Genomic DNA, 60,413 nt, shown 5'->3' with positions numbered 1-60,413 from the left:
AATTTCGACACAATTTATGACAAACAGAACACCATGAGTTCAGGGTCCGACCGGTCGATTTGCATGTCACGTGATGGTCACATTGTGACGTGCACGTGTAGAATTGACCATTTCCTTCTCAGCAGGTGTTTGTTATTGCCTGTTATGTCATCGACAGGCCAATCTCGGGGATCGTTGGCTTCTGTTTCAACATGGCTAATTGTCTGGACGGAAGCTTGTATATGATTCCGAGTCGATTGAAACGAAGGGCGTTGTCTTGGATACATGAGACATACACAATGTAAATATAATTACATTTTTAGCTAAATCGGAGTGATTCCTCTTTCTGTTCCCTTGATTTACAGTTAAATAAGTACACATCTTTTGTATTTATTTTGTTTATTACATGTATATGTATGTTGGACAGCCAACAAAATGCATCGTCATCATTTTTGTTTCTAAGGGGAGATTATCACAAAACAATGACAGACATTGCTTTATAAACTTTGATGTCGACTTCCTCTCATTAAACACTGTTATTTTACCCCTCACAGGGGTTGGGGCTTAACTTGAATCGACTGTCCCGCCTATCCGTGGGACCGTCGAATCACTCCTCCTAACCTTCTACTCATGATCGACACATCATGTAGTAGTGTAAAAGGAGAGAGAAAATGTACGTCCAGATCAGGATTCGAACCCGGAACCCTCCGAACTTTAGACGGACATTCTAACAAGTGAGACTACCAGGCCGATTTGTTTTTCTCAGAGTTATTGTCCCTTTTTATACTTATTTATAGTCATTTCAAGCCCAGTCCGAACAACATCTCCTCAACAACCAGACATAATACAAAAACATATTGTGAAATTGATATAATGAGGAAAATTTGAACAGCATATTTTTCAAGTTTCATTTTAAAAAATGCCGTTCAATCCATATATTTACATTTTAAATGTTATTGTTATCATTTAACCTAATATAGAGGGTACATATACACTGCGTCAAATGATCAACGATTCCTTTTCGAGATTCATGACGGTCACCTTAGCCCCTGATTGGCTGATTCAAGTCAGATTCTATTTGGCCGATTTGTTGATACTTTGATAGAGTGATACAGTGGTGTACATTACATTACAAAATTGCTGATATTTAAATTTCGTGGTAAAAATGATTAAAAGGAGAGAGACACGTGTACCGTGAAGGACAACGATGTTAGATTATTAGAATTGATCTTTCCTCTGTAGTTCATGTAAAGACATATATCACAGCCCCTGAGAATACAATTTGTTAATTGATTGCATTACGAGCCTCTGCTAAACAAGCTTTCCCTCGATTGTTTTTATTAATCCAACAAAGGCGCACCAGATGACTTTAGTTCGAGAACTACATTTTTCTAAATCTCGAATAGAAAGTGCATAAAATCAAAGTAGTTTATGATTGAGCTTTATTGATTTTAATCTTGATATTTGTTAGTTTCGATGCATCAGATGAGTCGCCATCAGCGATGCAATACATCTAGTATGTCAAAACTAGTCAACATTTGTATTTAAAAAGCTTTTAATCCCAGTTTGACGTTGTCACAGTCATCTCTTTAAACTGAAAACATATAAATAAGATGTTTCATCATTTTCAAATGAGAAATGTTGTGAATACCGCTAAAATATTGTCCATCTTTTCTGTGTATCTCTAAATGTACTGCTGACTATTCCGTCTTTGCGTATTGCAGAGTTAACTTCTCTTGTGAGCAGGTATTGATTGTTACGTCATTGGTTTGTGTGAGAAAATTACGCCGTTTTCTCAAAAATTGATGACGTTAATCTCACAACCAAATGATGTACCAATCAATACCTGCTCACAAGAGAAGATAACTCTGCAATACGAAAAGACGGAATAGACTTGTAAATAACCTATATGTGCCCTTTAGATGAATCTGATATGACTGCTATTGACAATGACTAACTTCCAACGTACTGTCGAGAAGGCGACATATCGTCCCCATGTTTCTTTGATTCTATTCTAATGTGAAGTGCATTTAGACACTAAATATTGAAGCGTGATAAGCTTTACAGCAAATTATTGCAAATGTCGCTTAGAGTATACTTTTCTTTATAGAAATATTGAAAGATATCTTATTTTCAAGACATTCTAAAAATCGATTTGAAATTTCCCTGAGATGTGTCTCTTGTTTGGTTAATAGGACATTTAAATAAGACTGTGCTAGCAGCGTCACTGTGATCATCTATATTGCTGTCGTAGCGGGGTATAGCCAGAACACAGATAAAAAGATTAGATTGTATTTATTGTATTGACGAGATAGTGCTATTCTATTTAGCAACAGTGTATGCACAAAGGTTTAAACATTTCAAGTGGTGCATATGACTGTCAATGACCCAAAGAACAGGCTTCTCTCTTAGGGAGAACTGCTATATACCGTAACTGAAATGCTTTGTTTTTCCGCTAATGCATTCTTTGTTATCTTGAAAGCTAACATAATTCTGACGCCATACTTTGTCAGTGTAGCCCTAAATATTGCATATATACACTGCACTTGTGGGTTTAGAACTAGGACCTAATTGCTTTTAAAGTGGTATACAGTCACCGATACTTATATTGTGTCTACATCTAGTATGCTTGTTTTACTCCGTATGTTCAGTCACTTGTGAAGGAGCGGCTGCAGTAATTTTCCATGTCGAACACTTGGACATGCATTGAGGCATGGAACCCATGGTTTTGCTGTATATACTAAGGACCTAGTACAGTTACGGTTTTGTGCTGTTAAGGGGACCTATAGCTTTGTGTTCTATCTTAGGGTCCTACGTTATCGCAATCTACGCAAGATACCGCCGGTTTTGTATTCCGGCGTAGGGACCTATGGTTTTGCATTTTATCGTAAGGACTTAATATTTTGCGTTCTATCCTATGTGACATATGGTTTTGCCTCCTAATCTAGAGACCTGCGGTTTTGTGTTGTGTCCTAGAGGCCTACGATTTTCTGTTCTTTCCTAGGGACCTCCGGTATTGCATTATCTCCATAAAATCTTATATTACGTGCTATCTAAGCGACCTACGGTTTTGTGTCCTATCGTAGGGACTGGTGTTGCGGCATGTCAAAGAGACATACGTTTTTTTCTCTCTTTTGGGACTAACGGTTTTGCTTGCTATCCTAGGAATCTAAGGTTTTGTGTCACCTTACCCTAAGCAGTGTTAATGCACAGGGGATGTAGATTCGAAACCTATGCAAACAAAGATGAAATAAACGATAGCTGTTCTGCATTGCTATTATTAATAGGTAATGTATATTTTGTTGTTTGGACACACATTATTTAAATTGTCGAACTAATAGTAGATAAAAATGCAATAACCAGTCATTGTTAAAATATCTTTATTAGTTTTAAAATATCTTATTAGATATAGATAAAATATATCAAAATACACGAATATTGTATTAAAAAATCAGTTGATGAAACATCAATCTGAATAATTGTAGAAAATAATCCTCTCAAAGATGAAATAAACGATAGCTGTTCTGCATTGCTATTACTGATAGATAATGTATATTTTGTTGTTTGGACATACATTATTTAAATTGTCGAACTAATAGTAGATAAAAATGCAATAACCAGTCATTGTTAAAATATCTTTATTAGTTTTAAAATATCTTATTAGATATAGATAAAATATATCAAAATACACGAATATTGTATTAAAAAACAGTCTGAATAATTGTAGAAAATATTCCGCTCCCCCCCCCCCCCCCCCCCCCCCCTCTCTCGCTATACTGCTGTACAATGTACTTCCTCTTTTCAGCAGCCAATCTCTTCTTTTAACATTATTACTTCGATTATTCATTTAAACATATTAAATGTTGCTAAATTGAGCAGAAGATAAGGCACAACAATAATCCTGCTTATCATATTAATATTGTTATACATGATGACCTTCAAACAATGATGACATATAAATATTTTACAGTAATGATATTTCCATCACATTTAGTTGCTGGATTGATTTACAGTTGCACATGCCTAATGTGCCTTTATGGGTATTCACAGATAGAATTACTCAACCAATCATTCAAAGTTACTGAAGATCGTACGTCTACATGTAATTCTAGAGTACTTCGCTCTATAGTATAACAGTCGGATTTCAACAAAGCGAACATTCTCAAAGAACAACTCGTAACTTAAAGGCCTCCATTGACCTTTGAAAATATGTATAATACTTATACTTTCTGCGTTCGCTAAAAGCATAACATGATGGTGGAAACAAATTGACTGCACTTGGTAAAGAACTTCTAAACGTGCTTAATGCAGATGAAGTTCCCTTTGAATAAATATTTCCGCAAGACGTAAAATTGATGGCAGAATGAAATAGTTGGTCGAGGAAATTTTAAAGGGAAGGAAAAGTCATCATGTTACCTTAAGTTGTTATGGCTAATGCAGCATCGCGAATGGGACGATGAATAGAAAGATACTTTTCATATTTCCTTTCATATGAAAAGTAAGTTTTTACTTTTTTTCTCTTCTGGACTGCTGCTAGAATACATGAAAGAACGAGAGTCGAATCAAGTAAACGCAAAACTTAAATAATCATTTATTTAATTTAGAAAGCTGATAAAAGATATTTATGCAGATGGTTATTTTAAAATCATGTAACGTGATATCAACGTGATATTTTGATTATTTCAGAAGTTTAGAAATATATAAAACGAACAAAAATTAAATGTATCGAAAAAGTACTGGATGAGTCATTTCGCTGTCTTAGACACAGAGTATTATCAATAAAATCAAGAAGTTTTTCATTCCTACGGTTAAGTTGGATACAATGCTAGTTTTCGCTTCACACCTTCAAATTGTATAGCTTTATTTTCTCGTTTCAAAAATGCTTATTGAAAAATGAATTGAGCATTGTGTAAAAGTAAAAAAGTAATAAAAATATAATTCTCCTCATACATAATTGTCAATACCATACCATGAATGATAATATCATTCCTATTTAAGACAAAACTACATACATGGCCATAGACAATGAGATAAGGAATGGTAACAAGGGCAGTTTCAGATCACTTCCGGTATTTGTGCATTCATTGATGACGACCCGGTCACAGTTGCCCTTGTAGAAGCCGACACAGGCGGCATACTGCATGAAGTGTGCGATATAGTGCTCCTCCTTGACGCCGTTCAGCAGGTGTGACATTGGCCCACGTGAGTAGATTGGCACGTCGTCCCCGCCGTGGGTTTCGTACTCAAACGGAACAGCCGCCTCCGCCAGGAACTGCATGTCTCCTGTAACAAAGGACAGCGTATGTTTGTGAATGAAGGTTGAAGCTAAGACGTTACTTACTTAGCGTGTGTCAAAATGTGACGGCGAGGAGGATATTGCCGTGGTCGTTGCCGTCATCATTATATCGAACCATTAAACACAAACCGATTCAGTCACCACACTGAAGCAACTACTTCTTACAAGGACTTCAAATATTAATTTGCAGAATCATTAATGATAACAAAAAATAAAATAAAAAATAAAATGCACTCAACTCAGGAAAGACGTGAGTGCTTTCTCCATAAAACCAATTTCAAATGTAGAGCTTTCAGTTAAACTCTACAATAGTAGATGTAATAATGCGTCCGGTCCTTGAATCAGTCTCATTAAGTGTCGCTAAGCTGTTTCTGTCATGATTGGCTGCAGACTGAATTGGAGGCTTATAAATATACTTCCATAATGACGAGTACGAATACCAAATGACAATAAATCATCAAACTAAACGGACAATCACTACAGAATATAGTCCGTAATTGTCCCCCGTCACATTCGACGTCACCTTGCTGACCAATAAGGTATAGTCTAATAGTTCAAGTCTAGACGGACCCGAAGAGTTGCTGCGCATATACTGTTGACTATAACCGACACGTCGATGCTTTCTCGTCCTGAGGTAATTTGCTCGTAAATCAATGTAGTCTTTGTCACGAGTTAACTAGAAGGTGTTGTTAATTAAATGAATTGAGGGAAGTCGAACGCGAACTGAAAAGCCAGTGTATCTTGACCCAAAAATAGAAATAGGTGTTGCTATTTTTTCTTGAGCGACCTTGGGTCGTCGCGATTAGATCATTTTTAATTCAAACGCTGAAGAAAGTATTTAAGAAAACAAATTGATTTCTGTTATTTCATTTTAAAAATTCTGGGCCCGTTTTCATGAACCGTTCTCATGCCCAAAGTCAGATTTTGTACTCAAGCCCAATTTCTTATTCCAGTGATAAATTTATGAAAAGTTACATTTTGTCAATGATCAGGAGAACCTTGGGTCAGAATACCTTTTTCAATGTTTAAACTTGACTTTTGTTTTTACCTTGTAACATGATTTTAAGCCAGCGGCAAGAAGGTAGGTTGGACTTTGTTTTCAAGCCTAATTTCTTGTTTCTTTTACAAATTAATAATAAAATCTAATTTTGTCAATGATATAGAACGAAATTGAAAAGACTTAAAGTCAAATACTGTTTTCCATGTTTACATTTGACTTTTTGATCGTTTGACATGATTTATGCGAGTAAAAAGAAAGTTGGATAGGGCACAGAATTCATTCTTGAGCGTGAGATCAGTTGCATGAATACGGGCCCAGATCTTTAGTTTTAGCTGGTCAACAAGTTACATTGTATGTCAAAACGTCAGAAGAAGAATAAACCGGATACGAAATATCGCTGTTAAACTTGTCTGTGACCTGCTATGCTAGAACCGAATATATGCAATTTTACAACTTCACTGACTCTGGCCTGTTGTTGAGCTTTCACTGCTAAGTAATTAAAACGATCGACAGTATAAATAGCACAACCTCACTGTGGCCGGTATATCAGCTATAAGATCCATCATATCATAACTAAACTTTACTGTGGCTGGTATATCAGCTATAAGATCCATCATATCATAACTAAACTTTACTGTGACCGGTATATCAGCTATAACATCCATCACATCATAACTAAACTTTACTATGGCCGGTATATCAGCTATAAGATCCATCATATCAGCTATAAGATCCACCATATCATAACTTAACTTTACTGTGGCTGGTATATCAGTATTAAGATCCATCATATCAAAACTAAACTTTACTGTGACCGGTATATCAGCTATAAGATCCACGATATTATAACTAAACTTTACTGTGGCTGGTATATCAGCTATAAGATCCATCATATCATGACTAAAATTTACTGTGGCCGGTATATCAGCTATAAGATCCATCATATCAGCTATAAGATCCACCATATCATAACTAAACTATACTGTGGCCGGTATAGCTATAAGATCCACGATATTATAACTAAACTTTACTGTGGCTGGTATATCAGCTATAAGACCAATCGTATCATAACTAAACTTTACTGTTGCCGGTATATCAGCTATAAGATCCACCATATCATGACTAAACTATACTGTGGCCGGTATATCAGATATAAGATCCATCATATCATAACTAAACTTTAATGTGGCCGGTATATCAGCTATAAGATCCATCATATCATGACTAAAATTTACTGTGGCCGGTATATCAGCTATAAGATCCAACATATCATAACTAAACTTTACTGTGACCGGTATATCAGCTATAACATCCATCACATCATAACTAAACTTTACTATGGCCGGTATATCAGCTATAAGATCCATCATATCATGACTAAAATTTACTGTGGCCGGTATATCAGCTATAAGATCCACCATATCATGACTAAACTATACTGTGGCCGGTATATCAGATATAAGATCCATCATATCATAACTAAACTATACTGTGACCGGTATATCAGCTATAACATCCATCACATCATAACTAAACTTTACTATGGCCGGTATATCAGCTATAAGATCCATCATATCAGCTATAAGATCCACCATATCATAACTAAACTTTACTATGGCCGGTATATCAGCTATAAGATCCGTCATCTCATAACTTAACTTTACTGTGGCCGGTATATCAGCTGTAAGATCCATCATATCATAACTAAACTTTACTATGGCCGGTATATCAGCTAAAAGATCCACCATATCATAACTTAACTTTACTGTTGCCGGTATATCAGTATTAAGATCCATCATATCATAACTAAGCTTTACTGTGGCCGGTATTTCAGCTATAAGATCCACCATATCATAACTTAACTTTACTGTGGCTGGTATATCAGTATTAAGATCCATCATATCAAAACTAAACTTTACTGTGACCGGTATATCAGCTATAACATACATCACATCATAACTAAACTTTACTATGGCCGGTATATCAGCTAAAAGATCCACCATATCATAACTTAACTTTACTGTGGCCGGTATATCAGTATTAAGATCCATCATATCATAACTAAGCTTTACTGTGGCTGGTATATCAGCTATAAGACCAATCGTATCATAACTAAACTTTACTGTTGCCGGTATATCAGCTACAAGATCCACCATATCATAACTAAACTTTACTATGGCCGGTATATCAGCTATAAGATCCATCATATCAGAACTAAACTTTATTGTGGCCGGTATATCAGTTATAAGATCCACCATATCATAACTTAACTTTACTGTGGCCGGTATATCAGCTATAAGATCCGTCATATCATAACTAAACTTTACTGTGGCCGGTATTTCAGCTATAAGATCCACCATATCATAACTTAACTTTACTGTGGCTGGTATATCAGTATTAAGATCCATCATATCAAAACTAAACTTTACTGTGACCGGTATATCAGCGATAAGAACCACGATATTATAACTAAACTTTACTGTGGCTGGTATATCAGCTATAAGACCAATCATATCAGTATTAAGATCCATCATATCATAACTAAGCTTTACTGTGGCTGGTATATCAGCTATAAGACCAATCATGTCATAACTAAACTTTACTGTTGCCGGTATATCAGCTATAAGATCCACCATATCATGACTAAACTATACTGTGGCCGGTATATCAGATATAAGATCCATCATATCATAACTAAACTTTACTATGGCCGGTATATCAGCTAAAAGATCCACCATATCATAACTAAACTTTACTATGGCCGGTATATCAGCTAAAAGATCCACCATATCATAACTAAACTTTACTATGGCCGGTATATCAGCTAAAAGATCCACCATATCATAACTTAACTTTACTGTTGCCGGTATATCAGTATTAAGATCCATCATATCATAACTAAGCTTTACTGTGGCTGGTATATCAGCTATAAGACCAATCATGTCATAACTAAACTTTACTGTTGCCGGTATATCAGCTATAAGATCCAACATATCATAACTAAACTTTACTGTGACCGGTATATCAGCGATAAGAACCACGATATTATAACTAAACTTTACTGTGGCTGGGATATCAGCTATAAGACCAATCATATCATAACTAAACTTTACTGTTGCCGGTATATCAGCTATAAGATCCACCATATCATAACTTAACTTTACTGTGGCTGGTATATCAGTATTAAGATCCATCATATCAAAACTAAACTTTACTGTGACCGGTATATCAGCGATAAGAACCACGATATTATAACTAAACTTTACTGTGGCTGGTATATCAGCTATAAGACCAATCATATCAGTATTAAGATCCATCATATCATAACTAAGCTTTACTGTGGCTGGTATATCAGCTATAAGACCAATCATGTCATAACTAAACTTTACTGTTGCCGGTATATCCGCTATAAGATCCACCATATCATAACTAAACTTTACTGTGGCCGTTATATCAGCTATAATATCCATCATATCATAACTAAACTTTACTGTGACCGGTATATCAGCTATAAGATCCACGATATTATAACTAAACTTTACTGTGGCTGGTATATCAGCTATAAGACCAATCATATCATAACTAAACTTTACTGTTGCCGGTATATCAGCTATAAGATCCACCATATCATAACTAAACTATACTGTGGCCGGTATAGCTATAAGATCCACGATATTATAACTAAACTTTACTGTGGCTGGTATATCAGCTATAAGACCAATCATGTCATAACTAAACTTTACTGTTGCCGGTATATCAGCTATAAGATCCACCATATCATAGCTTAACTTTACTGTGGCCGGTATATCAGTATTAAGATCCATCATATCATAACTAAACTATACTGTGGCCGGTATATCAGTTATAAGATCCATCATATCATAACTAAATTTTACTGTGGCCGGTATATCAGCTATAAGATCCACCATATCATAACTAAACTTTACTGTGGCCGGTATATCAGCTATAAGATCCAACATATCATAACTTAACTTTACTGTTGCCGGTATATCAGTATTAAGATCCATCATATCATAACTAAACTATACTGTGGCCGGTATATCAGTATTAAGATTAATCATATCATAACTAAACTTTACTGTGGCCGGTATATCAGCTATAAGATCCAACATATCATAACTTAACTTTACTATGGCCGGTATATCAGCTTTAAGATCCATCATATCATAACTAAACTGTACTGTGGCCGGTATATCAGCTATAAGATCCATCATATCATAACTAAACTTTACTGTGGCCGGTATATCAGCTATAAGATCCACCATATCATAACTAAACTTTAATGTCGCTGGTATATCAGCTATAAGATCCATCATATCATAACTAAACTTTACCCCCCCCGGTATATCAGCTATAAGATGAACAAATCATAAGTAAACTTTACTGTGGCCGGGGGGGCAGCTATAAGATCCACCATATCATAACTAAACTTTACTGTGGCCGGTATATCAGCTATAAGATGACCATATCATAAGTAAACTTTACTGTGGCCGGTATGTCAGCTATAAGATCCATCATATCATGACTAAACTTTACTGTGGCCGGTATATCAGCTATAAGATCCATCATATCATAACTAAACTATACTGTGGCCGGTATATCAGCTATAAGATCCAACATATCATAACTAAACTTTACTGTGGCCGGTATATCAGCTATAAGATCCACCATATCATAACTTAACTTTACTGTTGCCGGTATATCAGCTATAAGATCTGCCATATCATAACTAAACTTTACTATGGCCGGTATATCAGCTATAAGATCCACCATATCATAACGAAACTTTACTATGGCCGGTATATCAGCTATAAGACCCAACATATCATAACTAAACTTTACTGTGGCTGGTATATCAGCTATAAGATCCATCATATCATAACTAAACTATACTGTGGCCGGTATATCAGCTATAAGATCCAACATATCATAACTAAACTTTACTATGGCCGGTATATCCGCTATAAGATCCAACATATCACAGCTAAACTATACTGTGGCCGGTATATCAGCTTTAAGATCCAACATATCATAACTAAACTTTAATGTGGCCGGTATATCAGCTATAAGATCCATCATATCATGACTAAACTTTACTGTATATCATAACTAAACTTTACTATGGCCGGTATGTCAGCTATAAGATCCACGATATTATAACTAAACTTTACTATGCCCGGTATATCCGCTAAAAGATCCAACATATCTTAACTAAACTTTAATGTGGCCGGTATATCGGCTTTAAGATCCAACATATCATAACTAACCTTTACTATGGCCGGCATATCCGCTATAAGATCATAAGATCCATCATATCATACCCCCACTATACTGTGGCTGGTATATCAGCTATAAGACCCATCATATCATAACTGAAGTTTACTGTGGCCGGTATATTAGCTATAAGATCCATCTTATCATAACTAAACTATACTGTGGGCGGGATATCAGCTATAAGATCCACCATATCATAACTAAACTTTACTGTTGGCAGTATATCAGCTATAAGATCCACTATATCATAAGTAAACTTTACTGTGGCCGGTATATCAGTATTAAGATCCATCATATCATAACTAAACTTTACTGTGGCCGGTATATCAGCTATAAGATCCACCATATCATAACTAAACTTTACTGTTGCCGGTATATTAATATTAAGATCCATCATATCATGACTAAACTTTACTGTGGCCGGTATATCAGCTATAAGATCCACCATATCATAACTAAACTTTACTGTTGCTGGTATATTAATATTAAGATCCATCATATCATGACTAAACTTTACTGTGGCCGGTATATCAGATATAAGATCCACCATATCATAACTAAACTTTACTGTGACCGGTATATCAACTATAAGATCCATCATATCATAACTAAACTTTACTGTGACCGGTATATCAACTATAAGATCCATCATATCATAACTAAACTTTACTGTGGCCGGTACTTCAACTATGAGATCCACCATATCATTCTTTAACCCGGCCGGTATTTCAGCTATAAAACCTACCATATTATAGATTAACTTGACCACGGCCTTTATTGCAGCAGTTAGATCTTCATTATTACAATTACAACTAACTGTGACGCGTATTTTAACTAATACTTTATATCTGCATGATAATTATAAATAAATCTGATCTTGAACTGTAACCCAGCTAACACTAAAGATCTTCCTGTTTTCTTTAGCTGATTAATTGAATACCAGCGACACAGTTAAGTGTGGTTGTAATAGTGTGGACCTTTATTATTAACTGAATACCAGCGTCACATGTAAGTGTGGTTGTGATACTGTGGACCTTTATTACTAACTGAATACCAGCGTCACAGGTCAGTGTGGTTGTAATACTGTGGACCTTTATTATTAACTGAATACCAGCGGCACAGGTAAGTGTGGTTGTAATAGTGTGGACCTTTATTATTAACTGAATACCAGCGGCACAGGTAAGTGTGGTTGTAATAGTGTGGACCTTTATTATTAACTGATTACCAGCGTCACATGTAAGTGTGGTTGTGATACTGTGGACCTTTATTACTAACTGAATGCCAGCGTCACAGGTAAGTGTGGTTGTAATAATGTGGACCTTTATTATTAACTGAATACCAGCGTCACAGATAAGTGTGGTTATAATAATGTGGACCTTTATCATTAACTGAATACCAGCGTCACAGGTAAGTGTGGTTGTAATAATGTGGTCCTTTATTATTAACTGAATACCAGCGTCACATGTAAGTGTGGTTGTGATACTGTGGACCTTTATTACTAACTGAATACCAGCGTCACAGGTCAGTGTGGTTGTAATACTGTGGACCTTTATTATTAACTGCATACCAGCGGCACAGGTAAGTGCGGTTGTCATAATGTGGACCTTTATTATCAACTGAATACCAGCGTCACAGATAAGCGTGGTTGTAATACTGTGGACCTTTATCATTAACTGCATACCAGCGGCACAGGTAAGTGCGGTTGTAATAATGTGGACCTTTATTATCAACTGAATACCAGCGTCACAGATAAGTGTGGTTGTAATACTGTGGACCTTTATTATTAACTGAATACCAGCGACACAGTTAAGTGTGGTTGAAATATTGTGGACCTTTATTATTAACTGAATACCAGCGTCACAGGTAAGTGTGGTTGTAATACTGTGGACCTTTATCATTAACTGCATACCAGCGGCACAGGTAAGTGTGTTTGTAATAATGTGGACCTTTATTATCAACTGAATACCAACGTTAAAGGTAAGTCTGGTTGTAATAATGTGGACCTTTATTATTAACTAAATACCAGCGTCACAGGTAAGTATGGTTGTAATAATGTGTACCTTTATTATTAACTGAATACCAGTGTCACAGTTAAGTGTGGTTGTAATACTGTGTACCTTTATTATTAACTGAATACCAGTGTCACAGTTAAGTGTGGTTGTAATACTGTGGACCTTTATCATTAACTGCATACCAGCGGCACAGGTAAGTGTGGTTGTAATAATGTGGACCTTTATTACTAACTGAATACCAGCGTCACAGGTAAGTATGGTTGAATACTTGGGACCTTTATTATTAACTAAATACCAGCGACACAGTTAAGTTTGGTTGTAATAATGTGGACCTTTATTATTAACTAAATACCAGCTACACAGTTAAGTGTGGTTGTAATAATGTGGACCTTTATTACTAACTGAATACCAGCGTCACAGGTAAGTATGGTTGAATACTTGGGACCTTTATTATTAACTAAATACCAGCGACACAGTTAAGTTTGGTTGTAATAATGTGGACCTTTATTATTAACACTGAATACCAGCGTCACAGGTAAGTGTGGTTGTAATACTGTGGACCTTTATCATTAACTGCATACCAGCGGCACAGGTAAGTGTGTTTGTAATAATGTGGACCTTTATTATCAACTGAATACCAACGTTAAAGGTAAGTCTGGTTGTAATAATGTGGACCTTTATCATTAACTGCATACCAGCGGCACAGGTAAGTGCGGTTGTCATAATGTGGACCTTTATTATCAACTGAATACCAGCGTCACAGATAAGTGTGGTTGTAATAATGTGGACCTTTATCATTAACTGCATACCAGCGGCACAGGTAAGTGTGTTTGTAATAATGTGGACCTTTATTATCAACTGAATACCAACGTTAAAGGTAAGTCTGGTTGTAATAATGTGGACCTTTATCATTAACTGCATACCAGCGGCACAGGTAAGTGCGGTTGTCATAATGTGGACCTTTATTATCAACTGAATACCAACGTTAAAGGTAAGTCTGGTTGTAATAATGTGGACCTTTATCATTAACTGCATACCAGCGGCACAGGTAAGTGCGGTTGTCATAATGTGGACCTTTATTATCAACTGAATACCAGCGTCACAGGTAAGTGTGGTTGTAATACTGTGGACCTTTATCATTAACTGCATACCAGCGGCACAGGTAAGTGTGTTTGTAATAATGTGGACCTTTATTATCAACTGAATACCAACGTTAAAGGTAAGTCTGGTTGTAATAATGTGGACCTTTATTATTAATTGAATACCAGCGACACAGTTAAGTGTGGTTGTAATAATGTGGACCTTTATTACTAACTGAATACCAGCGTCACAGGTAAGTATGGTTGTAATACTGTGGACCTTTATTATTAACTAAATACCAGCGACACAGTTAAGTGTGGTTGTAATAATGTGGACCTTTATTATTAACTAAATACCAGCGTCACAGGTAAGTATGGTTGTAATAATGTGTACCTTTATTATTAACTGAATACCAGTGTCACAGTTAAGTGTGGTTGTAATACTGTGGACTTTTATCATTAACTGAATACCAGCGTCACATGTAAGTGTGGTTGTAATACTGTGGACCTTTATTATTAACTGAATACCAGTGTCACAGTTAAGTGTGGTTGTAATACTGTGTACCTTTATCATTAACTGAATACCAGCGGCACAGGTAAGTGTGGTTGTAATAGTGTAGACCTTTATCATTAACTGAATACCAGCGTCACAGGTAAGTGTGGTTATAATAATGTGGCCCTTTATCATTAACTGAATACCAGCGGCACAGGGAAGTGTGGTTGTAATAGTGTAGACCTTTATCATTAACTGAATACCAGCGGCCCAGGTAAGTGTGGTTGTAATAGTGTGGACATTTATCATTAACTGAATACCAGCGTCACATGTAAGTGTGATTGTAATACTGTGGACCTTTATTATTAACTGCATATCAGCGGCACAGTTAAGTGTGGTTGTAATAGTGTGGACATTTATCATTAACTGAATACCAGCGTCACACCTAAGTGTCGTTGTAATAATGTGGACCTTTATTACTAACTGAATACCAGCGTCACATGTAAGAGTGGTTGTAATAATGTGGACCTTTATCATTAACTGAATACCAGCGGCACAGGGAAGTGTGGTTGTAATAGTGTAGACCTTTATTATTAACTGAATACCAGTGTCACAGTTAAGAGTGGTTGTAATACTGTGTACCTTTATCCTTAACTGAATACCAGCGTCACAGTTAAGTGTGGCTGTAATACTGTGGACCTTTATCATTCACTGAACACCAGCGTCCCAGTTAAGTGTGGTTGTAATACTGTGTCCCTTTATCATTAACTGAATACCAGCGTCACATGTAAGAGTGGTTGTAATAATGTGGACCTTTATTACTAACTGAATACCAGCGTCATATGTAAGTGTGGTTGTTATAATGTGGACCTTTATTATTAACTGAATACCAGTGTCACAGTTAAGAGTGGTTGTAATACTGTGTACCTTTATCATTGACTGAATACCAGCGGCACAGGTAAGTGTGGTTGTAATACTGTGTACCTTTATTATTAACTGAATACCAGTGTCACAGTTAAGAGTGGTTGTAATACTGTGTACCTTTATTATTAACTGAATACCAGTGTCACAGTTAAGTGTGGTTGTAATACTGTGTCCCTTTATCATTAACTGAATACCAGCGGCACAGGGAAGTGTGGTTGTAATAGTGTAGACCTTTATCATTAACTGAATCCCAGCGTCACAGGTAAGTGTGGTTGTAATAATGTGGACCTTTATTACTAACTGAATACCAGCGTCACATGTAAGTGTGGTTGTAATAATGTGGACCTTTATTATTAACTGAATACCAGCGTCACAGTTAAGTGTGGTTATAATACTGTGGACCTTTATTATATATTGATTGTCACGTTACTGGTACAGTACACTGTAGGTCTAGCTAGAATATGGGTGTCAGGTAAAGACAGTGTAGAGGTGTAGTGTGTTGCAGTGGAGAACAAAGGACTGTCAACGACGTCCTCGAACATAGCTTGTTAGGGTGTCGATACATGGGGCATGGGGCGTCTTAAGACTACCTCTGACCACGACACGGGGAACTGTGGGAATCAAGCTACTCTAGTGTAGGCGTTATTTGTCAGAACCACGCAAGTAGTGCATTATTAACGGTATTATTAACTTACAACTGACGTTGAATGAAAATCACTTCTGTTTATGACATTTTACCAGCAGAAGGTTCATAACGGGTCGGTCGTGTCACGTTATATCTTACGAATTTCAAATAACGTGATGTTCGGATCAAATAACTATAAAAAATAAATCTCCATTTTTATTTTACATTGTTTAAGACAATATATGTTTGCCTGTTAACCGATTTCTGATCGACCATGTCAGTAACTGCGCAGTGTTCTTCACAACTAATTTATATATACATTTTAGATTGAAAGAAATGCGAAAGTTTTGTAGACATGTTAACACACATAATTCAATATGTTGACTCACTAGATTTATTGTTTCCTCAAGTGAAAAAACTGAGAGATTTAAACATAGGTTCCGGAATGAATNTCCCCCGCCCCCGCCCCCCATGAAAGTTTTGTTTTCTAGAACGTCTCAGGAGCCATTTACCACGTCTTGATGTCTGTTTTCTCGTTTTAATCCGCAAGAAAAAACTCCTATGTTTTGTATATCTTATCTATATACCTATTTACGTGGATCCAGTGTAATTCTTTGTACACCCTCCATACATACATTGTCTGGTTTTTACCTAATTTTGATAAATGCATTTGATACTTCTGCATTAATGAACATGCAATTGGGTTTGTCTTTCTCATAATCTGATCCGAGTTAATTGGGAAGCGAGGTTACCCCCACTGTCACCTTTACTCAGTCTCCCACACAGTTTCGTCTCCTGTTTGTGCTTTGTAACTGGTTCCTTATATTTGCTCCTGTTATTTGTTGGTCATTTCGAGAAGCGAGGTTGCCCCATTTACTATTAACAATGTATCATATCTGAGGAATTACATATGTATACTATATATTCAAAACTTAAACTCCATTTTATAGTATCAGCAAGAAAAGAAAAAACGTCATGAAAACCTATACTTGTCAAAATTATGTGCAAGCCCGGGCTTATTGGCTTACATGGTAGCTACGCGCCTGGAATTATGTTAGGACACAAAATCGTCCATAAGAAAACAGTCGTTTAGCCAGAATCGATTGCGTTATTGCGAACGTTTAACTGTCAAGGGGCCAAGGACTCGCATACATCAGCGGGACATCTTTATACCCATAACGTTTGTAAGTGGACGAGATTGATGAGAGTGAATTGGTACGTTGAAAATAATAAAGTTTGAATGTCGTTTTACTCGTATCAATGCGCCAAACAATAAACATAAATTTATAACCTGATTAGAAGTTAACGATATAGACGGTAGCTCCCACACTTTTGGATTAGCCCGCTAGTGCACTTACGCCAGCTTACATGACTCCGCAGACAAGCGTTAGCTAGAAATTCATTTTAAAGGTCGTAAACCATTCTTAGAATACAATTGATGTAAATTGAATTTGTGTTATTTGTGTATTTATGTAATGTCCTGTAATATTTGGAAAAATACGTATACTGATATTTTCGTCATCTAATTTTGACGAGGTTAACAATTGCATGTAATTGACATTTGATATTCCATTAAAATGTTTTGTTGTAAACAATGTCTAGACTTTGTGTAACTGGAGCCTACACAACCCCTGTGCTATCAGTAGGGAAGAAGCCTCATGCACAGCAAACACTCATCAGTAGCGACGCGTCCATGATTCTATATATCAACCATCTTAAACCCCTTCCAGCCACAGTGATACATTAGCCGAAATGGAAAGTTTCAATGATCTGAAGTCGTGTTCAGAAAGCTTCTGTATGGGGGTATCGTGCAGTAGATTTTATCCGGTGTAATAAAATTTAGAGTGCGACAATACATGTCCGAATCAGAGAACATCACGGGTTGTACGGAAGCCCTGTAAACATCGGTCATATAGTCCTGATACAAAGGCAGCAGATGATTCCCGATACTAGTGGTGTAGAGATATAGTGTACAGCGTGATACATGTAAAACACTGTCTGATTGCTATCTAAACGTCACACAAAATGTATGGTCGAAAAACAATCGTTTCGTGTTTTAAATTTGATAGCATATTTTTGACAAAAATCATTAAACTTTGTTTAATAACCTAGTTATCAGAAATAATCAAATGTACCTACTATTTATAAAACATTGAATCCTATTTGAATCTATTTTCTACTCTTTAAGGAGAAGTTTCAAGCGTTCCTAATGTAGGACATGTCACATGCTTTTAGCTATACCACATATGTAAAGCAAAAAAGTGGCAAAAAATATAAAATTTATTACAAAATCATTATTTCCTTTTTTTATGACGTGTCGTCTGTTTAATGCTCTTTATAAAGTAGCAAATCATGCTTGTACACGTATGCTCGACCATACACTGACGTTTTCAAGACTTGTTTTATAATCATATGTTTTTATAAATTTCGTTTTTTATGATGAATATGGACCGTCCGTATCAATAAAAAAAAATGGATAGAAAGAAAAACTAAATCTTCTTGAAAATGTTAGTCTGATAAAATAGTGTTGTTATAGTATGTCTATACACTTAGACAAATCTCAAAGGTTTATACGAATCAAAAACTACTTGAAGTACAAAATTAAATATTTTTCATATAAATAGTCGGGATTTACTTGTTAATAATCAGTCTTAAAAGAGTTCACAGAATATGGGACATTGTTTCTAGAGCCTAGTACATTGTTTGTCCAGCTAGTGTCTTTCCAATACCCTCCCTATCCTCCGGCGCTTCGCGCCTCGGACGCTTGACCCATTGTAAGCATATTATCCGAAAAATGATTTGCTACGCCACTGATTACTTACTTGTGTCAGTCTTGGAGTCTTTGGACTCACTACGCTACTGATTACTTACTTGTGTCTGCCTTGGAGTCGTTGGACTCACTAAGCCACTGATTACTTACTTGTGTCAGCCTTGGAGTCGTTGGACTCACTACGCTACTGATTACTTACTTGTGTCAGCCTTGGAGTCGTTGGACTCACTACGCCACTGATTACTTACTTGTGTCTGCCTTGGAGTCGTTGGACTCACTACGCCACTGATTACTTACTTGTGTCTGCCTTGGAGTCGTTGGACTCACTACGCCACTGATTACTTACTTGTGTCTGCCTTGGAGTCGTTGGACTCACTACGCCACTGATTACTTACTTGTGTCTGCCTTGGAGTCGTTGGACTCACTACGCCACTGATTACTTACTTGTGTCTGCCTTGGAGTCGTTGGACTCACTACGCCACTGATTACTTACTTGTGTCTGCCTTGGAGTCGTTGGACTCACTACGCCACTGATTACTTACTTGTGTCTGCCTTGGAGTCGTTGGACTCACTACGCCACTGATTACTTACTTGTGTCTGCCTTGGAGTCGTTGGACTCACTACGCCACTGATTACTTACTTGTGTCTGCCTTGGAGTCGTTGGACTCACTACGCCACTGATTACTTACTTGTGTCTGCCTTGGAGTCGTTGGACTCACTACGCCACTGATTACTTACTTGTGTCTGCCTTGGAGTCGTTGGACTCACTACGCCACTGATTACTTACTTGTGTCTGCCTTGGAGTCGTTGGACTCACTACGCCACTGATTACTTACTTGTGTCTGCCTTGGAGTCGTTGGACTCACTACGCCACTGATTACTTACTTGTGTCTGCCTTGGAGTCGTTGGACTCACTACGCCACTGATTACTTACTTGTGTCTGCCTTGGAGTCGTTGGACTCACTACGCCACTGATTACTTACTTGTGTCTGCCTTGGAGTCGTTGGACTCACTACGCCACTGATTACTTACTTGTGTCTGCCTTGGAGTCGTTGGACTCACTACGCCACTGATTACTTACTTGTGTCTGCCTTGGAGTCGTTGGACTCACTACGCCACTGATTACTTACTTGTGTCTGCCTTGGAGTCGTTGGACTCACTACGCCACTGATTACTTACTTGTGTCTGCCTTGGAGTCGTTGGACTCACTACGCCACTGATTACTTACTTGTGTCTGCCTTGGAGTCGTTGGACTCACTACGCCACTGATTACTTACTTGTGTCTGCCTTGGAGTCGTTGGACTCACTACGCCACTGATTACTTACTTGTGTCTGCCTTGGAGTCGTTGGACTCACTACGCCACTGATTACTTACTTGTGTCTGCCTTGGAGTCGTTGGACTCACTACGCCACTGATTACTTACTTGTGTCTGCCTTGGAGTCGTTGGACTCACTACGCCACTGATTACTTACTTGTGTCTGCCTTGGAGTCGTTGGACTCACTACGCCACTGATTACTTACTTGTGTCTGCCTTGGAGTCGTTGGACTCACTACGCCACTGATTACTTACTTGTGTCTGCCTTGGAGTCGTTGGACTCACTACGCCACTGATTACTTACTTGTGTCTGCCTTGGAGTCGTTGGACTCACTACGCCACTGATTACTTACTTGTGTCTGCCTTGGAGTCGTTGGACTCACTACGCCACTGATTACTTACTTGTGTCTGCCTTGGAGTCGTTGGACTCACTACGCCACTGATTACTTACTTGTGTCTGCCTTGGAGTCGTTGGACTCACTACGCCACTGATTACTTACTTGTGTCTGCCTTGGAGTCGTTGGACTCACTACGCCACTGATTACTTACTTGTGTCTGCCTTGGAGTCGTTGGACTCACTACGCCACTGATTACTTACTTGTGTCTGCCTTGGAGTCGTTGGACTCACTACGCCACTGATTACTTACTTGTGTCTGCCTTGGAGTCGTTGGACTCACTACGCCACTGATTACTTACTTGTGTCTGCCTTGGAGTCGTTGGACTCACTACGCCACTGATTACTTACTTGTGTCTGCCTTGGAGTCGTTGGACTCACTACGCCACTGATTACTTACTTGTGTCTGCCTTGGAGTCGTTGGACTCACTACGCCACTGATTACTTACTTGTGTCTGCCTTGGAGTCGTTGGACTCACTACGCCACTGATTACTTACTTGTGTCTGCCTTGGAGTCGTTGGACTCACTACGCCACTGATTACTTACTTGTGTCTGCCTTGGAGTCGTTGGACTCACTACGCCACTGATTACTTACTTGTGTCTGCCTTGGAGTCGTTGGACTCACTACGCCACTGATTACTTACTTGTGTCTGCCTTGGAGTCGTTGAGCTCACTACGCCACTGATTACTTACTTGCGTCTGCCTTGGAGTCGTTGAACTCACCACGCCACTGATTACTTACTTGTGTCTGCCTTGGAGTCGTAGGACTCACTACGCCACTGATAACTTACTTGGGTCTGCCTTGGAGTCGTTGGACTCACTACGCCACTGATTACTTACTTGTGTCTGTCTTGGAGCCGTTGAACTCACTAAGCCACTGATTACTTTCTTGCGTCTGCCTTGGAGTCGTTGGCCTCACTAAGCCACTGATTACTTACTTGTTTCTGCCTTGGAGCCGTTGAACTCACTAAGCCACTGATTACTTACTCGTGTCTGCATTGGAGTCGTTGGACTCACTAAGCCACTGATTACTTACTTGTGTCTGCCTTGGAGTCGTTGGACTCACTAAGCCACTGGTTACTTACTTGTGTCTGCCTTGGAGTCGTCGGACTCACTACGCCACTGATTACTTACTTGTGTCTGCCTTGGAGTCGTTGAACTCACTACGGTTTCCCCACCTGTATCCCGGCCCGTTACTGTAAGCTAGGGTAGCATATGGTATTCCATCCAGGGGAACCTCGTCCGCAATGGGGTCCGAATAACCTGAAACGTAGTATATACGGATACGTGCAAATCCTTTCAATAATTAAATATTGTTACCTACATATATTACTGCCTACTGACACGCTTAGTGCTTATAGATATTTACCAGAAAGAAAAATCATCATGTCAAATGACTTTAGTGCTCATTGATGAAAGAGTCTATTTCAGAAAACCATCAATTATTTTGAAAATAAAAAAAACATTTTGCCAGGAAGATCAATTTGATAATTGGTCATAACGATAAACACAACTATGACAGAATCATTAGTAAACTGTTTTTAAACATGGCCAGAACACAGCCAAACACTTTGAGGCTCTCATTGATATCGGGGCTGAAGAAAACTATACATAGAATTGGTCATAGGTTATTTCGTTGTTATATTAGCATTTGCTATCGCGTGATATATGGCTTTTCTTACCCAATATATCGTTGCCTCGTTTCGGATATCCGCCCATGGTGAACACATGTGAGTGGTCGGCCGTCGTGATGATGAGCGTATCGGACTCGTCAGTTAGGCGGGCTGCCTCCCGGACGGCCGACTCTAATGATATAGTCTCGTCAAGCGCGATGTTGGCGAGACCGTCATGGTGGGCGTGGTCGATCCGAGCACCTGTATTGTACAAGTTTTGCTGATCGATATTTATGTTTCAATTCTTAAACATTAAGCTTACGATATCTGAATAAAAATACAGTTAAGGCAAGACAATATTTAAATCAGGATCTATTTGATAATTTTGCAGATTCACAAGGTCGACCAGACATTCAAAGCGATTTATTTACCGTTTTTCACACAAAATATATAGGGACTGATAGAGTATAGACGCAGTCTATTGAATGCATAAATATTCGATATAAATGGCTAACGAACCTACTGAAACGTTTTTGTGTTGCTATTTTTTTTTAAAAATAAATGCAAAATAAAAGCAATTCAACGCGCAATGACTCAGGTTTGTATGAAATATTCATGCATCGGTATGTCAGTGAAACAGTGCTTTTTGAATATTGTTACAGTTGCTAAAAATTACCATAGGAGAAAAGTTTTTTGTTTTGTCCCACATGAAAGCAAAAAAGCATATATATTTCTACTACTACAGGCATAGAAACATATACTGCACTCATGTGATATTTAAGGTGAAGTACTACTATTTCTTGTGTGAGAATTAAGCCGTTATCACAACGTACTTATAATTACTCCTGTTTGCATGACGTCTCTATGATATTTTAGAATGCGACCTGGTATCACTTGTTATTGAAGTTACACGACATCTTATTGAGAATGCATGACGTCTCTATGATATTTTAGAATGCGACCTGGTATCACTTGTTATTGAAGTTACACGACATCTTATTGAGAATGCATGACGTCTCTATGATATTTTAGAATGCGACCTGGTATCACTTGTTATTGAAGTTACACGACATCTTATTGAGAATGCATGACGTCTCTATGATATTTTAGAATGCGACCTGGTATCACTTGTTATTGAAGTTACACGACATCTTATTGAGAATGCATGACGTCTCTATGATATTTTAGAATGCGACCTGGTATCACTTGTTATTGAAGTTACACGACATCTTATTGAGAATGCATGACGTCTCTATGATATTTTAGAATGCGACCTGGTATCACTTGTTATTGAAGTTACACGACATCTTATTGAGAATGCATGACGTCTCAGTGAGTTAACATGGTATCTCGTCGAGTTTACATAACGTCTTGGTGATATTTTATAATTTGGCTGGATATGATTTGTTATTAACGCGACGACTCGCTCAGTGATGCTTTAGAAAAAGGACGAGTTTCATTCGTTAGTGAGCGTACATGATGTCTCAGTGACATTTCATCATAAGGTTGGGGTTTCTTTGTCCATGAGATTACATAACCTCTCCGTCATACTTTGAGAGTTATATGTATTATAGTTATAAAATTTATCTTACAATCATTCTGTGCTCGCTGTTCACCAATAATGTTCAATTTCTCATCCGTCAATTAAGATTTAAAATTACCATTTATAAACAATTACATGTATTGTATGTCTTTATATTTCCAAAACTTATATTTAGCTTTAGATTTAAAAGGGAATGTCTTTTTCATAGTTTTGTTTCTACGTTTGGGCATTACTCTTTCTACAAGATATATCATATGCTGTGAATTATGGAAGTCATAAAATATAACGACAGTTGTAGACCTATAGTATATTGCAGAGGAAGGACGTCCTACACGTACAAAAGGTGACATACACCGACAAACTCATCGATCACCTGACGATTTTACATATGTGTATATATATATATACCTACAACACGTTTTTGATGGTGCCCAGACGTGACCTGAATACCGGTAATGTAATGCCGGTATACAACTACACTCGCTTTATATCACGTTAAAGGTAACTGAAAACTCCGAACATCATATTGAAAACCATGTTTACATTGTTGAAAAGGATTTGACCTCAAGTTCCCCGACACATTTTACATTTGACGGGTGTGAGGCATGAACACGCACACAGTGAGCATTCTACGTAGTCTAAACGTCTGTGTATAATACTCCTGTAATGTCTGTTGTAACACCGCAGTCTTTCAAATTACGTCAGGAGACTAACAATTCACACACATTTCCCCAAGACAACCGACCTAAACGGAAATTAAATAGGTAGCTAGTTTTACATGATATGATTTCCAGACTGTACGAGATGATCATGTCACCATGTAACAGTCGGTTATAATGATAACTCATTATTAAATATTTGTTCTCCGATTTTACTTATAAAACAACGTTCTCTGTACCTTCAACTAGTAAGAAGAATCCGCGGTTATGGCGACTGAGTATCCTAATGGCCTTGGATACCATTTCTGTTAGAGAAGGTTCTCCATTTGGACCCGAATCTCTCTGGTAGTTGTACTGCATGTGGCCTGGCTCAAACAATCCTGCAATAAAAAATAAATTACGTTTTGTCATTTTCGGTCCTAAAAAGAAAATGGTTGAATTGAGCTGGTGCAGTTAGTTCAATAGCAGATTACTTGCAAGGACAGTTCTAAACTAATCTTTACCAATCGATTATATTGTACCAGTCGGTCTTACCGCGAAAACTATGCATGCATATATATATTTAAATGTTATCTGGAAGTGTATACATAGCGTCATTTATATCATCCATCTCCCTGTCTCAAATACAATGCCGACAACATAAACAATAAACTCAATTCGTCAGGAGCTGAGTATAAAAATACCAAATGTTATTACTAACAAACATGACTTCAGATAGATAAATGAAAAACGTGACCACAGATATCTTGTATGAATTATTTCATCATGGTATTTCATCCTTGAATGAACTATATATCTTGGCTGTTAGCCCGTGTATAGAATCTGACGTGCGTAATGACCAGGACTTGACCGGATTCGTTACTGACCCAATAGATAGTCTGTAGTAGCGGGGTCTATGGCGTCAAACTGCTGCTTGTTCCATGCATAAGAATGGCGCCGTCCTTCGGCGGATTGGATTCTCTTCCAGTCCTGGCCGAGGTTGATAACAACAAATTAAACATACATATGTTATGCGAGGTAAGCATTGTTTTCTATATGCAAAAAATAAGTATTTTAACAAAGTTTGATGAGAAGGTCAATGCTATTAGTTCGTTTTGATGGTAATGCGGTTGAGGTTAAGATTCCATGTGATATGATATCAAAGTTTTACTTTTTACACAGACAAGACCGACTGGTCCCTTTGTCTAGCTATGACTTGACAAAGAGACCAGTCGGTATTGAAACGTTGCGACAACTTTGATATCATATTGCATGTTTCCAAACTGATGAATCTTATTGAAGATTAAGATTCCGTGTCTTTTCTATTCACGGTCTGTGACTCACAATGCCTTAAACAACATTCTTTCATTAAAATACGGATGGGTTTACATAACGTCTATACTAACACACTACTCACAATAACATGGATTTCGTTCGTACATAGGTACACTGGTAAAGTGGACATTACTAACCCCCTATATCACGCTACGTATAATAGAATTCGAATGATATCAACTGTAAATGACCTGTCCTTAATGTGTTGATTACAGAAATGATAAAACGACATGTACCCGAAAATTTAATGATATAATGTTCATAGCTACACGAACACGTATTTGGTTTGCTTATATTTTGTACATTTAAAAACACCATGCACACTATTCAGAAATTGTCCTGTTGGTTGTATTTTTCATTTTGCCAATGATGGTTTTACATATACAGCGTGGTCGGGTAATATACTTAGGGTGGTCGGGTGGCGCAGTGGATAGCACACTTGCCTTTTTACAAAGGCGACCGGGGTTCGATTCCCCAATCGGACGTGAAAAGGTATGGGTCACCTGCCCGATCACATGGGTTTTCTCCGGGTACTCCGGTTTCCTCCCACATTAAGACCCCACGCGCGCTAACATCGGGGCCAACAAGAGTGATTTATATAAGTTGAAATAACTTGTTTCATATATAATTGTTGTAAAATAAATATAGTTTACATATACCGTGTATGATACAACACTGTGAACTAATTACTGGATTTCCGTGTTATTTCATACTTACCTCTATCAGATTGCGTTGATCTTGTCGTTGATTGGGGTCAACAGAATTTGTTTCCGGGTCATTTGTATCGTTAGGGAGAAAGAATCTTCTACCCCCGCCCATTGCCACCTGCAGCGATCATATAAGGTAGTTCTTCTGAATTGTAAGTGAATGTTAGATAATCAAAAATATAGTTAGCTGGATGTCAGATTTCTGAGTAAACGATGGTAAAAAAATGTTTACTTTTAGGGAATATAAGACATATCGGTATGAAGAAAGACGTATATTTCGGCTCCCTAAGCATAATGAAATACTTACTCGGATGTTTGGGTTTTCGTGGACAAATTGATAAGCAATATCTTTGCAGTCTCCCTCTATACCCTTCATTTTGACGTCCCCCTCCCAACCGCGGTTAGCAGTGTGGGCGTAGGAGGCGGCTGGGGTAGCATGTGTGAGTCGTGCAGTAGATATCACACCAGTAGCTCTGTCTGTTAGGTAAAATAAAATATAGAAATGGACCAAACAGACTTAATCAGAACAAGGAACCGAAGAGTCATCGAAACAGAAGATACAACATCATGAACCCGCATAAAAAACGGCGGGAAACCTGGTGTGTCGGAGAAGTATATGTAAGTGATATATATAACAGCAAAACTATATAACATTAGTGATTTCGTAAACACTACAATACTAAAACCAGTAGCTCTCTGTGTTAACACTACAATACTAAAACCAGTAGCTCTGTGTGTTAACACTACAATACTAAAACCAGTAGCTCTGTGTGTTAACACTACAATACCAAAACCAGTAGCTCTATGTGTTAACACTACAATACCAAAACCAGTAGCTCTCTGTGTTAACACTACAATACTAAAACCAGTAGCTCTCTGCGTTAACACTATAATACTAAAACCAGTAACTCTCTGTGTTAACGCTACAATAGTAAAACCAGTAGCTCTCTGTGGTAACACTATAATACTAAAACCAGTAACTCTCTGTGTTAACGTTACAATACTAAAACCAGTAGCTCTCTGTGTTAACACTACGACACTAGAACCAGTAGCTCTATGTGTTAACACTACAATACTAAAACCAGTAGCTATCTGTGTTAACACTACAATACTAAAACTAGTAGCTCTCTGTGTTAACACTACAATACTAAAACCAGTAGCTTTCTATGTTAACACTACAATACTAAAACGTGTAGCTCTCTGTGTTAACACTACGACACTAAAACCAGTAGCTCTATGTGTTAACACCACAATACTAAAACCAGTAGCTCTCTGTGTTAACACTAAAATACTAAAACCAGTAGCTCTCTGTGTTAACACTACAATACTAAAACCAGTAGCTCTATGTGTTAACACCACAATTCTAAAACCAGTAGCTCTCTGTGTTAACGCTACAATACTAAAACCAGGAGCTGTCTGTGTTAACACTACGACACTAAAACCAGTAGCTCTATGTGTTAACACTACAATACTAAAACCAGTAGCTCTCTGTGTTAGCACTACAATACTAAAACCAGTAGCTTTCTATGTTAACACTACAATACTAAAACCAGTAGCTCTCTGTGTTAACACTACAATACTAAAACCAGTAGCTTTCTATGTTAACACTACAATACTAAAACGTGTAGCTCTCTGTGTTAACACTACGACACTAAAACCAGTAGCTCTGTGTGTTAACACTACAATACTAAAACCAGTAGCTCTCTGGGTTAACACTTCAATACTAAAACCAGTAGCTCTCTGTGTTAACACTACAATATTAAAACCAGTAGCTCTCTGTGTTAACACTACAATACTTAAACCAGTAGCTCTCTGTGTTAACACTACAATACTAAAACCAGCAGCTCTCTGTGTTAACACTTCGATACTAAAACCAGTAGCTCTCTGTGTTAACACTACGATACTAAAACCAGTAGCTCTGTGTTAACACTACAATACTAAAACCAGTAGCTCTCTGTGATAACACTACAATACTAAAACCAGTAGCTCTGTGTTAACACTTCAATACTAAAACCAGCAGCTCTCTGTGTTAACACTACGATACTAAAACCAGTAGCTCTCTGTGTTAACACTTCAATACTAAAATCAGTAGCTCTGTGTTAACACTACAATACTAAAACCAGTAGCTCTATGTGTTAACACTTCAATACTAAATTCATCAGCTCTCTGTGTTAACACTAAAATACTAAAACCAGCAGCTCTCTGTGTTAACTCTTCAATACTAAAACCAGTAGCTCTCTGTGTTTACACTTCAATACTAAAACCAGTAGCTCTCTGTGTTAACACTACAATACTAAAACCAGTAGCTCTGTGTTAACAATACAATACTAAAACCAGTAGCTCTCTGTGTTAACACTACAATACTTAAACCAGTAGCTCTATGTGTTAACACTCCAATACTAAATTCATCAGCTCTCTGTGTTAACACTACAATGCTAAAACCAGTAGCTCTCTGTGTTAACACTTCAATACTAAAACCAGTAGCTCTCTGTGTTAACACTACAATACTAGAACCAGTAGCTCTCTGTGTTAACACTACAATAGTAAAACCAGTAGCTCTCTGTGTTAACACTACAATGCTAAAACCAGTAGCACTCTGTGTTAACACTTCAATACTAAAACCAGCAGCTCTCTGTGTTAACACTACGATACTAAAACCAGTAGACTACAATATTAAAACCAGTAGCTCTCTGTGTTAACACTACAATAGTAAAACCAGTAGCTCTCTGTGTTAACACTACGACACTAAAACCAGTAGCTCTATGTGTTAACACTTCAATACTAAATTCATCAGCTCTCTGTGTTAACACTACAATACTAAACCAGTAGCTCTCTGTGTTAACACTACGACACTAAAACCAGTAGCTCTATGTGTTAACACTTCAATACTAAATTCATCAGCTCTCTGTGTTAACACTACAATGCTAAAACCAGTAGCTCTCTGTGTTAACGCTTCAATACTAAAACCAGTAGCTCTCTGTGTTACACTACAATACTAAAACCAGTAGCTCTCTGTGTTACACTACAATACTAAAACCAGTAGCTCTCTGAGTTAACACTACAATACTTAAACCAGCAGCGCTCTGTGTTAACACTACGATACTAAAACCAGTAGCTCTCTGTGTTAACGCTACAATACTAAAACCAGTAGCTCTCTGTGTTTACACTTCAATACTAAAACCAGTAGCTCTCTGTGTTAACAATACAATACTAAAACCAGGAGCTCTCTGTGTTAACACTTCAATACTAAAATCAGTAGCTCTGTGTTAACACTACAATACTAAAACCATTAGCTCTCTGTGTTAACACTACAATACTAAAACTAGTAGCTCTCTGTGTTAACACTACAATACTTAAACCTGTAGCTCTATGTGTTAACACTCCAATACTAAATTCATCAGCTCTCTGTGTTAACACTACAATACTAAACCCAGTAGCTCTGTGTTAACACTACAATACTAAAACCGGTAGCTCTCTGTGTTAACACTACAATACTAAAACCAGTAGCTCTCTGAGTTAACACTACAATACTTAAACCAGTAGCGCTCTGTGTTAACACTACGATACTAAAACCAGTAGCTCTCTGTGTTAACACTACAATACTTATATCAGCAGTTTTGATTGTAAACACTCATAGCATTGGTTATAATTTGAACAATTATTTTTTGTTATTTGTTGCAAAATATTTCGTTAACGAAATAAGCCATTCGAGCAATGGACTTTATAGGTAGGTATCAATTGCATAATTGATAAAACATTTACCCTTTTAACGTTGCAAAACTATACCGTTATACATTTGTTGACTGGATTTGAGGACAACATGTGTTATGTTGAACCAGAGGACCAAACTGTTGTCTGAGGCCGAAGGCAACAGTTTGGTCCGAGGGTTCAACATAACACATGCTGACCGAAAAATCAGCCTACAAATGTTTTGTTATAACTTTTTCAAAATTTCTGACGTTTCCAATTTGGATTTATCTTGAAAACAATCCCGAGCTAATGCGTTATGCTTTGCTTCAATATATTCTTTTATTAATTTCTCTGCAACTCTGATCACATTCTTGGTGTTTGTACTGTCTAATTAAAAAAATCATCAATTTCTGCAGCAGTGTATTTCGAAAATCTGTATATGATTGTACATAAGGCAGCCGACATACATACACATTGCAGACGGCCGGAAGCAGACGTGAGCAATGCTTCCTATAGGGATGCCACTATTGGTAATTGCTTAACGGCGGAAGTTGCCGAGTAATGGCCGAGAAATACCGAATAGTAATGAGCTGTGACGTAAGCAGTCAACATTTCACTCAAAGCCAGTCAACATTTCGATGTTGACCGGTCAACATTTTTCTGAAGCAAATATCTGGAATTTCGAACTTTTTCCACTATAGAAGAGTATAGAGAATAAAAAGGAAAAAAAGTATAACAATATAAGAATGTTGACCTGTTAACATTGCAAAACATCAACTTTACCAGTCAGCCTGTTAATATTGCCAGAAGACTTCATCAGTAGGTAGGCGTATTTACAAAGCAAAACAATGCAAAGTTGACCTGTTATCACGGCAAAGCAAGAGACATATATCAGTAGTGCTGTTATCACGACAAAGCAATAGACATATATCAGTAGTGCTGTTATCACGGTAAACATTCTTTCATCAGTACCTAGGCCTGTTACCACGGCAAGCAATTATTTTCTCTTTCATGTGTAAAATAATTAAAGATAATACGTTTCATATATAATACAATTATCACAGCTACAGTGAGGGTCAGCAAGCAGAACGTACACCACAACACCACCAGCAAACCACACCACAACTCCCCCCCCCCAAAGACACCACACCACCACCACCAACCACCACCACCAACCACACCATCCCAACCAAGACACCACACCACCACCACCACCCACACCATCCCAACCAAAACACCACACCACCACCACCAACCACACCATCCAAACCAAGACACCACACAACCACCATCACCAGCCACACCATCCCAACCAAGACACCACACAACCACCAACCACACCATCCCAACCAAGACACCACACCACCACCACCACCCCACCACCACCAACCACATCATCCCAACCAAGACACCACCCCACCACCACCACCCCACCCCCACCAACCACCCCATCCCAACCAAGACCCCACACCACCACCCCCACCCCACCCCCACCAACCACACCATCTCAACCAAGACCCCACCACCACCAACCACACCATCCCAACCAAGACACCACACCACCACCACCAACCACACCATCTCAACCAAGACACCACCACCACCAACCACATCATCCCAACCAAGACACCACCACCACCACCACCACCACCTTCCAATCCAATATCATTATTTTCCGTATTTTAGTCGCTTTCGTGTTGCCTTTCTAAAAGATCCATGCAAACACGCTAATGATTTTTAAAGCGCTCCGGTATACCGTACCGTAGAACAAAAACCATACTTAACAAACCTCCTTCCCATTAAGGTTTGCGCGGTTTAAGGATAATGTGTCTGGGTCGGATATTTGCGCTACCTTGTCCAGATGAAGTTAACCCGGTGTGGTGGCACTTTAAAGTACCTTTGAATAGCTCAAACAGTTTATGGACACGTTGTTAATATATCTATGGCCTAAGCTTTTGCAGGAATTAAAAACTCAAAAAACCAAACCAACCCCTTGAGATTGTTTTCGATTATAATGGAGGATCTGATCTAATATCACCGGCAACAATCAATGAGACGAGGGATACTTACATACTACAAGGGCACAGTTACCACACTGTATGGGTAGTGAAGCAGCCACCGGCTCGTGTAAAGGTAGGGGAGATTTGTGCCACAAGGAAAAGTGGGCTTACTTAGAAGAATGTACGCGAAAATATTGTAACATCGTTTACAAATGAGGGTGTAATTTGTAATTATATGTACAATATCTATAGAAAAATTATATAAGAATTATTAACCAGCTCATATGACATGTAAGGTAGGTCTTCCCTCTATGATGTATGCCTGAAACATCTTTTTGTTCATAGCAATGAACAAACCAATGTCCACGGAACAGAGATAGCCAGTAAAAGTATGGCTAGCCAAATTGCATTTCAAGTTCGGGTATATAGAACATATAGATCCTTTTAGCTTTAATGATTAAAACAAAATGACGATCAAGCTGGGACAAATGTGCCTCATATATCTGTTAGAAATACATTCCTTCATTGAAAACCTATTCTAGAGATTTAGCGGGTATACATCATTAATCTTTCAGTGGTTTTTAATGGGTTTTAATGTCTTGAAAAATAATCATGTAATTTGTTTGCACTAAAGATTTTTCAGACACTAAACATTACTGTAATTCATCATAAAATTGAAAGTCTTCCTCATTTTGTATGAAATATGTCTAGGGAACTCGGCAACTCATGAAAACATATACTGTAGGTATCTATATATAATATTTCGGACAAGGATGTCTAAAGCCTATGGGCCCTTGGGCAAATGAACTTCACCTGGAATAAATATGTCCTTTTTCCTTATATAAAGCATTTCTTTCTAAAACTGTACCGTCAAGTTTGTTTTAGACATAGACGATGTATTTATTATTCATATTTCATTGATTTGTATGCAATTTCGATTTTCTGTAAAACATTATGTAATTTATGTGCTTTCAAAGATGAAAGTAAGACGTGTATTCACCGTTAAAATGTTTGGTAACAGATATAGTTAGCCAACAATAGATTAAATTGTATTGTTTTGTCCTCAATTTACCTACTGGTGCAGGTAGGTATCAAAAGAGTGGGAATCGAAGTTCAAGACGTTCCGGACAAATAATATATTCCAAGTCACTGAATATATATGTATATATATCAATTGTCCTAGATATGTACAAGCTTGATTATTTGCACATTATGTGTGCATGTATTATATAAATGATAAATCCAATAAGACGAGGAAAATGATGATTCTCCATATAGGCCTAATGCAATAATGCAAATCGTACCATCCGGACTGTGACGTCACACCAGGGAGAACCAACTTTATTTCTGAAATCAACAGTTTTTGAATGATACCTGTGAGTACCTACCGTCTTTCTGGAAGTGATCGAGGATTGACTCGACAGCCTGACCCTGCTGACTGCTACAGTTATTTTTTATCACGGTGTCTCTCACTCCGAACGTGTACCAGTTGGCCTTCACCCCACACAAGATGGCGGTGGCCGTGGCTGCCGAGTCCGGGATCTGCTTGTTACTGCCGTACGTCTGTGATGAGATCATTTATCATAGAGATTTCAATCCTAAGCATTATCAAACAGTTGTTTGGCTAAACGCTGATGACTCTATGTTCTTGGCCCGAAAAACATTTTATAAAAATCAAAGTGGTTGCTTGGCAGGAATTTGATGAACTGTTGAACTGATCTCGGGTCAAAAGTTTAAAAGTTGTTTTCTTTTTATATACATTTGAATGTCTGTATATTATCGATCATGTCTCAGTTAAATGCCTTTGACAAACCGGTTAAATGTACAGTGGTAGATCCTTTGAGCGATTCTCAGCCTGTTGATGCTTCTGAGCTTTAACATATATAGTGACTCTAATGATAAAATGTAATCTAACTCCCAATACCTACACCCTTACTAACATGACATTTTTTTTTTTATTTTTTTTACATAGCAACCATTTCAAAATTACCCCAGGTGTTTTTCAGGAAGTAGCGATAATTTTGATATCAACCAACGAGGTTTTGTTAGACGAAATGCAAAAAATAAACAGTTGGGAACAGATTCACATATGGAGGTATCGAGAAAAAAACCCATCAAACTGTAAGATAAATGAAAATCCTGCGCATTTATTAGTGATAAATTGAAATAATAATATCATCAATTGCAGTAATAATATCAACAATTGCAGACGAAAACAACTATTTCATAAGTTCATTCTTCATTGCGAATAATTATATGAACTAAAATATAAAAAATATAGGAATCTTAATTGTTCTATTGTTCACATGTAACATTAGGGATGATAAAGATTGTCAAGCATGAACAAACTCGTATGAGGATTTAGTAAGAGGGTTCCTTATGTAGAAACCTGAGGGTACACGAGTTCTATGATTTGTCGATTTATCGCCAGGAAAAGTCGGGGAATAGTGGGTCGTGACTGGTATAATAGATAGGCAACGGCCCACCGTTGCCAATTAGCGATATTCTACCAGTTCCTTCCGGCAGAAAAAAAAGCACGTGATCAAGTAACAAACTGAACTGTTATACGATTTCTAAAAAAAAATGTTCAATTACAAATTTCTGACACAATACGGCCTAAACATTGTTGATATCCTATAGAAAGGACCTTGTATTATATTCTATAAAAGACCTCACTTGACACGTGTTTATTGAGTGATTTACCGTTTTTATAACTACAAGAATATGGTGGGGTAAAAATAAACATGACTCTTTGCACAAACATTACGTCATCATAACATTTCAAACCATGATTTAACTTGCGTGGTTTTTCGGAAGGACACAGACATTTGTTTGATACCCATGACCTTTTTGTAAGTAGTATTTTGACATTGACGCAATAGTATAGTCAGAGGCATAGTTAATGTAAGATGCGATGTGCTGACGAAGAAAGCATCTTGAACACAAAGAAGGGGAGAGGAAGGTGTGTGAGCGGGGAGGATCTCATTGGAGATTGGTCGGGGACCTACTGCATTATATTTTCTGGCAGCCCTGTGTATTTGAGAGCTCTCTCAGGAACGTTTTGTTTATTGGAAAGTCTTTAAACCAATCTCTATGTTTCTTATATCAATTTTCCAAAAAAAAAAAAAAATTAAGACGCAAACATACAATCTTTTTTTCAAATCATTGGCATACTTCAAAACAATACCATTTTGCTAAAGATTGAGTTCAAAATAGTTTTACATTACTGTATTTGTCGACAGACACCTCTTTATCTCATGTTCAATTATAGCCACTACGTGTAGCAATGACTGTAAATATATTTGGAAAAGTTTATAAAATAATAAATATTTTGTATTGTTTGCTTTTGATAGAGCAAAGAAATCGAAGAGTGATATAAACTCGCTAACGCCTGCCCTGTTAAATCTTTGACAGGGCTTGGTGGGGAATTAGTCTCTGACGCATTTTTTTATTTCAGGATTGCAGATTTGAAAGTTTAATTTGTTGACTTTCTGGGTGGCACATAACTCTTATTCCGCTGGGAGAGTTTAATTTTTTGAGTTAGTGAGTGACAAACAACTTGTTTACCTTTGAGAGTGCCATATTAGGAAACTCCTCCCACGCCAGTACTGTTTCCTCGCCCGACTGGTTGTTGCGCTGGCCCTTGAGAATCCTCGCCGCAGTGATAGTTGGCATGCTCATGCCGTCTCCGATGAAAAGGATGATGTTTTTAGCTAGGTTATTGTTACGTTTGATCTTCAACTCCTCTGCTAGCAGGTCACGTGCCATTTGTTCCCAATTTGTTGACGTAGCTACAGGAGGCAAAATATTGCACATAATCAATATTAAATTAATGTTTTTAAGCGACTTAAAGACTGGATGTGTGTACATCCTACTTTCCGCTAGATACACAACTGATTCATCCTGTCTGGAACATGCGATTATCAGTTACGTGTACCGTTCAATCTTTGCATATTTAGGCAATACACTTTTATTATTTATTCTCTTATGTAATAAAGTTCATCATTCTTGTCTGTTCCCGAAATACCATAAATGACAAAGAGCTTTTCAAAACTTGACAGTCTGTTGATTTTTCGAAAAGACTAAACAGTTACACAAAATAGCACTATTGATCAGCACACATATCTAAATTCAGGACACCGAGATGCATGACAATCATTTACAGTTATTTATTAAAGTATCAATGAATTATAACACTATACATGGAACATTGAAAACTGTACAGCGGCATTCTCGATGTAGCTATTTGTGTCTACAAGGGGATTCTCGATGTAGCTATTTGTGTCTACAATGGGATTCTCGATGTAGCTATTTGTGTCTACAAGGGGATTCTCGATGTAGTTATTTCTGTCTTCAGTGGGATTCTCGATGTAGCTATTTGTGTCTACAAGGGGATTCTCGATGTAGTTATTTCTGTCTTCAGTGGGATTCTCGATGTAGCTATTTGTGTCTACAAGGGGATTCTCGATGTAGTTATTTCTGTCTTCAGTGGGATTCTCGATGTAGCTATTTGTGTCTACAAGGGGATTCTCGATGTAGTTATTTCTGTCTTCAGTGGGATTCTCGATGTAGCTATTTGTGTCTACAAGGGGATTCTCGATGTAGTTATTTCTGTCTTCAGTGGGATTCTCGATGTAGCTATTTGTGTCTACAAGGGGATTCTCGATGTAGTTATTTCTGTCTTCAGTGGGATTCTCGATGTAGCTATTTGTGTCTACAAGGGGAATCTCGATGTAGCTATTTGTGTCTACAAAGGGATTCTCGATGTAGCTATTTGTGTCTACAAGGGGATTCTCGATGTAGTTATTTCTGTCTTAAGTGGGATTCTCGATGTAGCTATTTGTGTCTACAAGGAGAATCTCGATGTAGCTATTTGTGTCTACAAGGGGATTCTCACTGTACCAACATGTATTTGTGTCTACAAGGGGAATCTCGATGTAGCTATTTGTGTCTTATTGGACAGACAAAACATAGCAGCAACCACCTTGTACCGTATGTCGTCTTATTGGACTGACAAAACATAGCAGCAACCACCTTGTACCGTATGTTGTCTTATTGGACCGACAAAACATAGCAGCAACCACTGTGTATCGGAGATATTCTTATCTAAATGATCCAATTCATAATACGTCAAATGAAAATTCGCGTTGGTCTTTTAAATAGGACGGAGACCAATGTTTTTACATATAAGTTTATACCTGAAAAGTGAGGGGTACGAGTCCAAACTGTAAGTCGACACGTTAAGATAGTCTATGATTTTTTAAATGAAATAGCTTCTATTCACTAACACGAAGCGATTTTGTTTAATAACGCATAGTTGTGCCAAACTAAAGCTCTTTCTTTTCAAATGCGGCTTACATTATACCCCGAGACGAGAATCACGCAACGTATGCGTTACCTACGCAGGAAACTCAGATCAGTCGGCAGCCTAAACTTATAAATAGCGAACGAGGGCAAACCTGAAGACATTTTTATATTTTTGGGTTATTCATTGTGATTATTTCGGCAAAAGGAGAAAAAAAACCGTGTAAAACCCTTTGTGTTAAATACGTTTTAACATGTCAATTTGGAAAAAAAGTCTAGGTATTATATTCACGTTTTGTTTACTTACACCAAACAGTTTAAAAGAAAATTATATGATTTACATATTGCTAGCACGTTTAAGGTATAGCTATACAGAACTTACACATAATCTACACTCATACAGTTTCAACACAGTAGTTGCGTCCTTAACATGGTATATCGATTTTGTCATAATCAGCAGCATAAATTACCTGTTCACACAGCACTAATTTGCAAGTACACAACGTTGCAATAAAGGGCATTTTCATTTGCGTTTTAAAATTTTAGCTGATGATAAAGTTTAATGTATTGTTACAAAATAATAAAACCGTTTGTCTGGTGCTTTGTTTTATTGATAGTGGTTAACACTGTTATACCGTATCCTTTGATGATTGGTTGTCCTTGCTGGTATACCACTGTTATAATGTATCCTTTGGTGGTTGTTTGTCCTTACTGGTATACCACTGTTATACTGTATCCTTTGATGGTTGTTTGTCCTTACTGGTATGCCACTGTTATACTGTATCCTTTGATGGTTGTTTGTCCTTACTGGTATACCACTGTTATACTGTATCCTTTGATGGTTGCTTGTCCTTGCTGGTATACCACTGTTATACTGTATCCTGTGATGGTTGTTTGTCCTTGCTGGTATACCACTGTTATAATGTATCCTTTGGTTGGTGTTTGTCCTTACTGGTATACCACTGTTATACTGTATCCTTTGATGGTTGTTTGTCCTTACTGGTATGCCACTGTTATACTGTATCCTTTGATCGTTGTTTGTCCTTGCTGGTATACCACTGTTATAATGTATCCTTTGGTTGGTGTTTGTCCTTACTGGTATACCACTGTTATACTGTATCCTTTGATAGTTGTTTGTCCTTGCTGGTATACCACTGTTATAATGTATCCTTTAGTGGTTGTTTGTCCTTACTGGTATACCACTGTTATACTGTATCCTTTGATAGTTGTTTGTCCTTGCTGGTATACCACTGTTATACTGTATCCGTTGATGGTTGTTTGTCCTTGCTGGTATACCACTCTTATACTGTATCCTTTGATGATTGTTTGTCCTTACTGGTAAACCATTGTTATACTGCTTACTGGTAAACCACTGTTATACTGTATCCTTTGAGGATTGTTTGTCCTTACTGGTGAACCACTGTTATACTGTATCCTTTGATGATTGTTTGTCCTTACTGGTAAACCACTGTTATACTATATCCTTTGAGGATTGTTTGTCCTTACTGGTAAACCACTGTTATACTTTATCCTTTGATGATTGTTTGTCCTTACTGGTAAACCATTGTTATACTGCTTACTGGTAAACCACTGTTATACTGTATCCTTTGAGGATTGTTTGTCCTTGCTGGCATACCACTGTTATACTATATCCTTTGATAGATGCTTGTTTTTGCTGGTAAACCACTGTTATACTGTATCCTTTGATGATTGTTTGTCCTTACTGGTAAACAACTGTTATACTGTATTTTGTCCTTGCTGGCATACCATTGTTATACCGTATCCTTTGATGGTTATTTGTCCTTACTGGTAAAACACTGTTATACTGTATTCTTTGATGGTTGTTTGGCCTTGCTGGTATACCACTGTTGTACTGTATCCTTTGAGGATTTATACTATATCCTTTGATAGATGCTTGGTCTTGCTTGTATACCACTGTTATGCTTTATCCTTTGATGCTTGTTTGTCCTTACTGGTAACCCCCTGTTATAATGTATCCTTTGGTGGTTGTTTGTCCTAACTGTTATACCGTATCCTTTGGTAGTTGTTTGTCCTACCTGTTATACCGTATCTTACTGGTAAACCATTGTTATACTATATCCTTTGATGATTCTTTGTCCTTGCTGGTGTACCACTGTTATACTATATCCTTTGATAGATGCTTGTTTTTGCTGGTATACCACTTGTATCCTTTGATGACTGTTTGTTTTTGCTGGTATACCACTTGTATCCTTTGATGATTGCTTGTCCTTACTGGTAAGCCACTGTTATACTGTATTCTTTGATGGTTGTTTGGCCTTCCTGGTAAACCACTGTTATCCTTTATCCTTTGATGATTGTTTATCCTTACTGGTAAACCACTGTTATACTGTATCCTTTGATGATTCTTTGTCCTTGCTGGTATACCACTGTCATAATGCATCCTTTGATTATTGTTTGTCCTTACTGGTAAACCATTGTTATACTGTATCCTTTGATGATTGTTTGTCCTTACTGGTATACCACTGTTATACTGTATCCTTTGATGATTGTTTGTTCTTGCTGGTGTACCACTGTTATACTGTATCCTTTGATGACTTGTTTGTTTTTGCTGGTATACCACTGTTATACCGTATCCTTTGATGATTTTTTGTCCTTGCTGGTATACTACTGCTATACTATATCCATTGGTGGTTGTTTTTCTTTGCTTTTATACCACTGTTATACTGTATCCTTTGATGGTTTATTGTCCTTACTGGTGAACCACTGTTATACTGTATCCTTTGATGAATGTTTGTTTTTGCTGGTATACCACTGTTATACTGTATCCTTTGATGGTTTATTGTCCTTACTGGTGAGCCACTGTTATACTGTATCCTTTGATGAATGTTTGTTTTTGCTGGTATACCACTGTTATACTGTATCCGTTGATGATTGTTTGTCCTTGCTGGTATACCACTGTTATACTATGTCCTTTGATGATTGTTTGTTTTTGCTGGTATACCACTGTCACAATGTCTCCTTTGTTGATTGTTTGTTTTTGCTGGTATACCACTGTTATACTGTATCCGTTGATGATTGTTTGTCCTTGCTGGTATACCACTGTTATACTATATCCTTTGATGATTGTTTGTTTTTGCTGGTATACCACTGTCACAATGTCTCCTTTGATGATTGTTTGTTTTTGCTGGTATACCACTGTTATACTGTATCCTTTGATGATTGTTTGTCCTTGCTGGGATACCACTGTTATACTATATCCTTTGATGATTGTTTGTCCTTGCTGGTATACCACTGTTAAACTGTATCCTTTGATGACTGTTTGTTTTTGCGGGTATACCACTGTTATACTGTATCCTTTGATGATTGTCCTTGCTGGCATACCATTGTTATACCGTATCCTTTGATGATTGTTTGTCCTTGCTGGTATACCACTGTTATCCTATATCCTTTGATAGATGCTTGGTCTTGCTGGCATACCACTGTTATACTGTATCCTTTAATGATTGTTTGTCCTTGCTGGTGTACCACTGTTATACTGTATCCTTTGATGGTTGTTTGTCCTTGCTGGTAAACCACTGTTATACTGTATCCTTTGATAGATGCTTGGTCTTGCTTGTATACCACTGTTATACTGTATCCTTTGATGATTGTTTGTCCTTGCTGGTAAACCACTGTTATACTGTATCCTTTAATGATTGTTTGTCCTTGCTGGTGTACCACTGTTATACTGGATCCTTTGATGGTTGTTTGTCCTTGCTGGTATACCACTGTTATACTATATCCTTTGATAGATTTTTGTTCTTGCTGGTATACCACTGTTATACTGTATCCTTTAATGATTGTTTGTCCTTGCTGGCATACCATTGTTATACCGTATCCTTTGATGATTGTTTGTCCTTGCTGGCATACCACTGTTATACTGTATCCTTTGATAGATGCTTGTTCTTGCTGGTATACCACTGTTATAATGTATCCTTTGATGGTTGTTTGTCCTTGCTGGTAAACCACTGTTATAATGTATCCTTTGATGATTGTTTGTCCTTACTGGTAAACCACTGTTATGCTTTATCCTTTGATGGTTGTTTGTCCTTACTGGTAAAACACTGTTATACTGTATCCTTTGATGGTTGTTTGTCCTTGCTTGTAAACCACTGTTATACTGTATCCTTTGAGGGTTATTTGTCCTTACTGGTAAACCACTGTTATGCTTTATCCTTTGATGATTGTTTGTCCTTACTGGTAAACCATTGTTATACTGTATCCTTTGATGATTGTCCTTGCTGGCATACCACTGTTATATTGTATCCTTTGATAGATGCTTGTTCTTGCTGGTATACCCCTGTTATAATGTATCCTTTGATGGTTGTTTGTCCTTGCTTGTAAACCACTGTTATACTGTATCCTTTGAGGGTTATTTGTCCTTACTGGTAAACCACTGTTATGCTTTATCCTTTGATGATTGTTTGTCCTTACTGGTAAACCACTGATATACTGTATCCTTTGATGGTTGTTTGCCCTTACTGGTAAACCACTGATATACTGTATCCTTTGATGGTTGTTTGTCCTTGCTTGTAAACCACTGTTATACTGTATCCTTTGGTGGTTGTTTGTCCTACCTGTTATACCTTATCCTTTGGTGGTTGTTTGTCCTACCTGTTATACCTTATCCTTTGGTGGTTGTTTGTCCTACCTGTTATACCTTATCCTTTGGTGGTTGTTTGTCCTACCTGTTATTCCGTATCCTTTGGTTGTTGTTTGTTCTACCTGTTATCCCGTATCCTTTGATGGTTGTTTGTCCTTGCTTGTAAACCACTGTTATACTGTATCCTTTGATGGGTGTTTGTCCTTACTGGTAAACCACTGTTATTCTGTATCCTTTGATGGTAGTTTGTCCTTGCTACTGTTATACTGTATCCTTTGATGATTGTCCTTGCTGGCATACCACTGTTATACTGTATCCTTTGGTGGTTGTTTGTCCTTACTGGTATTCCACTGTTATACTGTATCCTTTGATGAATGTTTGTTTTTGCTGGTATACCACTGTTATACTGTATCCTTTGATGGGTGTTTGTCCTTACTGGTAAACCACTGTTATACTGTATCCCTTACTGGTATACCACTGTTATACTGTATCCTTTAATGATTTTTTGTCCTTGCTGGCATACCATTGTTATACCATATCCTTTGATGATTGTTTGTCCTTGCTTGCATACCACTGTTATACCGTATCCATTGGTGTTTGTTTGTCCTACCTGTTATACCGTATCCTTTGATGATTGTTCGTCCTTGCTGGTATACCACTGTTATACTATATCCTTTGATAGATGCTTGTTCTTGCTGGTATACCCCTGTTATAATGTATCCTTTGATGGTTGTTTGTTCTTGCTGGTAAACCACTGTTATACTGTATCCCTTACTGGTATACCACTGTTATACTGTATCATTTGATGATTGTTTGTCCTTGTTGGTATACCACTGTTATAATGTATCCTTTAATGGTTGTTTGTCCTTGCTGGTAAACCACTGTTATCCTGTATCATTTGATGATTGTTTGTCCTTGTTGGTATACCACTGTTATAATGTATCCTTTGATGGTTGTTTGTTCTTGCTGGTAAACCACTGTTATACTGTATCCTTTGAGGGTTATTTGTCCTTACTGGTAAACCACTGTTATGCTTTATCCTTTGATGATTGTTTGTCCTTACTGGTAAACAACTGTTATACTGTATCCTTTGATGATTGTCCTTGCTGGCATACCACTGTTATATTGTATCCTTTGATAGATGCTTGTTCTTGCTGGTATACCAATGTTATAATGTATCCTTTGATGGTTGTGTGTCCTTACTGGTAAACCACTGTTATTCTGTATCCTTTGATGAATGTTTGTCCTTGCTGGTAAACCACTGTTATTCTGTATCATTTGATGATTGTTTGTCCTTGCTGGTATACTACTGTTATGCTTTATCCTTTGATGATTGTTTGTCCTTGCTTGCATACCACTGTTATACTGTATCCTTTGAGGGTTATTTGTCCTTACTGGTAAACCACTGTTATACTGTATCCCTTACTGGTATACCACTGTTATACTGTATCCTTTGGTGGTTGTTTGTCCTTACTGGTATTCCACTGTTATACTGTATCCTTTGATGAATGTTTGTTTTTGCTGGTATACCACTGTTATACTTTATCCTTTGATGATTGTCCTTGCTGGCATACCACTGTTATACCGTATCCTTTGGTGTTTGTTTGTCCTACCTGTTATGCCGTATCCTTTGGTGGTTGTTTATCCTACCTGTTATACCGTATCATTTGGTGGTTGTTTGTCCTTGTTGGTATACCGTATCCTTTGGTGGTTGTTTGTCCTACCTGTTATACCGTATCCTTTGATGGTTGTTTGTCCTTGCTGGTAAACCACTGTTATACTGTATACTTTGATGATTGTTTGTCCTTGCTGATATACCACTGTTATAATGTATCCTTTGGTGGTTGTTTGTCCTTACTGGTAAACCACCGTTATACTGTATCCTTTGATGATTGGTTGTCCTTACTGGTAAACCACTGTTATGCTGTATCCTTTGATGATTGGTTGTCCTTACTGGTAAACCACTGTTTTACTGTATCCTTTGATGGTTGTTTGTTTTTGCTGGTATATCACTGTTATACTGTATCCTTTGATGGTTGTTGGTCCTTACTGGTAAACCACTGTTATACTATATCCTTTGATAGATGCTTGTTCTTGCTGGTATACCACTGTTATACTTTGTTGGTATACCGTATCCTTTGGTGATTGTTTATCCTTCCTGTGATACCGTATCCTTTGGTGGTTGTTTTTCCTACCTGTTATACAGTATCCTTTGGTGGTTGTTTGTCCTATCTGTTATACCGTATCCTTTGGTGATTGTTTATCCTACCTGTTATACCGTATCCTTTGATGGTTGTTTGTCCTTATTGGTAAACCACTGCTATACTGTATCCTTTGATGATTGTTTCTCCTTGCTGGTATACCACTGTTATACGGTATCCTTTGATTATTGTTTGTCCTTACTGGTAAACCACTGCTATACTGTATCCTTTGATGGTTGTTGGTCCTTACTGGTAAACCACTGTTATTCTGTATCCTTTGATGGTAGTTTGTCCTTGCTGGCATACCACTGCTATACTGTATCCTTTGATGGTTGTTTGGCCTTACTGGTAAACCACTGTGATTCTGTATCCTTTGATGATTGATTGTCCTTGCTGGTGTACCACTGTTATTCTGTATCATTTGATGATTGTTTGTCCTCGCTGGTATACCACTGCCACTGTTATTCTGTATCCTTTGATGGTTGTTTGTCCTTATTGGTATACCATTGTTATACTGTATCCTTTGATGAGTGTTTGTCCTTACTGGTATACCACTGTTATGCTGTATCCTTTGATGGTTGTTTGTCCTTACTGGCAAACCACTGTTATACTGTATCCTTTGCTGATTGTTTGTCCTTGCTGGTATACCATGATGGTTGTTTGTCCTTACTGGTAGACCACTGTTATACTGTATCCTTTGAGGGTTATTTGTCCTTACTGGTAAACCACTGTTTTACTGTATCCTTTGATGGTTGTTTGGCCTTACTGGTAAACCACTGTTATACAGTATCCTTTGATGATTGTTTGTCCTTGACGGTATACCACTGTTATACTGTATCCCTTGATGATTGTTTGTCCTTACTGGTAAACCATTGTTATACTGTATCCTTTGATGATTTTTTGTCCTTGCTGGTATACCACTGTTACAATGTATCCTTTGGTGGTTGTTTGTCCTTACTGGTCTACCACTGTTATACTGTATCCTTTGATGGTTGTTTGTTTTTGCTGGTATATCACTGTTATACTGTATCCTTTGATGGTTGTGTGTTTTTGCTGGTATACCACTGTTATACTGTATCCTTTGATGATTGTTCGTCCTTGCTGGTATACTACTGCTATACTATATCCATTGGTGGTTGTTTTTCTTTGCTTGTATACCACTGTTATACTGTATCCTTTGATGATTTATTGTCCTTACTGGTAAACCACTGTTATACTATATCCTTTGATGATTGTCCTTGCTGGCATACCACTGTTATACCGTATCCTTTGATGGTTGTTTGTCCTTATTGGTATACCACTGTTATACTGTATCCTTTGATGAGTGTTTGTCCTTATTGGTATACCACTGTTATACTGTATCCTTTGATGGTTGTTTGTCCTTACTAGTATACCACTGTTATTCTGTATCCTTTGATGATTGATTGTCCTTGCTGGTATACCCCTGTTATACTATATCTTTTGATAGATGCTTGTTCTTGCTGGTATACCACTGTTAAACTGTATCCTTTGATGACTGTTTGTTTTTGCTGGTATACCACTGTTATACTATATCCTTTGATAGATGCTTGTTCTTGCTGGTATACCACTGTTATACTGTATCCTTTGATGATTGATTGTCCTTGCTGGTGTACCACTGTTATTCTGTATCATTTGATGATTGTTTGTCCTTGCTGGTATACCACTGTTATACTGTATTTTGGTGGTTGTTTGTCCTACCTGTTATACCGTATCCTTTGGTGGTTGTTTGTCCTCCCTGTTATACCGTATCCTTTGGTGGTTGTTTTTCCTACCTGTTATACCGTATCCTTTGGTGGTTGGTTGTCCTACCTGTTATACCGTATCCTTTGATGGTTGTTTGTCCTTGCTGGCATACCACTGCTATACTGTATCCTTTGATGGTTGTTTGTCCTTACTGGTAAACCACTGTTATGCTTTATCCTTTGATGGTTGTTTGTCCTTATTGGTAAACCACTGTTATAATGTATCCTTTGATGGTTGTTTGTCCTTACTGGTAAACCACTATTATACTGTATCCTTTGATGAGTGTTTGTCCTTATTGGTAAACCACTGTTATACTGTATCCTTTGATGGTTGTTTGTTTTTGCTGGTATACCACTGTTATACTGTATCCTTTGATGATTGTCCTTGCTGGCATACCACTGTTATACCGTATCCTTTTGTGTTTGTTTGTCATACCTGTTATACCGTATCCTTTGATGGTTGTTTGTCCTTGCTGGTATACCACTGTTATACGGTATCCTTTGATTATTGTTTGTCCTTAGTGGTAAACCACTATTATACTGTATCCTTTGATGATTGTTTGTCCTTACTGGTATACCACTCTTATACTGTATCCTTTGATGGTTGTTTGTCCTTGCTGGTATACCCCTGTTATTCTGTATCATTTGATGATTGTTTGTCCTTGCTGGCATACCACTGTTATACTGTATCCTTTGATGATTTATTGTCCTTACTGGTAAACCACTGTTATACTATATCCTTTGATGATTGTTTGTCCTTGCTGGTATACCACTGTTATACGGTATCCTTTGATGATTGTTTGTCCTTACTGGTATACCACTATTATACTGTATCCTTTGATGGTTGTTTGTCCTTACTGGTATACCACTGTTATTCTGTATCATTTGATGATTGTTTGTCCTTGCTGGCATACCACTGCTATACTGTATCCTTTGATGGTTGTTTGTCCTTACTGGTAAACCACTGTTATACTGGTCCTTACTGGTAAACCACTGTTATACTGTATCATTTGATGGTTGTTTGTCCTTGCTGGTATACCCCTGTTATTCTGTATCATTTGATGATTGTTTGTCCTTGCTGGTATACCACTGTTATAATGTATCCTTTGATGGTTGTTTGTCCTTGCTGGTATACCACTGTTATTCTGTATCATTTGATGATTGTTTGTCCTTGCTGGTATACCACTGTTATTCTGTATCATTTGATGATTGTTTGTCCTTGCTGGCATACCACTGCTATACTGTATCCTTTGATGGTTGTTTGTCCTTACTGGTATACCACTGTTATTCTGTATCATTTGATGATTGTTTGTCCTTGCTGGCATACCACTGCTATACTGTATCCTTTGATGGTTGTTTGTCCTTGCTGGTATACCCCTGTTATTCTGTATCATTTGATGATTGTTTGTCCTTGCTGGCATACCACTGTTATACCGTATCCTTTGGTGTTTGTTTGTCATACCTGTTATACCGTATCCTTTGATGATTGTTTGTCCTTGCTTGCATACCACTGTTATACCGTATCCATTGGTGTTTGTTTGTCCTACCTGTTATTCCGTATCCTTTGGTGGTTGTTTTTCCTTCCTGTTATACCGTATCCTTTGCTTGTTGTTTGTCCTTGTTGGTATACCGTATCCTTTGGTGGCTGTTTGTCCTACCTGATATACCGTATCCTTTGATGGTTGTTTGTCCTACCGGTTATACCGTATCCTTTGATGGTTGTTTGTCCTACCGGTTATACCGTATCCTTTGATGGTTGTTTGTCCTACCGGTTATACCGTATCCTTTGATGGTTGTTTGTCCTACCGGTTATACCGTATCCTTTGATGGTTGTTTGTCCTACCGGTTATACCGTATCCTTTGATGGTTGTTTGTCCTTGTTGGTATACCGTATCCTTTGGTGGCTGTTTGTCCTACCTGATATACCGTATCCTTTGATGGTTGTTTGTCCTTGTTGGTATACCGTATCCTTTGGTGGCTGTTTGTCCTACCTGATATACCGTATCCTTTGATGGTTGTTTGTCCTTGTTATACCGTATCCTTTGGTGGTTGTTTGTTCTACCTGTTATTCCGTATCCTTTGGTGATTGTTTATCCTACCTGTTATACCGTATCCTTTGATTGTTGTTTTTCCTTCCTGTTATACCGTATCCTTTGATTGTTGTTTTTCCTTCCTGTTATACCGTATCCTTTGCTTGTTGTTTGTCCTTGTTGGTATACCGTATCCTTTGGTGGTTGTTTGTCCTACCTGTCATACCGTATCCTTTGGTGGTTGTTTTTCCTACATGTTATACCGTATCCTTTGATGGTTGTTTGTACTACCTGTTATACCGCATCCTTTGGTGGTTGTTTTTCCTACCTGTTATGCCGTATCCTTTGGTGGTTGTTTTTCCTACCTGTTATGCCGTATCCTTTGGTGGTTGTTTTTCCTACCTGTTATGCCGTATCCTTTGGTGGTTGTTTGTCCTACCTGTCATACCGTATCCTTTGGTGGTTGTTTTTCCTACCTGTTATGCCGTATCCTTTGGTGGTTGTTTGTCCTACCTGTCATACCGTATCCTTTGGTGGTTGTTTTTCCTACATGTTATACCGTATCCTTTGATGGTTGTTTGTCCTACCTGATATACCGTATCCTTTGATGGTTGTTTGTCCTACCGGTTATACCGTATCCTTTGATGGTTGTTTGTCCTTGTTGGTATACCGTATCCTTTGGTGGCTGTTTGTCCTACCTGATATACCGTATCCTTTGATGGTTGTTTGTCCTTGTTGGTATACCGTATCCTTTGGTGGTTGTTTTTCCTCCCTGTTATACCGTATCCTTTGATGGTTGTTTGTACTACCTGTTATACCGCATCCTTTGGTGGTTGTTTTTCCTACCTGTTATGCCGTATCCTTTGGTGGTTGTTTATCCTACCTGTTATACCGTATCCTTTGATGGTTGTTTTTCCTTCCTGTTATACCGTATCCTTTGATTGTTGTTTGTCCTTGTTGGTATACCGTATCCTTTGGTGGTTGTTTGTCCTTGTTAGTATACCGTATCCTTTGGTGGTTGTTTTTCCTACCTGTTATACCGTATCCTTTGATGGTTGTTTGTCCTTGTTGGTATACCGTATCCTTTGGTGGCTGTTTGTCCTACCTGTTATACCGTATCCTTTGATGGTTGTTTGTCCTACCTGTTATACCGTATCCTTTGATGACTGTTTGACCGTGTTAGTAAGGACAATTATGCAAGTTTAGATCGACTTGGTTTTTGACACCGGTGTTGTCCTTGAACAAGAGATTTAACGATTGCCCCTGTTTGGATTGTATTCCATAGGTAACTAAGATGTGTTATTTCTCTTCCTGCGCTGTTTAGGTGAACAAGGAAAATACAACCACAAACACGGCTAGCTGTTTTAATGTTAGATAATATTCCAACGATCTCAATGTATTTTTAAATAAATAAAAAAACATGCAAATAAAAATTCATTTTCTTTAAGATTCTAAACATTTCATTTAAAATAAACTTAAGCATGGTTTAATTTGAGATAAAGTTGTAATAATAGCTAAAACGGCTTGCTTTAGACATGTTCGCCTGCCCTCATGTAGCGCTTGACATAATGAAGTTCAAAAGGGGATCACATAAGTAAGACTGCTTCTAATTGTGTTTATATTTATGTCATTTTTAATGGCCTTACAGTAACTTTCCTGGATTATATAGAGCGGTAAACAAATATTGTACCATGAGCATTATACATTATACAAGATTTCTGGTGCCTGAATGTAGCAAGTTTCGCTCAGAATGAAGTCTGTTCCGAAAATTGTTCTGTTACAATAAAGAAATAAACAGAAACTTAAAAAACCTTCTAACAACTAATCAGAATATCATCACTATGTAAACATCGCATAGCCAATTTATACTCGACTAAATATTTGACAGCGAATAGAGGTCATGGCAGTTTTCACTTGTTGATGGGTAAATATACATGTACGTCAAAAGTGTCTCACAATTAATACCAGCAGGTCATAGAACACTTTAAATATAAAAATGTTTGACCAAGCACGTGGTACCTATATAACAACTAAGTGTAATGTTCCGTAGTGAAGATCAAGGGAAAGTAACACGAATATGATTTGCTTAAAAACTAAAAATACATATTCAAGTGCATAATGTAAGTCAGTTGCATATTGCATTTACACGTCTAAATTAACGACCATCATACGATTGGTGCAATCTTCGCCACAATAACTAGCCATGTAAATCATAATATTTAACTGAAGCTTCTCAATCTCAACGCTTACCTGCACAGATATACAGGAGAGAAAGCACACACACCACTTGTTTGACGTCCATGTTTATACCCAACCACCGTCTCCTGGAAGGCCACGCCTCAGTAAACCTGTCTATGGGTGTGTCTATACGATGTATCTTACGTTTGGTCAATATCTGATGAACGCATTATCGGGAAATCTCATCAGCCCTTGGTTATGATTGTGTTTATGGGCTCCACCTTCGCTGGACAGACCACTGGCCAGATTTATATACACAAAAGCTACTACCTGTATGTGTACTAGCTATATAGATTCACAGACGCTTACCACACAGACTTCACACTGTATTTAACAGACATTTTGCACATATGTCCTCAATTATTCTTTGCTCGTTTCCATTCAGAGGTGAACTGTACTCAAAACACGTATCTTTATCCTTTACGTGAAAGATTAACACTATATATATTCGTTTTCAATTTTGATGTGTATGTATATATTGTTGGCATTATGCATAACTATGCATATACAAATATGTACATTTGCATGGCATTGTCACTATATAGCCTCTTTGAAAGCTGTGTCGTTGATGGGACTTTATTTACCATGCATCACGAGACACAATTCTTAGCGTATTGATACAACTGACCGGAACTACAATATCCAATATAAATAAACATGACGGCTGCTGAAATATCGCTGGGCATTGTGAGATTTGACAATGTCATTGTAAATTTATGTGCAAAATAAAAAATAAAATGAAAAACACTTTTATTACAACGAAAACAAGACCAAGGTCTGCAATATCGTACAAAATGCACATCGGTTGAAATCACCAATGCCGGCAATGGAAACAATTTTAACGCTCATGCAATTCATCAGAAATATCGTCTGTTACACTGCACTGATCAACAGGGGTTCGTTACAAATGCCTGAAATACACATATTTTATAAACCTACTGACACATATGTTACAGACCTACTGATATGAGTCACAGCACACATAAACATTTCAGACATTTGTAACGAACCTGTGCTCCGTCGCAAGATCACTCACTTCAAACGCTATCAGTTTCACGCGTCTCGCATTCACGGTTTCCTCAGTTTCTGACGACATGTCAAATAACGATGCTGTTATAGAATCTACCGACCGTTGTCAGGTTCCCATACAATCAACAAATAAATTCATGCCTGGATTCTTCACAGAGTTCTATTGATAAACTTAAATCACCCTATAGACATACGCAAGTGTATTGATACTGAATTGTGGAATAAAATTGAAATGTTCGTTAAAATTTCAAAGTACTACTTGCCAATCAGTACGCGACAATACCCTGTTCAAACTATTGAACGAAATTGTGTGGACTGTCGATAAGGCGGGCATTTTTAATTTTAAATATCAACTGGGCGACACTATTTTGAACTGTTTAAACATTATATCCGTAAGTAAGCTATGCATATATATTGTATATATATTTAACTACAATTATGACCGAACTTATATCAATCGCTCTTGTTGGCCTGGATGGTAGCGTGCATGAAAAACACCACGTGATCGGGTAGGTGACCCAATACTTTTTCACTCTAATCGGGAAATCTAACTCAGGCCGACTTGGAAACAGGCTATTTCGCTATTCAATGCGACACACGACCACCTAGATAATATCTTATTGTTATTTTATATCCGTTACAGCTGGACAAAATCTTTTCATTTGGAAACACCTTACTACTGTGACGTTTTTTGCATATCTGTTAAACTTCAGAATATGAATATATTAATAATATGATTCATGATTTAAGTTACACAAAACTAGCGAAACGGTTTACGCATATATCCAGCACTACAGTATTGTAAAAAAAAAAGACGTTAAAAATACATAACTTCCCTACGGTATGATAACAGCGTAAATGGTCATACACATGTATCTGGTTCATACACATGCCCCTGATGACATAAAATGTACAATGAAAACATATCGTAAACAACACAACCTGTTATTTGCACATCATGGATGACTCTTCATCAAAGTCATGTTTATTGTCCGCATATTGAATAGGTCAGATACAAACCCTAGATGTCATTGCTGTGTACTTTAACATGACTGTGATCACTAATACGTTATATTGATAGGTTTGACAGTAAGCCGATTTGTAAATAATATTACATAAGAAAGATTTACGTGTGATGAATTCTAATAATGCATAGTTCCATAACCATTGCATGGAAGTTTTAACAAATTCCGCTGGTTTATTGGGAAAGGGGGTGCCAGTTATTTTACGACATGAACTCATCGTTTCACATATTGAGATACCTGTAGTATACATAAAAGAAGTGTCTGGAAAATGTCGGTAAAAATCAAATACATGATTCCGTTTAGCTAATATAGGCATTGTGATCATAAACAAGAACGACATTAGTACTACATAAGTATCATATTGTAAGAAGTGGAGACAAAGGAGAAAATAAAAAAAAGAGAAATAAGAGAGGAACGAGAGAAGGAAGAAAGGAAGAATCCACAGAGCTGGAAGAAGGGACAAGAGAAAGGAGATTCGACAGAGCTTGGGACAGGTATAGAAACGGACCGAGAAAGGCAAGACGCTATAGAGAGCTTGGGACAGGTATAGAAAAGGAACGAGAATGGCAAGACGCTAGAGAGGTTGGGAGATCTAGAGTTATAGAGTGTGTGTGTGTGTGTGTGTGTGTGTGTGTGTGGGGGGGGGGGGGGGGGGGGGAACTTAACCTTTTGGCATTTCTTTTTAGAGTAAACACATTTTTGAATACCTGAGTTACATGGACGTGATAAGAAAACGTATGTTACTCACCAACAATAAGTGCACAGAGGAACCAGGGACAAATTATATGGTTTAATTGTATTGTTGATTGATAAAGATATGTAAATGAACTGTACTTCTCTGTGGAACGGAAGGCATATCGGGTTTTATGGAGTCTTATTCATGTTTTTTTCTATATCTTTAACGTCCTTAAACTACTGAATCTCTTGTGGGTCATGTGGAGACAAGTGCAAAGATGAAACAAAGGCCAAGTAAAATATTGATGAATATACAGGTGCATAACTTGGAGAGCCAAGATAATCAACTCATCTCTATAGTAAAATGAGTACAATTTTATCTTATATGACACCGACGTATCTTGCTAGCTGTTTTTTTCTCTCCCATTTCCATCGTTTATTGTAAAAATGCCATATAAAAGGAAAGATTTTTTTAAATGCACATAAATGCAATAAACCTTCGTGAAAAATGTCAATATTCAGGACTCTCTGTAAAACTTTTGGAAATGAATATATTTGATGAAATCGTCTATAGCATAAACGACGATTTATGATTACTAGCGAAAATATTCAAAGAATAGCTCATCCCTACAATATATTGCAACAACGTCAACTAAAATAAAACATCGTTCAAAATTTTTGTAACAACGTCATTTAAAAAAATACATGCTGTCACAACAGTCATGTTACAACGTCAAATAAAGTAAAATATTCATCAAAACAGTAAGTTAACAGCGTCAGTTAAGGTCATATCGGTCTCATACAAATACCTCTGATGACACACGTTTCTGTACAATGTATGGATCACCACGGAACAGCAAACCAGTTGTGTGCACGTCACGCTTGGATCTTCATCATAGAAAGTCCTTCTTTATGACCTTGATACTGAATAGGTTACAGACCTTAGAAATAAGATACACATATGTCCTAACCAAGACATTTAACATGATGTTATGAACTTATACATCATTTTATTGGGTTTGACAGAGAGACAATTGGTGAATAATTTCACATAAAAATATTTACGCATGCTAATTTTCTACAAAAAGAAATAATTGTTTATCCTATAATTCTATTGAAAAATCGTAGAATTAATGTGATGGCTTGAAAATATCTACAAACTAAAACTGCCGAAGTTAGCCCACTGAACCGGTAACATTCCAACCTCACAAACAAGGTACATTTCTCCAGATTACATATGTTATTGCCCAATAGGCTATTTATGACTCCAGGAGAGGCTCTGTCGATGGCGAGGGGAAACAGAAAATGCGGTTTCCCTTCCATAAAGACAGTAAACATTTTATTATATTAAATAAAACAATAACATTACACTTGAGATAAACAAGATCCAACCATTGTTGTCGTCTGTTTCAGTTACTCGGAATTATGGTTTGTTACCTTTTGCTCAATGTTAGAGAGACCCCGATCAAATGAGCAAAATATGACCGAGCAAACTCGAGATCATGAGGAACACACAACTATTACTTCGCCGTAATGTGATAAAAAATACAATCCGAAACGCCATTATGTATATAAGAAATAATAAGTTATTCTTTGAACGATATGGGTTATACATTAAAAACAATTCAGCCTGATTTTGTTTATAAAACGGAATAGTTTTCACCTATTGAGATAGATGTAGCGTTGTTGAAAAAGTTGGTGTAAAATTGTAAGGAGAGGAGCAAAAAGAGAAAAAGGGAGGCGATGGACAGGTACAATGAGGGAACAAGAAAAGAAGGAATCGAGAGAGCTAGGGACAGATATTAAAATGGGACGAGAGAAAGAAGAATCGGCAAATGAACAGTTAAAGAGAGGGGAGAAGAGAAAGAAGAATCAAAAACGCTAGGGACAGTATTCGGTAAGATATGGACAGTTAAAGAGAAGGGACGAAAGAAGAAAGAATCGAGAGAGCAAGGTACAGTTATAGGGAAGGGACAAGAGAAGGAAGAATCGAGAGAGATATGGACAGGTATAGAAAGGGGACAAAAGAAAAAATAAGCAACAGAGCTTGGGACAGGCATAGCAACTTATTTGTAGACAAGCCAGAACTTGTCAGTTGAACCCTTATAAATAGTTCAGTGTCCTTTTTGGGAAAGTAATACCCTGTCCATAAAGGCGCGTATCTGTATATTTGTGTGGTTTTTGGAATGGAATTTTCAAAAGGCAAATGCTATTGGAATTTAGGTACTTGGTATGTAGATTCGAGATGTACATGGACTCTTGGGCGTTTGCGTTAGTGTTGTTTAACATTTTTTTTATAGCAAACATATTTGACAATACCTGCGTTACATTATGTACGTGATAAAAAAGACTTCGGGTAACAAAACACCAATAAGTTCCCTGAACATAACCTGAGCTAATGATCTGTATTTCATTTTATTGTTGACTAGTTTAGACATTGAAGTCTGCTCGAGTTGCATAGGGTCCTTTTAATGAAATCTTGGGGGTTTTACACATTTTTTTCGTCCTTGCGACATTAAGGTCATATGAAGACGACTGCCTTGACTGCAAATCAGGCAAAATATCAATGAATACATGCACAACTTGGAGTGGAGTCCATTGGCAATCACATCCATGACATAGTGAAATGAGTTCTACGTTGTATTTGATTTAAGACGTCGCCTACGTATCTTTCAAACTAATATTTCTCTCTAATTTCCATTGGTAATTGTACTTCTAATGATGATCCTTTACAAGCATTTCCAAACAAATCTGACCTAGATCATTCTTTGTCTGTTTAGACTAATGTTTATCTCTACAGTCTTGTAACAGCGTCAATAAAAGATATTTTTTTTACTACCAATACGATACTGTTAGAGCAACAATTAAGGTCATAAATCCCATTCAAACAGCATTTTACCCATCAAACTTCATCAAAGCCAGTTCCTGTTTATAGTCAGCACACTGAATGGGGTACATACAAACCTTAGAAACAAGGTACACTTCAAGATTGAATATGACATTGCCCAGTCATTTACACGTAACAGGGCTGTGGTGTACTAGCAGCCCTATTATGAGTATGATATGACTCACAACGACACCGAGTCAATGGCAAAATATTCAAAATCAATGTGATCAAACTTAACACCGTATATCTTAATAATTACTTGCAAATAATTTTACATCAAACTCTTTTAAGTTTGTTTTTATACAGAAAAATGGATGTTTAACATATCCTTTTATTGCAATATTTAATGTCATGTCATGAAATATTAGAAAACAAGCCTTAAAACGTTTGCACAATAAATATGGCACGAAGCATATCATCAGATTACAAGTAAATTAGCCAAATTGTATCAGGGTGACTGTTATGCACTAAGATGCTATTTGATTTGAAAAAGATGGCTAGGGAGAAATCACGTTCCTTACCACAGCCAACTGCAGAGGAAATAAACATGTTTCGCTATTAAAATTAAAAAAACAAATAACAAAACGACGGTGATGAGCTGGCTCACGCGCCATTGTCGTCTTCGGCAGTCACTCGGAATTCAGGTGCAATAAGTGCCCATCACTAAGGTCATATCGGTCTCATACAAATACCTCTGATGACACACGTTTCTGTACAATGTATGGATCATCACGAAACAGTAAACCAGTCCTGCACGTCACGCTTGGATCTTCATCATAGCAAGTTCTTTTTAGAAATGTAAGTGAAGTGTAGCTATTTTTCAAATTGGAGGCATTTCGGGTTTCATGGAGCCCTATTAATTCTTTCTGTATTTTCGTTCAGATTTAACGTCCTGCCAACATTAAATGTCATGTGAAGACGAGTGCCTAGGACGCAACAAAAATCAGGTAAAATACTAATGAATACATAGATGCATACCTTGGACACCCTATATAATCAAACCTTTGCTATATTCAAATGAGTATCATGTCATTTGAAATAACACCTGCATGTATGTTTCTTTGAATACTATTTTCTCTCTCATGTCAATCAGTTATTGCACAATGCCGTATGAAGGGAATTTATAGATATAAACATAATAAACCTTTTGTGCATAGATGTGATAACCATTTATACCTTAATTAAGTCATTTCGTACAAGTGCTCATGATGAGCAGACTTACGCGCCATTGTCCTCATCTTCAGTCACTCGGAATTTAGGTGTTATACTTTGTGCTCATTTGTTTCAGAGAAACCCCTACCAAAGGAGGAAAATATAGTGAGGAAATTGGAACACGTGCAGGAACCATGACAGTTCAATTTTCAGTCATTTGACAATAACATTTTAGTGTGCTATTTTTTAAGAAAGCAAATAACCATCAATATTTACATTTGTATGGCATTGTCACTATATAGCCTCTTTGAAAACTGTGTCGTTAATGGGACTTTATTTACCATGCATCACGAGACACAATTCTTAGCGTATTAATAACACTGACCGGAACTACAATATCCAATATAAATAAACATGACGGCTGCTGAAATATCGCTGGGCATTGTGAGATTTGACAATGTCATTGTAAATTTATGTGTAAAATAAGAAATAAAATAAAAAACACTTTTATTACAACGAAAACAAGACCAAGGTCTGCAATATCGTACAAAATGCACATCGGTTGAAATCACTAATGCCGGCAATGGAAACAATTTTAACGCTCATGCAATTTATCAGAAATATCGTCTGTTACACTGCACTGATCAACAGGGGTTCGCTACAAATGTCTGAACTACACATATTCTATAGACCTACTGACACATATGTTACAGACCTACTGATATGAGTCCAGCACACATAAACATTTCAGACATTTGTAACGAACCTGTGCTCCGTCGCAAGATCACTCACTTCAAACGCTATCAATTTCACGCGTCTCGCATCTACGATTCCTCAGTTTAATTCTGATGACAGGTCAAATAACGAGGCTGTTATAGAATCTACCGACTGTTGTCAGGTTCCCATACAATCAACAAATAAATTCACGCCTTGATTCTTCACATTAACTTCCAAAAATAACTCCCTCGTGGAGGGCAAAGGTCGGATTTACGGTGTTCACTGCAAGCAAACAAATCATAATGCGCTAGCGCGCATTATGTTGTTTGCTTGCAATACTGTGTCATTCAAATAGATCATAAATACCATACAAAAACAGTTCAATGCTTAAATATATTGCGGTACATCAATAAAAGATTAATTTTTATGTCATAAAAATAAGAGAAGAAACAATCACGGGCATGATTCATTAACTCCAAGTCATTAATACATGTACTAGTATACATATATTGGGATTAAAGGGGGAAAATGGATACGTTAAAGAAGAGATGAGGAAAGAATGAATCAAAAGAGCTTGAGACAGTTACAGAGAGGGGACGAGATAAGGAGGAAGCGAGATAGCGTGGGACAGGTACAGAGAGGGGACGAGATAAGGAGGAAGCGAGATAGCGTGGGACAGGTACAGAAAGGGGACGAGATAAGGAAGAAGCGAGATAGCTTGAGACAGGTACAGAGAGGGGACGAGATAAGAAAGAAGCGAGATAGCGTGGGACAGGTACAGAGAGGGGACGAGATAAGAAAGAAGCGAGATAGCGTGGGACAGGTACAGAGAGGGGACCAGATAAGGAAGATTCAATAGATGTTGAGAAAAGAGCGGGAACTAGAAAAGACCAATCGAGGGAGCTTGAAACAGTCAAAGAGAGGGAACAAGAAAATAAGAATCGAGGGAGCTTGGGACAGTTATAGAGCTGGAACTAGAAAAAAAACGAATCGAGGGAGCTTGGGACAGTTATAGAGCGGGAACTAGAAAAAGACGAATCGAGGGAGCTTGGAACAGTCAAAGAGAGGGAACTAGAAAAAGACGAATCGAGGGAGCTTGGAACAGTCAAAGAGCGGGAACTAGAAAAAGACGAATCGAGGGAGCTTGGGACAGTTATAGAGCGGGAACTAGAAAAAGACGAATCGAGGGAGCTTAAAACAGTCAAAGAGAGGGAACAAGAAAATAAGAATCGAGGGAGCTTGGGACAGTTATAGAGCTGGAACTAAAAAAAGACGACTCGAGGGTGGTTGGAACAGTCAAAGAGCGGGAACTAGAAAAAGACGAATCGAGGGAGCTTGGAACAGTCAAAGAGCGGGAACTAGAAAAAGACGAATCGAGGGAGCTTGGGACAGTTATAGAGCGGGAACTAGAAAAAGACGAATCGAGGGAGCTTAAAACAGTCAAAGAGAGGGAACAAGAAAATAAGAATCGAGGGAGCTTGGGACAGTTATAGAGCTGGAACTAAAAAAAGACGACTCGAGGGTGGTTGGAACAGTCAAAGAGCGGGAACTAGAAAAAGACGAATCGAGGGAGCTTGGAACAGTCAAAGAGCGGGAACTAGAAAAAGACGAATCGAGGGAGCTTGGGACAGTTATAGAGCGGGAACTAGAAAAAGACGAATCGAGGGAGCTTAAAACAGTCAAAGAGAGGGAACAAGAAAATAAGAATCGAGGGAGCTTGGGACAGTTATAGAGCTGGAACTAAAAAAAGACGACTCGAGGGTGGTTGGAACAGTCAAAGAGCGGGAACTAGAAAAAGACGAATCGAGGGAGCTTGGAACAGTCAAAGAGCGGGAACTAGAAAAAGACGAATCGAGGGAGCTTGGGACAGTTATAGAGCGGGAACTAGAAAAAGACGAATCGAGGGAGCTTAAAACAGTCAAAGAGAGGGAACAAGAAAATAAGAATCGAGGGAGCTTGGGACAGTTATAGAGCTGGAACTAAAAAAAGACGACTCGAGGGTGGTTGGAACAGTCAAAGAGCGGGAACTAGAAAAAGACGAATCGAGGGAGCTTGGAA

The 60,413-nt window shown here is 37.6% G+C and overlaps 1 protein-coding gene across 1 annotated transcript; it reads right to left on the bottom strand.

The window, feature by feature from the left end:
• Window positions 1-4,629: 4,629 nt before the first annotated feature.
• On the bottom strand, window positions 4,630-51,274 carry LOC110445658 (alkaline phosphatase-like). Its single transcript, XM_021490386.1, has 10 exons — window positions 50,883-51,274; window positions 36,278-36,501; window positions 34,099-34,273; window positions 27,328-27,497; window positions 27,031-27,138; window positions 25,866-25,968; window positions 25,239-25,379; window positions 22,867-23,058; window positions 22,319-22,447; window positions 4,630-5,262 (listed from the first exon to the last, which is right to left on the bottom strand). Exons 1-10 carry the CDS (start codon window positions 50,932-50,934, stop codon window positions 4,973-4,975), a joined length of 1,584 nt encoding a protein of 527 aa, XP_021346061.1. The 5' UTR covers window positions 50,935-51,274; the 3' UTR covers window positions 4,630-4,972.
• Window positions 51,275-60,413: the final 9,139 nt, after the last annotated feature.

The sequence above is a fragment of the Mizuhopecten yessoensis genome, unplaced genomic scaffold (genome assembly GCF_002113885.1).
Source record: "Mizuhopecten yessoensis strain PY_sf001 unplaced genomic scaffold, ASM211388v2 scaffold2329, whole genome shotgun sequence".
Taxonomy (NCBI): Eukaryota; Metazoa; Mollusca; class Bivalvia; order Pectinida; family Pectinidae; genus Mizuhopecten; species Mizuhopecten yessoensis.
This window is presented reverse-complemented; position numbering and strand designations above follow the sequence as displayed.

Coding starts and splice junctions, on each gene's coding strand:
- LOC110445658 (XM_021490386.1), bottom strand. CDS start 50,934: ATGGACGTCAAACAAGTGGTGTGTGTGCTTTCTCTCCTGTATATCTGT. Junction 23,059..25,238: donor ATTCTTCTTACTAGTTGAAG/GTACAGAGAACG, acceptor TGTACAATACAG/GTGCTCGGATCGACCACGCC. Junction 22,448..22,866: donor ACGAGGCAACGATATATTGG/GTAAGAAAAGCC, acceptor ACTACGTTTCAG/GTTATTCGGACCCCATTGCG.